At 45.2% G+C, this 72,089-nt stretch overlaps 1 protein-coding gene across 1 annotated transcript; it reads left to right on the top strand.

Annotated features, from left to right (window-relative positions):
* Positions 1–22,407: 22,407 nt before the first annotated feature.
* On the top strand, positions 22,408–68,811 carry LOC119463028 (CD63 antigen). The gene is made up of 7 exons (XM_037724105.2): positions 22,408–22,588; positions 25,149–25,334; positions 27,214–27,288; positions 30,774–30,869; positions 34,706–34,813; positions 49,480–49,563; positions 67,859–68,811. The coding sequence occupies exons 1-7, from the start codon at positions 22,523–22,525 to the stop codon at positions 67,919–67,921; spliced, it is 678 nt and encodes a 225-aa protein (XP_037580033.1). The 5' UTR covers positions 22,408–22,522; the 3' UTR covers positions 67,922–68,811.
* Positions 68,812–72,089: the final 3,278 nt, after the last annotated feature.

Here is a 72,089-nt window from a genome sequence, read left to right as displayed (position 1 = left end):
ACACACACACACACACACACACACTTAGATAGACACATAATCTGCCCGGCTCAAATCAGATCGTGGTTTTGGCTCGTAAAACCCGATAATTTAATTCTCGTGCTGGTAAAGTTTGAAGGACATTTTGCGCAAAGCTGAATACACAGCCCTCCATACATTCCCGCCTACACGTAACGCACCTTTCAGCGCTGGGCGCGCTCTACGCGGAGGACGACGCGAATGCAGCTCGCGCCAGATCGCTGCTGCCGCCGGCAGCCATGGAGAGATAAGCGAGCGCCAGCCGCGTCGTGCTGCCGACGCTAGTAGGCGAGTCGCGGTGCAACCCGGCTTCCTGCCCGACAGCTGTACGGCCAGCAGTTGCGCAATGCACATAGCCATTGAGACTTCGACGAGCAACGCCACTCGAGCCGACGCGTATTCCAGTGGCTTCGAAGACCGTGCGCGTCAGACTTGTCTGTCATGGTACGGGAGGCAAGCACGCGAGGTGTACCTCAGTTCTAGAGAGCTTTAGAATTGGGGACCCAAGACTCTGGGTCCCCAAGCCGCGTTGGGTAGGCTGCTCTTGGGTTTAGAAGAGCAGCAGAGTTGGGGAATTGGGTCAAACGAAGACAGCGTTGCGTCGAGCGCTCGGGAGGCCGCAGTGGGGAAAATAAAAAGGGGCTCGAAAACAAAATAAAAGTTTTTCTTGCAAGTGAACACGAACAGATTAAATTTTTGAGCAAAAAGGAGCAAAAAGGGGGCATACAATAAAAATGTAATAAACGTAATCACAGCGTTAGTACTACGAATTAGGTATGCTATTTTAAGACCCAAGACGGCTTGTGTACCCATAGTTTTCGATTTTTGAGTGTTGGCTCAACGCGAACGCAAGAACCCAAGACCGGCCCGCAACTTTCTTGGGTCCCCAATTCTAAAACTCTCTATAGTGGCTCGTATGCAAGTGAACGCAAGAGGTGACGTCTCTATCACACCTTCCACGGAAATTCCTGAACTAGGTTATCATATAAGCAGTAAAGTCAGATTCATTCCTAAAACTGCATCCGATCGCAGCTCATTGTTCTTCTTTCACTTCTTCTTTCTATATATTTTTACCCCTCCCCCACCCCCCTTTGTTTTTTCTGCCGGCTTATCTCAGCGCATATAAGCGTTTACGTCAGCGATGGCAGTTGGAAATACATCCTCACCTTTGACTCGGAACCCAGGGGCTGTACTTTCTAACAATGCATTTCATTTTCTATTCTTTTCGTATACGTACCCGGACGAACGGTCGCTGCCGTACCGGACGTACCCGGACGTGGCATGACGTTCCTCGGAGGCCACCGCGCCGCTGTTATCAGTAGTATTCGCACACTCGGGGCGATGCATGATAAGCACAGAAGAATGGAGATAAAATGAAATAAAACGCTACGAAATACGGGGTCAGTAAAAAAAAAAAAAATGGCATAGAGGGCTGGAAACTTTGGACCATTAATGTTACCAATCTTTTTACGCAGCTTTACCGCTCCTAATTAACAAATATGCTGCTTGAGTGGGGAGATAGCGAACAAAAAACAAAGGAAAGATGGGAAACTACTAAAGATAAGGCACGAATTGCATGCTGTACACTCACCACGACTCCTACCTAGTGTCTGGATTCCATGGAGTGCGTGTGCCTTGGTCCGTATAGGTAGCAAAATTAGAACATATTTTGGGAGCGGAAGAACGCACCAGGATCCCGAAACGCCTGTGCTTATACCGCCTTAAGCTGAAACTTTATTCGAGGCACGGTATTCACTTGAGACCCGGTCATTTTTGTCCGAATTGACTTTTCCGTCTATCCTACTCCGCATCGAAAGATAAATTACTTACCATTTAGTACGTTTGTCTGACAACCGCCTTGTCTATCGGCAATCGGCATAGACCTATACGTAATGTGTTCGTTATGAGGCCGCATTGTGGTGGGACTGAACGTGTGTGTGTGTGTGTGTGTGTGTGTGTGTGTGTGTGTGTGTGTGTGTGTGTGTGTGTGTGTGTGTGTGTGCGTGTGCGTGTGTGTGTGTGTGTGTGCGTGTGCGCATGTGTGTGTGCGTGTGTGCGCGCGCGCGCGCGCGTGTGTGTGTGTGTGTGGTGTGTGTGTGTGTGTGTGTGTGTGTGTGTGTGTGTGTGTGTGTGTGTGTGTGTGTGTGTGTGTGTGTGGTGTGTGTGTGTTTCAGTGACGCATGAATCGCATAGGTGGACATAATCATACTGCGACGATCACGAATATTACACCTTTGTCCAACTTTTACCTCTCTACGAAGCATATTGCAATAGCAAAATAAGACGCCAGTCAGTGTTACTTACACACAGACAAAGTAGGAAACCTAGGAGGGCCACCAGTAAGAAGGATTTGTCCGTAAATAAGTTTCATGATTATCAACGCGTTCTTCTGAAATTATGCGGATGCATTACTGCAAAATAGCTACTGTCCTATGATTCATACTTTATGTGACATAACTATTCCTACGTTAGCATAAGTGACTTCAATTCATCAGTCACTATATGTGCTAATGTTTCTATTGAAAATGTCAATTAGTTAAAATTAACTAATGATAATCTTATTCTAATTATCACGCTAATGTTGACGCACCCCAGTGCCCCTATGAATCTGAGCCAGCAAATATTTGTCTCGAATCCTCGCATTTTAGTAACGAGAAACGGTCGTCGCTGAAGAAACGGTGGTCGTTGGAGTAATCTCGCGGGCGTCTTTCTAGTCTCTATTTTAGCCTTCTTCCAAGAACTTGTCAATTTGTTCTTGGTCATCTCACTAGGCCATCTTCCTCATTATTTTTTTTTACAAATGTGTGGCTTATATTTGTCGTCATCGTATTTCTGTCCCTTAATAGTGTAGCTAGCTGTTTGCCTGGGGTAATTATTAACCTGATTATTTCCTCCCCCCCCCCCCCTCCTTTAATGAGCGTTCCTACTAACGTGCTTTGTTTCACAGTTCGCGCCCGTCGTAATGCGGCTTGTTCCGGCTGCCTCTAACTTTGTATTTTGCGTTTTCTTTTTTTTTTTCTTATGCATGAGCGTTTTCCGTGGGCACATATATAGAGAAACATTGTTATTGTCTGTGCAGAACATTCAGGACTCGGATAGCTTCGTCTTTTTATTTTTTTTATTTAGTGTCTTCTGATTTTGTAGCGTTAGCTACACTGGCCTAGCCAAGCCCGTTTCGCGCGGCACATCAAGAGCCGTGCTGCGCATGCGCAATGATCAGTGATGTCACACGGCTTGCGCACCGGAGCCACCGGAGCCGGCACCTCTCGCGCACTCCGCCGCCGCCGCGCGCGACTCACCGCCGCCGGTCTGCGCATTCCAGAGGAGTGACGTCGTAGCCGTGGTAGACGCACTGGCGCCGGCTCGCGCTCGCTGTGCAGTCGCCGTCTGACACTGCGCTGGAGCCGCTGCGCTTCTGACTGGCGTTTGCCAGTGTGGTATAGCCATGGAGAAGGAGAGCGCAAACGATGCTCAACAGCGCAGAAGAACGGAGAAGCTTGACTCATCGGATCCCGAAGTAGTTGCCTCGACTTAGCCAGTCTTCCAACTGCACAGACGACCCAATGGGGAAGCACCATTGATCTTGTCTATCAGAGACAGACAGACAACTCCAAATACTGTGTTGGGGCCATAGAGACGGCAGCGTGTTACTTCACTGATCACCGAGCCGTCTTTGTGGCAATAGAGAAGCAACGTGACGTTGAGCAAAAATAAATATACATGTGCCACATAATACGTATACCGCGTGTGTGTCATTGGAGCAGCAGTAAGCATGACAATCAAGCTAATCCTTGACAATCTAGACAACCAGGAAAGCTAAGAATAATCAGCTGAACCTTTGCTAACGCTACGTATATCCTGGCATAGCCGAGCTAAGCCACTGCAACTTTTTTTTCAACAGACAGTCAGTAGGATTACAGATAATATACCGACAAGGGTCCCAAAATCAGATTCAAAATGAGCAGGTGCACGCCATTTTTTGCATGGTATTATGCGAGTTGATAAGTGACCACCGCAGTTTTAAAACAGAAACCTTAGAATACCTTTACTTCACCGCAGAAAACAGCACAACTGCGGTATCAATCTGAAGAAAACTAACGTATGCGTGGCACTGTTGTTGTTGTTTCAAACGTTTATTAAGCTGTGTATGTATGTACATTTATATGGTCTGTAATGACTACCATGTAGGTGCTTCAGAGAATTAATCCGAACAAGCGAAGAAAGAAAACAGAAATGGATTGAAGGAGGCTAAGGGGAAGAGGACAGTGACTGGATGATCTTCTGTTTAAGCTTTGTTACCTGCAAAAGCAGTGACTTACATTACACGTTGCAAAAATATGTTTGCCATTAATCTATTTCAGCACTCACAGATCAGTCATTGCGATTATCAGAACGTAATCGTATCTTTTGGCGCCCATCAGTTTTCTTTAAAAAAAGAAACCGTCAACCAAGTGTCGACGCTAAAGAAGACAATGTTCACGTGGATGGTGGTTCAAATGATTGGATAATTAAATGTTGATTATATATCTCTATTCCGTCTCTTTTTCATGTTCATTATTAGCTCATTTCTTATCTTACTCGCATCTTATTTCACGGGTAATTATGTCGACCTTGTCTTCTTTAGCGGTGACACTTGACTGACTTTTTTTTTTATGTGTGGAAGCGGTTACAAGATATCCAGATCCCAGATACGCCAAACCTGCCTGAAGTCAGCAAAGAAGACCTTGTCTTCAAAAATAAAGGTAGAAGCAGTAGCACGGTGCGTTCAGAAGGGGGTGAGATTATGAAAGGCCGCAGTGAAAACGCTATCGAAATTGCTTGCACCTCGGTCCACCATGCAAAGATGCTCATGGATCAGGCGTTATACAAATGAAGGAGAAATCATATGACCTGCAGAGCACCTTCTGTTGCGTAGGGCTGCACTCTCTTCTTTCGGCACGACGGGTGGCGATCAGAGCACGGATCGGAGCGCTGTAACGAAAATTTGCAGAAGAAACAACGCGCCGAGAAAACGAAAGAAAAACGCGCGACGTGCATCCATATTCACACCATTAACGAGATCAGCGCGCCTTCGTATTTCGTTGACTCAGCGTAACACGTTTCTGTCGAGGGCCGGGTGTTCTCGAAACTCGCCGGCGAAGCCCCACAGGCAGAATAGATCAGCTAGATTGCGTGTCACCCGGTGGCCCGCGCGCATAGCGGGCGCGCTTTCGGCCGGCACAGTGTATATAGCTCCCAGTTTTGCTTTTGTTAACCCAAATCCAGCGCCCGGCTATGCACACGGCGGTCAATTTGTGCCTTCTTTCTTGCACCGGCGCCCCCCCCCCCCCCCCTCTCCCCAACGGTTGTCGCGAATAATAATGGCCGCTCTTCCGCTTAGGGTGCCTCGATGCCAGCGCCGCCGTCGCTGGGCATCGAGGCACCCTACTTCCGCTGCGTGCGCAGTACGGCTGCGGCAGCCCAAAACCTGCTGGGGCCACGCGCTCGCGCCAAAAAGCAGAGCGAGGCCGAGAGCGCGTGGCAGCTGTGTTGTTGCTCGCACCCAAGGAGGTTTAAATAAAAAAAAAAATTAAACCCCCTTTGCTCGCGCCAAGTCGGACGCGCAGTGTGCGCACCGCGGTGCGTCAACAGTCCGCGGATTCTTCACGTTCGTGCCGTCTCGCCTTCTTTCTTTCTTTCTTTCTTTCTTTCTTTTTTTTTTTCTTTGCCTATTTTTCTCGCCGTAAGTAACGAAACCCAACGGCTCTGTTGACGACTTTGTACGCAGCTGTGAGGCTTCGCGCAGATCGAGAGAAAAGGAACGTCGATGGCTGACCTATAAGAAAGCATCTCCAAACGACTTGAGTCTGGGTCAGGGAAGTAGAAAAAAATAAATACAGGAAGTCACGCAAGAAGTTTTCGCATTCGAGTGAGCCGCTCAAAGCGCGTTGCATCGTGCTTAACAAGTAAACAGCGCACGCGTCCTATTCTGCTTATCCCTTTCAGTAGCAGCATGTACAATTGTGCGCGCCAAGATAATGCTTCAAAATCGTAAGCATTAATGAACATACAGTTGCTCAAAGTGCTTCGCATGCAATCTTAAGTCAGTTCTGAATGGAACTGTGCTCCGAGAGTTATTTATGCGCACCAAGCGTGTCATAAAAAGGAATTGCAATAAAGACGTATGCGTTTTTGCTGTGGCAGCGGTTCGTTAATATGTATAGTGGGCTACTATTTTGTTGCTGTTGTGGTTGTTTTTGGCAACAACGATTTCCACTTGTGCAATTTCTGATGTCCCTCGCGTTCTGTTGTTCGAGCAAAAGTGCACTTGAAGTATAGTCGATGTTGTTGCCACACCTCAAGCGTATTTGGAAGTTCAGGCATGGAGTCCATACTGGCGCATGGATGCAACAAAACTCGGAGAAAAATTATATTCCTAATCAGTTCTGTTGCTAAATTAGTTTTTCTTGATGCTGACGATCCGCGCAGCTCACGCGTCGATGACGGGGAGGGCCAGCGCTACACAAACTTACAGCTGCTACGGAGGAGAGGAAGGGAGGGACCGATGCAGATGTTTCAGCGGCGGTGTTACGCATGGCCGCTCGCCGAACGATGGTGAAAGCAGCGAGCTTGATCGGAAAAGCTTTGCACACTCCTTCTTATCAGCCATATCGCATAGCGCGAAACCACAAGTATATATGCGATGATCGGGAACGTACGCTTGCGCAAAGGACCGACGGTGCACGCTAGGATCGTATTCACAAACAGCAGGGCGCATAATGCCACTATAATGACACTGTTCCCTTATGTGTGGTGTACGCGGGGTGGTCAAATTTTAAGCTTTGCGGAATATTTAAAAATCGCCGATGGCAGATAGCATAGTTATTGTCCTTGAGCTGCATTACTCAAAGAGGCGGACATTACTAGCACGAGAAATCGAAAGACCTATTATACTATAATTAACAGACAATAACTAATTCTTAACTAATTCATTTACTGCACATACTGCAAGTTACCAATTGAGGCCGGTGAGTTTGCAAGACGTATCCACTTGAAATGAATTTCCAGGAGGGCACCAGTTTCGAGATCATCAGCAGCAGCAGCCTATTATTAAGTCCACCGCAGGACGAAGTGATCTCCAATTACTCCGGTCTGGCGCTAGCTGATTCCCCTACTTGCGCCGGCAAATTTCCTAATTTCATCACCCCGGCCACCTAGTTTTCTGCCGTCCTCGACTGCGCTTCCATTCTCTTGGTATCTATTCTGTAACTCTAATGGTCCACCGGTTATCTACCCTACGCATTACATACCCTGCCCAGCTCCATTTTTTTCCTAGTGTCAACTAGAATATCCTCTATGCCCGTTTACTCTCTGATCCGCACTGCTCTCTCCCTGTCTCTTTAATGTTACGCCTAACATTTTTTTTTTCGTTCCATCGCTCTTTGTGCGGTCCTTAGCTTGTTCTCGAGCTTCTTTGTTAACCTCCAAGTTTCTGCCCCATATGTTAGCACCGGTAGAATGCAATGATTGTACACTTTTCTTTTCAACGACAGTGGTAAGCTCCCAGTCAGAATTTGGTAATGCCTGCCGTTTCGAGATATTATTTCCCAAAGTGTGGGACGAAATACATGTGATTTCATGTTACTTTTGTGCTTCAGTGCATAATAGAGCATTTTGTTAAAAAAGTAAGTGGGACAACAGTGCATATTTACGGCGAGTTTGGTGGCGCATATCTCCAGACTTGTGCCGTCCGGGAAATTGATTTCAAGTGCATACGTCTTACAAACTCACCGGCTACAATTCGTAAATTGCAATATGTGCCGTAAAGCAAATAATTGTGAAGTTAATCAGTGATTTTTTAATTAGTTGAAAATGGGGTTCGATTTCTCTTAGAAGGAACGTTCATCCTCTCTGAAAAAAATCCATCTCAAGGACTAGAATTATGTAATCTGCAACAGGCGATGATCAGTATTAGTGTGGTGTTAGTGTACTTATGTTACTGGACTTTGTGTTATTGTGATTTGGAGTTGACATTTAATTTTAATGCGTGTAGGTTAATTCTTTTTTTTTTCTTTCATACCTCTATGTGAAAAGGAGTAGCCGGCGCCAATTAAAGGCGTCAACATCTCCTAAATACCATATAATAATTTTTAAAAGTCTGCAAGAGGCAATTTTTAAACATTACGTAAAACCTAAATATTCCTCTTCTTCTTCTTTCTGGGGTTTAACGTGCCAAAACCAGTTCTGATTATGAGGCACGCCGTAGTGGAGGGCTCCGGATTAATTATGACCACCTGGGGTTCTTTAACGTGCACTACAACGCAAGCACACGGGCGTTTTTGCATTTCGCCTCCATCGAAATGCGACCGCCGCGGCCGGGATTCGATCCCGCGATCTCGTGCTCAGCAGCGCAACGCCTTAGCTGACTGAGCCACCGCGGTGGGTAACCTAAGTATTAACATATTAACACCCCGTATAGTAGAGAGAAAAGTATGATGCAGTAAAACCGGCCCTGGGAATTTTTCATGTCCGCTGGTCTTTTTCTGATGCAATTGCGAGTCCACAGTTACAAAAGCAGTGTGTGACGTCATTTTTTTCTCACCATATTTCCTAGCAAAGAGAAAAATGTTCATGTCTGGACCGACGCTCTGCTGCACATCCGTGATGCGCGACATAGGTAAAAGGTGATCTGTGCCTGAACTTTCGTTGTCACGACATTTTCATGTTTTCTTCGTATAACTGTCGATGAGGCTACTGCTACAAGAAAAACTTGAGAATATCTATACAGGCAGGGTTATAGCCACGAAATTAAAGCTCACGTGTTGCCAAAACCCTCAAGGAACATTCTTCCATCGGCGTGGTTACACAGCACCGAGATAATCGAGCAAATGGTTACATAGGACGCAGTTTTTTTTTTTTTTTTTTTTTTGCTTTGTTGGTATCTTGTTTCCTTATGCGCTCATTTGTTATTGGGATGTTGTTGCCTTGTTTTTGGTACAGTATTTGGTACCTTTTCGCTACCCTGATTGTATAACCTAACCTAACAATTGGGTCCTTCATTGTAGAGCTTATAGGTGTGTAAAGGCATCCTCGTTTAATTTCGGTTTGTTGCCAATCTTTCTGCCTTATTTGGTTTTTGTTGTTGTTCTAGTACTTGGTGCAATTCTATTGATCCATCTGTATTGTATGTACGCGTATACTTGTATTACTTTAATATACCCACTCCTGCTAGGGCCTCTTGATGGCCTGCAGTATTCTCTAAATAAAAAAAATAAAACCGAATTTTCTGCATGTGCAGTGATTGATGAACTCTGCAATAGCAAACGCCGTTGCAGGTCAGCAGAATCGTATACATTGTTTTCTGATTTGGTAGATAATCATGATGGTATTATACCGCAAACTGTGTACACAGGACGGAGAAGAGACACAGACACAAGCGCTTCACGCAAAGGCCTCTGGTCTATACTGAAGGAACGCGGCTGTTCACGCAACTCCAGTAGCCTCCTTGCTTGAGAAGTTGCCCAAACATTCCATCTCCCCCTTCCCATCACGCGTTCGAACAAATTCTTGAAGCGTGAACTTATGCATTACGCGGCTCATTTTACAGAGTGTCCCAAAGCAGGGGTTAGTTCGTGTTTTCTAATAAATACATATGTAATGTATGTGCATACACATACAGTATAATGTCCGACTCCAGTTGCGTAATTACGAGCTGTGCAGTAATGGCCTCAAATAAAAGTAAAATACATTAATTAGTGCACCAGAACGCATCATTAACTTCTTGACGTCTGTCGTTCCTATAAATAACCATAAAAATACTACGCCCTCTGCTGAGTATGCTTCAGAAATTTCATCGTTGTTGACTTCACAACTGGAAGTAGCACAGAGACCACAAGCGATGCACCAGTTTCAGCGTCTTAAAGCCCATCAGGGACGCCGCAGTGGAGGGCTCGCGATTAAATTTGTCCACCTCGGGTTTCGTAACGTGCGCCTGAATCTAAGTACACGATCGCTTTTCCCCTCCTTCCCCATCGTGATGTGTTCGAGGGGGCCGGGAGTCGACCACAGGACCTCACGCTCACCAGAAGAACGCCGTTGCCGGCACTGTAGTGGGTAGTCAGCACTTGGCCGTGTAGGCCGTATACGGTCTCTCCGTCCGCCAAATCGAAGTATATAGGCTAAAGGCAGACGATTGGCTGTACGTATGGCTGATACAGACAGGAAGCAGAGCTAAATATCTAATATGCTACATTTTGCCGATAATATATGGCGCCACTTCTTAGTGTGGAAGCACGTTGGCTTATTTACTGTATGTTGGATGTATATATGTTTATTGCTCGGTATTTGACCCGGTTTCGGAAACCGCAGGTTCAAACACTTCAGGTTGTTTTTCCCCTCTTCCGACTTTGCTTTGTGCAGATATTTCATAACTTGCGTTTGTTGCATTCCATCCCACTCCAGCTCCCCTTTTCTTTTTCGATCTACCACCATCCGGCCCAGCCCCCCCCCCCCCCCCCCTTTTTTTTTTTTCCTTTTTTTTTTTCTTTCAAGTTGCCACTTTGTTGATTTTGCGGCAGAATCTGCGCGCTGTTTCATCAAGTGAATGTAGCTATAGGCGCCGCACTGAGTAGACTGCTGAATGCGGAAGGTTTTGCGCGTTTTATGCCACGCAATAACCTCAGGCGGCTCGAGCCCAGACACAATTCAGCGGAATTGCTAACACGAAAAGCTCCCGCACTGTGCCTTCAGAATGTTAGTTTGTTTAGGCGCTGGTTTCGAACGCATCCTGTTGGCGCAGCTATAGACGGCGGTGCAGTAATTGGGGAAAAAAAAGGAGAAAGAAAGAGAAAGAATTTTTAAAATGTTTCGTTTCGTTAAAGTGAGACACTAAAAAGCAGCACTAAATAAGTTTAAACTGGCTGGTAAACTATTATTTCCAAACTTATTTGCATTCATTTGGTTGAAAAGGGTTGATTATCATTGTGAAAAAAGTAACACCAAACGTCCCTTTCTTGAATTTCACACAGCAGCGTCAGCACCGGTACGTCACTGTGACGTTACGGATTTCAAAGCATGTTCTCGTATTTGAGCCGTTGCTACAGGATAAGCCTTTGTTTTTGTTAGTGGGCAATATTGTTCTTCTTTGATGAAAACAACTTGGCGTCGCAAACCAATGCTGTCAAAATCCATCACCATCGCGGCAACTTGATGCGGGAAATTCGGGGTGGCGTCTCAACGTGTTTTTTTTTTTTTTTTTTTTTTTTTTTTGTCTGTTTTCAAGCCTTCTCTCGCGGCAAGTGGATGCTTTGCTTATTGCAGAGGAGTAATTTCCTAACACAGTTTAACTTAGCATTTATATTTACTGTCCATTTAACTACGTGGACGTATAATGAGACATTAGCTATACCATTGTTGTTATCGGCTACTCCCTGCCTGTAAAACAAGCAAGAAACTGATACACACAATGCGGCTTTTGAGTGGGCGTCAACTGGTCGGCCAATGAACTGTTTTGTGCTATTATTTGAAGAAATCAATTATGGACAATTCACGAAGCTGTACAATAATGCCTGCACAGACGGATTTCAAGTGTGCGCATGCCGCAAAAGTAGTTTATCGTCAGACGGAAAAGCCTAGCCCCTAAGCAAGCTAGCGCATTAATTAACATAGCAGAAGTGGCGTTCACCTGATTTGACTCACCATCGTTCGTATTCACTCGATTCTTCTATGCAACTGAGCCTGGCCTTCCCCGATGTGAAAGAATACTACTTTATCGCTTACGGCTTGGCGTTACTTTCACCAACGCATACTCATTCCTGATAGGAGTGACCGATAATGCCGATTGAGATGCCTATAGTTTCGAAGAAACAGCATGACACTTCCAGTGGTACTGCCCGTCCTTCGAAGATGAAAGACTTGCCTTCCGCAACTCTCTAGATTAGAGTTGCGGGGTGGCAATTCCGGAGTTGGAATCATTCCGGAATCATTCCACATTTTCAAACACCTGGAATGGAATGGGAATGGAATGATGGCACCAGTCTGGCAAGTGGAGTGGGAATAGAGTGGGATCTCGAGTTTCCGGAATGGAGTTGGAATGGAATGGGCGGTGATTTGGAGCGGTGATTTGGAAAGCGCGCCATGTTTTATCGCACACTGTCGAGCATCCAGAAGGCGCAATAGCAGCCGGTTAGAGAGGTGTGCTGCAAAAAATGGTGCCCGTTATTATGGTGGCCGTTAATAGCCATTTGAGATTAGTAGACGTTGTTTGCTTTCTCCGATACAGCTAGGCGGTCAACAGCAACCTTGTCGAACAAGCGTCAATGACCCTGAATCGAAGAAAGCAGTGCAGGCCTATCAAGAACGACTGCGCCACCGACGCATTTTGGCCGGCTGGAAACTCTGCACATACTGTACTTGCACAACTAGCCGTAAGCACCGGTTGGATTTCACTCCTTGTGTGACCTTTGTAGTTAGAAGCTTGCAGCGTGTCGGCGGCAACAAAATGCGGCCATTGCAGTTGACAGCTGAAACCGGGAACTCCGGGTCAGTAACCAAATAGCGCGCAAACGCTCCAGTACATTGATCACACAGGCGGGCGTGGTCGTAAGCAAATAAAAGAAGAAAAAAAGAAACGGCTGTAGATCGAGCATGGTTGCAGAGACGTGCCGAGCAAATCGAGTACAGAAGAAAGCCGAAGGCCACAATGATGGAGGGGTCGGAAGAGCATTTCTTGAACACGCTGCGCTGCGTTCAGTATGATGATGATGAACGCTAATGGCATCCCCTTTGAATTGGGGTTGCGAGAAATGGTCACCTAATTAGGTTTTTGCTACATCGATTGCAATCCAGCATTCTGCCTATATCTATATCTTGCCAGCCCCCATCTCATTCCACATTTTTTAATTTATTTTTTTTTCACCAAGATCTCAATCATTTCCTTGCTTATCTCGACCGCTGACCAGTTAACGCTTCTATCAGCTTTGAACCCGAACGCTTCTCGGAATGCCGAAGTTCACTGTGCTCCTTACTGGAATAATGTCTTCATGGGCTGTATCATCTCCCTTTTTGTTATCGGATAAATTTTCGATTCTGATGTGTTGTTTACTGTGCTTGGAAAGATCCACGTACTTTATTGTTTTCATCCTTTGCATCCAATTTAACGCTTTAACGCATCTGTTTCTCCCACGTTGTGTGTGTGTTTGTATATATATATATATATATATATATATATATATATATATATATATATATAGTGTGTGTGTGTGTGTGTGTGTGTGTGTGTGTGTGTGTGTGTGTGTGTGTGTGTGTGTGTGTGTGTGTGTGTGTGTGTGTGTGTGTGTGTGTGTGTGCGCGTGGAGAGAGAAAGAGAGACTCCGGGTTGTCTACTTGTATCTCCGGTAATCCTGTACTTGGTATAAATTACACCTAAAGGACTTAGTTATAGTATTTTTTACTACTATAAAAACTAGACTGACTGCTAATACAAGTGTAGAGCGCGTACAGTAAGTAACGCGTTGATTGATTCATGAATGACTGTTTTGAATATTAGATTATATATGATGCTTAAAGTGACAATTATGAAACACCTAAAAACTACTGCTATATATATATAGTAGTTTCTGTATATATATATATAATATATATATATATATATATAGTATTATATATATATATATATATATATATATATATATATATATACACACACACGATGTCCCAGCTATCATGCAGCACGATTTAAAGAAAGAGGAACGGCGTTACGCGAAGCGCAAATCTAGTGCGTATTGTTTCCAGTACAGTGGAGTAGCCGCCACTAATTTTTTAGTTGCTGAGATTTAATTAGGTAATTGTAATTAATTATCTAACTCGAGAAGTACTGTCCTAATTATCAAAAGTGTCAATGATAAAGTTGTAGAACAACATGAAAAACTCCCGATACAGATTTCTGTTGCTCAGTACGTGCTACATAAATGTGGCTTTCCGAGTGTGAAAGCAGCCCGCGAATACACGCAGAATTGCCGCGCGACTGGCCGCTCGAGGCACTTTGCGTGTATTCGCGGGCTACGATACTTTATAAATAACGTATCGTTTTTTCAGTACGTGCGTCCTCAACCTACAAGTTCCTACTACCGGATCCCGGCACAATCTCACCTGTATACACACACACACACACACATATATATATATATATATATATATATATATATATATATATATATAATCATATCATAAGAAGCCTGTTAACAAACAATGACACCAAGGACAACATTGGGGAAATTACTTGTACTTACTGATTGAATTAAAGCAATGATAAATTAATGGAAAATGAAAATGGATGAAAAAACAACTGGCCGCACGTGGGGAACGAACCCACGCATTCGCATTACGCGTGCGATGCTCTCACCGTTGAGCTACCGCGGCGCCGTTTTCCCATCCACTTTCTGAGGTATTCATGTTTTACAACTAGAACTAATCCAGGGAGTGTTGGTCAGCGCCACCACTGACAAATCTAGGTGGCGGATGTGGAACATCCTTTCTGCCGCAGGCGTTACGAGTACGTGATCTTTTGGCAACTGGCAACTGGTCAATAAACCCACATATGCTACCTGAAGGCATCAATGTTGCCGGATTCGAGCTAGCATTATGTAATGAACGAGAAGAAAAGGAACCGAGGGGCCCGATTTATATATATATATTGATGAAGGCCGGACCCCGGCCGAAACGTCAGTAAAGTCTTGTTATATGTTTTTCCTACGTGCTTGTATTTTTTGAACTATTTCTGTACCGGCTCCTGTGATTCTTTGCTTCACTGATATATATATATATATATATATATATATATATATATATATATATATATATATATATATATATATATATACACGAAATGTGACAGAATGTGTTCAGTAACGACCTGACTGATGGTTTGCTGAAACTACCCTGCATGCTTCCTCTTTCGAACTCGGGGACATCCTCCATCGGCACAATTTTCGAAAGAAAAAACAAAGGCAACAAATAACGAATAAATTAAAGATACTCCCTTCCCCAAGTCTTACGGGAGAGCTCTGTTGCACGTTTCGCAAGATGCATCAGGTGAGCCTCTTTCGAGAACCCACTTACTTGGAGACCCGCGTGAAACAGCGCGCTGTGCCTCAATTGCTCGGCGCGGCTCTGGAGTAATGCTTCATCCCGCGCACTCCAACGGGCTGTGAAATGCAAAAACGCCGGCGTACATAATAATTAACACCAGATGATCACAATGAAAGCAGAACCTCCTGCTATCCTATTGGCTGTGTGAGTTATTATTATCATTATTACTACTACTACTACTACTACTACTACTACTACTACTACTACTACTACTACTACTACTACTACTACTACTACTACTACTACTATTACTATTAAATGACGCGCAGGGCACGAAAGTATGTGAACACACACAGTGCCGGGTATTCACTCTCTACCAGCGTTGTCAGCTAAGTTTACTCCGGTTTTTCAAGGTAAATGAACATTAGCAGAAACGATGTCCGCAATGCGTGCGAAGGCGACGTCGCGAACAATGAGTCGATCTGCACTCGTTAACCCAAGAAAGCAAACATCGCGCCGGCGCAAACCTTCCGGCAAGGCAAACCCATTATCAGGGAAAAAACAGATGATAAGACGTAAGCTCGTAAATACGGCACAGTCGTTTTGCCCTTCGAACGGCCGGAACACTGGCGTGTAATCGTGTGCAAATTGCACAGAAGGGTGATAAAAAGACCGACGTCTTGTGTCTGTCTACACCGAGAGATAAGAATGTCTATGTTTCGATCAAGTGCAGCTTAGTGTTCACGGGTATGAACGTATAGACGATTCGAGTTTCGGTCCATATGAGCCGCCATTTTGGTTTGTAATCTTACGAACTTGCTGCTTTTTTCGCGCGGTACCGATGATTTGACATCCTTGTGAAACGCCAAATGTGGTTAACTGTTCTGAGGCTCACAGATCAGCGTTGGTTGGTCTTTGCTGTTAGTTATTGCAAGAGCATTGCTGTGTGCACAGCTCACGATAGCTACACTCTATACACGATCGTTGACCGCGTCGTTGCACAGGGTACAACACCAACTCTGGCAGGAAGCTGCGTACTTGGGTAGTATAACAGTACTACCCCTGCCCGCGCAGGGAAACTGTTCGCGTTGAACTTTTTGTTGCATGACGCAGCCTGAACCACCGAACACCCATGCAGTGACGGGCTTTGACCGCCGTGCTGGCATGCGTGTGCCGACAGCGATTACGCGTGGATTCGAGCCGAAGTGCCCGGGAGGACTTGTTGGAAAGGGCAGGATGCCCGGCTGTTCGCGGAGCGGAGGATGAGGTGAAATGGCTGTGAAAGTCCCGGTCCCCCACACCCGCTGGCGGTCACACCTCTGCCGGCACGTTATACTGTACGACGTCCGACGTGCTTTCTCTCTCTCCGCTCTCACTACGCCTGGGGACTCGCCGCGTGCTCTCCAAATAAAACAAGGCCAGCCAGCGCTACCGACAGTGAGCGGCAAAAGTGGTTCAGTGGGCTCAGAGCCTCAGAAGACCGCTCTCTGAAAGCGGTTCGCTCACTTTGCACTCATTTCAGCCGACGGCATCCTATGTACTTTGCCCTTTTCTGACTTTCTTTCATACGCCGGTAGGCAAAGAGGAAAAGAGCGACAGAAGAAGGAAAAAAAAAAAAAAGCATCACACGATGCTTGGAGGCCTTCGTAATAAATAAAATCCAGAACGGATTTCCGTCTCCGACCCCTCGACCCCCCCTTTCACCGCGTGCAGTAGCGGCGACAACGTGAAGCGCCAGCTACAGGTCTTGTCAGTGAACGGCCAACCTGCGAGGTGCGCAACGAATGGCGCAGTCGGTTTTCATACGAGCGCGGCACAGCCGAGTGCGATGTCGTGCAAGGGAATGAAGCGTCACGGGAGGCGGACGCGTGACGACCAGTCAGTGCCGCAAGTCGCCTGAGGCCGTTTTCACTGGCGAATATATACGGCCGTTGTGCTGGTATATATGCCCGATGTTGAGCTATGCGGGAAGTGCTCACCAATGAAAGCGACATTTCAGTACAATGTGCAAGTGGCGTCACTACATCATGTCCCCCTTCGGAGACAGAAATGGCATTTATCAGTGCTTACGAGTATGTTGGAAAAGCAGCCCAGCGCCATCACGTCTTCAGCTAATGTGTACACCGTGCTTTTGGTATTTTCCTACAACACTGACTTTATAAGAAAAAAAAAAAAAAACATAGCTAAGTTAAACACGCCGCCAGCGCCCGATGGAGGATCTGGAAAATGGGAACAGCTCACTGCACATTAAAGTCATGAGCGGTTTTGCATGCCATAACTGCAATCTGATATTTACATTCCTCATTTTATTTTAACACACATCAGTTTCTCTCGGCTGGTGTGGAGCTGATCGCAGTGCCCTGTCTACCACTCCTTTCTTTTCTGCGCGATCTGATATTATGACGCACGCCGTACTGGGGGGACTCCGGATTTACTTTTACCGCCTGGGATTCTTTAACGTGCATCCAGAGGGCGAAGCACGTATGCGATATTCTCAAGCGACGTCATTTTTTAAATATTTTTGTACGAGACAGACGCCACAGGCACAAATTTGTTTTCCCGATTTAGGCAAAGTAGTTTATCATTTGGACAATTTCGCCATGCTTGCATCCCTTTAAAACGATGATTGGGTGCGGTAGTTTTAAGCTTTGCTCCTGAAACATCGTGTGACTATAGCTGTTCCAGTGCTTCGATCAGAAAATACGATCACCTTTCAGGTGTTTTCCGTTTACAAGCTTCTCATGTTAACCAGAAGTTCATACTTGTGAACAGCATGACGTGTATCAAATAACGTAAGTACAACAACAACAACAACAACAACAACAACAACAACAACAACAACAACAACAACAACAACAACAACAACAACAACAATAATAATAATAATAATAATAATAATAATAATAATAATAATAATAATAATAATAATAATAATAATAATCACTTGTTTACCGTGCCCAGGAACAACCAAGAAGTCTAAGCGCTGGCGCACTCATACTTAAAAAAAAAAGAGAGAAAAAACGGCTGGGGATTATAAGTAAAAAAAAAAAAAAAAACGATGAATAAAAAGAACAATATTGAAAAGAAAAGCACATACAACAAGGCGCAAGGTGAATACAACAGAAAAAGGAGGAGAAGGGCAGTTGAGCAATATATGACACACCAACGCAAAATTGAATTGAATTCTGGCGTTTTACTTGCCAAAACCACGATTTCATTATGAGGCACGCCGTATAGTGGGGGGCTCCGGATTAATTTTGACCACCATGGGATCTTTAACGTGCCCCCAATGCATGCACGGGACACGGGCGTCCTTGCATTTCGCCCCTACCGAAACGCGGCCGCCGCGGCCATGATTCGATCCCGCGACCTCGTGCTCAGCAGCGCAACGCCATAGCCTGCTATACCAACGCAAAGCGCGGAAAAGAACAATGACAGCGAGTTATGAAAAATATCAAGATCATGCAAGTAAGCGTTATAAAGATATTGTGTAGACGGTTGAGTGTTGGTGATGACAGGCAGGACCATGGAAGGTCTATGTTCTCTGGTGATCTTGCGCGGAATACGAAACATGATAGAACTGAGGAGTTCGGGGCAGGTGAGGATACCGTGAAGGAGTTTGAAAAGAAACAGAAGGTCAGCGCGATTACGTCGGCAGCGAAGTAAGGGCAATGCCAATAATCCACAGTGCTAGAACAAAGTCCAGTACTTGTCCTTGTTAGCAAAGCGGTGATGATATATGCTTAGAAACGTTTTCTGGACCCGATCTGTAATGCCACTGTTGGATCTAGAAATGTCATTCAAGACGACCGAGGCGCATTAAAGTTGAGGAAGACAGATTGTTGTGTACAACTTGCGGAACGGTGTAGGCGAATTGAATTCTCTAGATAGTCTGCAAACACAGCCAAGAGAGAGCGCATACCCCGCGTTGCACCGCGTTAAGTGTGAGCTGAAAAGTGTAAGGGTGTATAAAAAAGTACACCGAGATCATTGATCTCACGGACCTTACACAATGGTACATAATCTACTGATTAGGAAAAAGAAATGCTTGCTGTTTTGTGTGTGAAAGTCATGACTTTGGTCTTAGCAGCATTCAAGGTGAGGTTATTATCATTGCACAATTAAAAAAAAAAAAAACGGTCAGACTGCAGGATGCGACAGTCATCAACAGTGGGAACTTCCTTTAAAATATTGATATCATCGGCATATAGAAGGAATGATGAATTCCGGATAACGGAGAGAATGTCATTAATAAAAATTAAGAAAAGGGGTGGTTCTAATACTCATCCTTGAGAGACGCCGCTAGTTGCCATGTAAAAAGACGACGTTTTGCCATTGACGTTAACATAACATGATCTATCAAGAAGATAACTGCGCAAGAGATTTACATTTGACAAGTCAACACCAAAGTACGTAAGCTTGATCAGAAGCAGTGAGTGGCTGACTACATCAAAAAGCCTTGCTGAGGTCACAATAAATGGTGTGAACTTGTCCCTTTGAAGTGCCGGCGCGGAGATCTGTGCCATGAAACTTGCGAGATTTATGAGAAATCCATGCTGATTCGGAATCAATTAGTTTTGCACAGTAAAAGACAACATATTGTGAAGAGCAAACTCAAAGATCTTAGACGTGGCACATAGAAGAGAAATCGGGCGATAATTCGAGACATAGGTTTTACAACCAGACTTAAATGCAAGAATAACGCGAGCAGTTTTCCACGCGTGAGGGAAAGTGGAAGTATTCAGAGATTTATTAAATATAGATGTCAATACTGGGGCAAATATACTGTCGTAAGCCTTTAGAATTCCGGAGGGGATGGAGGAGATACCATCAGGGCCGCAGGATAGGCTTCAAGCGCGTAAGGCATTTGCTGATTTCATCTAACAACACAGCACTAGATGTAGGAAGAGTCGTGTGCTGCTGACTCACACCAGCGTTGAAACCTGAAGCTCTTTATGGAGGATGAGGAATGAGCAACAAAACAATCCGCGACTGCTTGGACTATACTACTCCTCTAGAGTCGAGCAGGCGAAAACACTCTCCACGTTTACTAGAGCGCTTGTCAATATATATATACAGGGTGTTTCAGCGAACACTTTCAAAATTTATTTAAGGTTGCCTGTGGAAGATAGCCCAATTCTAGTTAATGAGCTGGTCTACTCGAAGAGGCGGACATTACTTGCACAAAAAATTTAAATGCATAATCGACTAATCAACAAAAATTCACTAATTAACTTTTTAACTAATTACCTGATGGCCGACATTGCAATTTACAAATTGTAGCCGTGGAATTCACAACGCGGATGCACTTGGAATTAATTCTCAGGATGACAGCAGTTTCGAGATATCAATTCCCAAACTTTGCGGAGAAATGCACTGGCGTTCCAGTTAATTTTGTGCTTCAATGCGTAAAGCGACGTTTTGTTAAGAAACTAACTGGAACGCCAATGCATTTCTCCGCAAAGTTCGGGAATTAATATCTCGAAACTGGTGTCATCGCGAGAATTCATTCCAAGTGGATCCGCCTTGCGAACTCCATGGCTACATTTTGTAAATTGCAATATGGGCCATCAGGTAATTAGTTAGAAACTTAATTAGTGAATTTTTGTTAATTATTCGATTATGGATATCAATTTATTGTTCAAGTAATGTCCGCCTGTTCGAGTACACCAGCTTATGAACAAAAAGTGTGCTATCTGCCACAGGCAACCTTTAAGAATTTATATATATATATATATATATATATATATATGTGTGTGTGTGTGTGTGTGTGTGTGTGTGTGTGTGTGTGTGTGTGTGTGTGTGTGTGTGCGTGCGTGCGTGTGTGTGTGTGTGCGTGTGTGTGTGTGTGTGTGTGTGCGCGTGTGTGTTCAGGTACCTGTTAAAAAGTTAGACGAAATTTATTTTTGTGCTTTCAGTTGAAGCAGCGTTTCCTCGCAGAAGTAAACTGTACCGACTTTTCTGACTGGCAAAATTAAACTGTCACTGGCGAATAGTTCACAGGCAACGCTCGGCAAAATTTCTCCGATTTATTTCTTTGTTCGTATTACAGCTGTCTGGTCAGTCAATAATATGCTGTTCAAAGATAAATCGATAGGGGTTCAACGCCCCAAGGCAACACATAACCTATGAAAAACGACTTAGCGGAGCATTCCCAGTTAATTTGACAACCTCGGTTCTTTAACATGCACCTAAGAAATATAGTACACTAGCATTCTTGCATTCCGCGCCCCATCGGAATACGGATGTGCAAAGCAAACGACTTAACAAAACACCGAAACAGAGTTATTAACACGGAGAAGCGAACCATTATTCGAAGCACGCAATAACAGCAATAAGATTAGCTTCTCCGTACAAGCGACAATCGAGAGAGGTGCAATAACTTCATGCTGCTAGCTTCGCTCATTGCAACCTGCTATCACGAACACCTGCGGGGAACACGCATCAGACGTCTGCGGCAGAGCGCTCAGCACAATATACTTGAGCACAACAATAGCGACAGACCTGTCGAAACGTGACGACCTACACCCTGCAAATGATTCCACACTGAAGCATCCCTCGTCTACTTAAACAGCAATAATCACGGTAATAAAAGAGTGCAGTATGTTTCCTCTTCAACTTTCGTTAAAGAACCTCAAGTGGTCCAAATTAATCCGGAGTCCCCCACTACGGCGTGCCTCATGATCAGATGGTGGCTTTGGAACGTAAAAAAACCCCATAATTTAATTTTACGTTGCTTGCGTAGAGTAGTACAAAATTTTCGTAAGATGAAACTACACAGACACACTCATATCAGTTGAAAACATTTCATTTGTTCTTCGCCGATGTGAAGAAACAAAAATGAAACACACGCCCAGAGAACGGTATCACGATTGTAGTTGATCGTTCCTCAAGACATTATTGCCATTATAGTTTCACTTTCAGGCAGACGTTTTGCGGAACTGGTGACTCCTCTTGACGCTTCAGACCCACGTGCACTCTCAATACGCGCGCGGCGTGATTCACCTCCCTCTCATGTCCCTCTGGCTTGAAACTTTTCGCGCACAACTACGTCACAGCGCGTGAGGCGGGACTCGCAAGAGCCGCCAGCGTCCCGGCAAGTCTAAGAATATAGTTCCTAATAGTGTGGTGGTTTATATTTCGTATTTGAAACATAAAAATCATATAATTGTATTTACGCATAGAAAAGTTAATTTATATTTTTATACATTTTAGGAAATAGTGCAGAGAGCATCATTTAGTTGCGAATGTTTATCGATCATTGCGCCCCATTTTCCGCTCGCTGCAGCTGCCCCGCGCGGATGAACACAAAATCAACTCTTGCGCGCAGAGGCAAAGGCCATTAACGCTCCGTGCGCAGTAGGCTCGGTGTTGGGTGGCAACTTTCTTCTCCTGTTTTTGTTTCCTCGGCGGCATAGCTTAACTGCTTCTGTTCACCATGGTGAATTCATCAAAGATGGGATTTGTGAAGTACCTCCTCTTTGCCTTCAATGCCATATTTGTTGTAAGTACTGTTTTGTACATATTTTCTAGGGCTCCTTCTGTGGCAGGGCGCGCCGTAGTGGTAGAAGGCAGGTTGTGGCTGCTTATGACAACTAACCGAGAATGTGAGATTTGTATAGCACATAATTTTCGAGCATTCGTGATTTTCGCTATGCGCCTAGCTTTGTTGCGTCTTCAGAAGCGTTTTGTCGTTTAAGTTGGTACGCACTAACGGACTGCCCTTTTATTTTGGTCTATCCGGTTTCCGTAGAACTACGCGTTTAGACAAATAATGCTTATTTGTGCAAGATTATTGTCTCATGCACTTGTGTAGGCTTCTGAAAACGTTGAGCCCGCACATTTTTGTGTAAACATAGATGGCAGCCCCAGGAGCAGGATCATGACATGCCCGAAAATCTCATGAAATGGCTTCCTCCCCTGACAGGCGTTCTGTGCAAGCAGTTCTTTAGTGCATCTGACATAATGCTGTACTGTAAAGTTAAGCTTGTAACACTCGCAAAAGGACACTCAAAGGCGCCATTGTAGGGGCGTATTGCCTGCGTTACGGTACATCCGTCGCATGCTGTGGGAAATGTCGCAATAAGTGTAAATAACGCTCGTCGCCGGTCGTGTCCTGTGCCACATACGTCACATTTGCATCACAGTAGAAAACGAAAACTGCATTTCCGCGCGAAGATGTTCGCTGTTGGGCATTCGTGGGGCGCATGCGTATAGCGCGTCGTGCCTTGTTTTGCACCCAGCGGTCGCAGTTCTGCTTCGCCTTGTCTGTCGTTTCGTCAGTAAGCTCGCACTGAACTTTAGTGTACTAGTAATGCCCAAATGATGCCGTGTTTGTTTGTTATCCGCCTGTTATCGAATGCACTTTTAGGTTAGCTTATTTTATACTGCGCACGTCTGAATCACGTCTGTGCACCCGTCCGGAACCAACTTTCGCGGCTCCGGAGCTTTGAAGTGGTGCGGCTTGACGTCGTAATTGTCTGACATTGCGCTAAAGCCGTACCAGCCCAAAGCTCGATTGGTCCGAGTCCGCGATAAGTTACTCAATCCAAGCTTGGTATCTAACCGATGTGGAATTGACATTGGTACTGTAGCAGCTTTCCTTATGAGGTCCTAGCGACCGCTTAAGGGGATTAGCAGTAGTTTAGGCCCCGTGCTACATCTCACTGCACTTTAATAAATATTTGCACTCTTCTACTTAGCCAATTTGTCATGTGATGCTTTCCCAAGATTTGTATTGCAGCAACGTACTATATTAGGAAGTCTTTCTTCGTGTGTAAACAAATGCTTTAAGGCTTTCATAATTTTATTACAAATGGCATTGCTTGTGTGCACACATACTTCAGGAAGCTACAAAGGGGAAAAATCGTTGTCCTCCTCAAAGTAGCACCTCTGGTATCGCCAAGCTATGGACCAGACCAGATGTTTCAGCTGTAAAGCTTTCTGCCTGAGGAACCCATATGGGTTTCCTTTGTTGCTTAATGGCTTTGCATTTGACAAATTCATCTGCAGCTTTGTGCTACTTTGGGTGGATGACTACTCCCTTTAATGAAACTTCCTCCACCTTCAGGTTTCTGTACTATTTATTTGATTACTCAGGAAGGCTATTGTGGATGGTGCAAGAAATTGAAAAATGTGGCCTGTGCCATGCATCGCGTTTTCTTGTACTTGTAGAGAGAAATAAAATTGTCAGCATCGGCTAGCCAATAGTAAGATTCATGTCTTCTCACATTGGATTGTTAAGTACTTGTTCAGTGAACGCATATTGACATCGTGAACGAGTGGAGAAAAAAAGCAGTCTTGCTTTTCAGTCATTTTCAGATATTATTTTCTGCTCTGCACTACTACAGCTTTTGCTTCCTTGCAAGTAGGTCTATCCTGAGCCTGCATTCGCAGTACCCTGCTGCACTACTTGTTCGACAGTTATCAGCAAGCACTACAGCCTCCACTTGTGCATCAATATTGTGGTTCGCCATCACGTGATGGCCTGCCACTCTGTTCGTCAGGCTTCTTCAACCACATAGAAATTGTCTCCGCCATTTTGCAACGGCATCAGAAGCTGGGGCATTGTCACCGTACACTGCCATGAGCTCGGCATGAATCTTTGGCATTCTGTCCCTTAAAATGCAGAACGCGGATCAGTGCTCGTCCTTTTACTATGGACGCTGCCATTTTTGTTTTGATGCCCTAGGGGTGTTCAGTGGTACTATATAGGACAGTTTTTACATTGTACTAACACTAGAGATGCGTGCTCATTTTGATGCCTAATTCTACGATTGTTCAAGCTTTATAGTGCAGATGAGATGAACTTTATGAATGCTCCTTGTACTTGTCTACAGTTAGCCTCAACCAGGGAGTTGCAGGAGCCTGCAAGGCAGTGGAAGATTTCATGACAAAATTTGCAACCACCTGAAAGTTGCAGTAACTGTTCTGTAGCTCTGTGCTACTTTCACGTGGCTGGCAACCTTCTTTTTCATGAGAACTTCATATGAAAGCAACTTTTTACTTGTTTGTTCATCCAGTCTTAGTTTGTGTATTCAATGTTATGCTTCTCGCTCTGGCAGCTCTGCGGCATTGCCTTGATAGCTGTCGGTGCAGTGGTGCTCACAGCCCTAAGCCCACAGAAGCCTTTCTATGAGGGCTACCTGGGTGCACCCGTGGCCATTGTGGTCTTGGGGGTCTTCGTCTTTGTGCTTGCCTTCCTGGGATGCTGTGGTGCCATCCGGGAGAACTACCATATGATTATGGCGGTACGTACTCAGGATTTGTGTAGCCTTTTTGAGACTGCTCTGGCCCCAGATTTAGAACTGTGACTGAAAAAGGCTGGAGGCAGTACTGGTGTGATAGAATTGCTCTGCACATCAGAGATGCGAGAGTCCGACCATTTTGGTTTATTATCACAAATATTTCTTCCTTATGCTATGTCATCTTGCTCCTATTTCCACAAAGCCAGTAGAGATTATCTATACACACAAGCCATGACACTATTGACAAGGAGGAGTAGGTCCTCACATGCAGTTATTTGCTTTCATGTTATCTGTGGCAGATGTTTGAAGATCCACCCACCGCGGTGACTCGGTGGCTACGGCATTCTGCCGCTCAGCATGAGGTCATGGGTTTGATTCCTGGCTATGATAGCCACACTTTGATGGGGGAAAAATGCAGAAATGTTTAGTACTTAGGTGTAGGTGGCCGTCAAAGAACCCCAGGCAGCCACATTTATTCCAGGGCCCTCCACTATGGCATCCCACATAACCGGCTGTGCAGTTTCATGCTGTTAAATCCACAATTAGTTTAACACAAAAACAGGGTGCAGTACAATATCCTTTGAGAATCTATTGCAATTTGTCCTGCACAGTGTGTAAATGTAGGAAATTGTGTGCAAATATTTGTGCGGTAAAGGACAAAATTTTGCAACAACTCTGGCCACCTGATCTTGGATTTAGCATTTTATAAAGGTAATTTAACTACTTTTTCCAGTTTTAATCTGGCAACTTTGTTTAGGTCGTTTTCAAGCTGTCTAAGTCTTTTTGTATACAGATGTTGAGCTGATGAGCAAGAAATCGCCAGGCTTTTACATTGCAGGCACTTAGCTTCTGGCAGTAAATTGCTGTTCAAGTGATGGAGTTTAGATGTATACCTCTGCCTTAACCCGCCGCGGTTGCTTAGTGGCTTTGACATTACGCTGCTAAGCATGACGTCGTGTGATAAAATCCCAGCCATGGCGGCCGCATTTCAGTGGGGTGAAATGCGGAAACGCCCGTGTACCGAGCATTGGGTGCACGTTAAAGTACCCAAGGAGGTCAAAATTAACCTTGAGTACCCACTACGGCATACCTCTTAACCAGATCGTGGTTCTGGCACGTAAGACCCCAGAATTAAATTAAAATAATGTATACCAATATTTTTCAACATCTGAATAAATGCATACTAGCATGCTGCATCACCTAGCCTTGTCTTTGTCACTGTTGGAAGTAATCGTGGGTATCGAATAATAAAGATGTTTTAGGCGAGATATTTCTTTTTTTTAAATTTCCGGTGTCTTAATTGGCACATCTACTTTTCAAGTCATTCGGGGAAAGTGGCACACAATACCTTCCTGTAGATGTCTTGTTTGTCAATTTTGATACAGTGGGTATCATTACCATGGTATGTCAAAACTTCGTTGCGTATTGGTCTGTGTGCACAGCATAAATGCAAAAAAAAAAGAAAAACAAAAGGTTGTTCTCTTCCTCTCTGAACTTAATATCTGCAACTGGGCGCTCTTGTGTTGGGATTCACCATTGTAATACTAATGATTAATGTCAAAGGAATTGCAGCAAAAATGGTTTGCTGGGCGGGCCTGTATTTGCAAAAAAACTTAATGTAGTGCTGTGTCTGTGTGCTTCTTGCTGCAGGAAAAAGTGCGATAGCCACTGAAGTGACCATGACTGTTTCAGTATCTGATACTAGAATATTGGATAGCCAAAGAATGCCCCCCCCCCCCCCTCCCTTTTTCGCCCCAGCACTCTTTGCATTACCAATGATGCGTTTTGTGCTGTTTCATTGATTTCCATGTGTACTGATACTATTGAACAACCATTTTTGCTAGCGCCCGTTTCATTATGGTACCATTCTTTTAACTTTCAGTTCAGTGTGCTGCTGACTATTATTTTGATCTGTGAACTGGGAGCGGCCATTGCCGCATATGCCTACCGATCAAAGGTACAGTGCTAGATTTTTATATTTAGCGATTTTAGTGCATTCATTGCATAATTCCGAAGAGATTTTTTTTTGCATGATCATATTTCTGGAGTTAATGGCCAGTTGAACTGGCCATTAAGCAAATGGTCAACGTAACTACCATCATTGATGACTTGGCACATCTAGAAGAATGAAGCCTACACACATCATACACTGTGGTTGTATATTGTTTAATACAGAGTGTAACACAGCAAGATATGGGTGAAGCATGTTATTTTGACTATTTTGAAATGAGTCTAATCTGGAACTCTACCATAGTGGCCATTTATAGGCCAGATCTATGGCTTTGGTACAGTAACCCGTATTAATTGAAAACGAAAGTGCTGGTCATGATTTGGAATGGAGGCCTCGGGTCAAAAATATTTCGGGGCCTTCCAGTATGGTGCATAATTTTGCGATGTAAGGTCAGTCATGTATGGGAAGATTTTCATTCATGCTGATCAGCCGAGTAACAAGCACACGTATTGACCCCTGATTTGTAGGGATGTTCATTTTTCATCGCCTCCTGTTATTATTAGCTTCTTTATAAATCAATCTTACACTTTTCAAGCTCTCTAAATGTCAGCCATGTGATAACTGGCGTGATTAGTATTCCCTGCATTGTAGGCTTGTAAACTGTAATATACTGTGTATTGTAAAGCTATAGTATGCTATATAAAGTACTTTTTTTACATGTGGGGTGCCTAACATACATAGCACTTCTTCAAGCTGTCCAGAAATTTCTAAATTGGCATGTGGCAGGCATGGTTCATTGCTTCATGGTCTTGTATTTCTGTTCAGAAGAGTAAGTTCATTAGTTGCCAGAGCAGTGCACCAGGAAGTTTTATACAAGCAGGTTTTTTTTAGAACTATAGAGACATTTATGAAAAGGTGCAATAGCAGTATTGAGACACAGTTTGCAGAGGGGTAAGCCAAGGTGGGCACACCTTGCCACTGGAAATGTAACTGCCACACGAGTAACTAACCAAAGGTATTAAAATTTGATTACAGCATTGTGGGCAGTTGGTTATAATGCCAATTTGTAGGCAGTCACCTTTTAACTATTTTCCTACCATGGGGAAAATAGGTGTTTCTTGTAGGTTACGCCAGATTTTTTTTCTGAAGTAACTACTGCACTCAATATTTTATGTAATACATAAAGAAAAAGCAGAATGAATGCACTTGTCACGCATAAGTTTTATTAATGAGATGTATGGCATAAAAAGATATAAATTGCCAAAATCAAGATTGTGGGATAAAACTGAACAAAGTTTGTAAAGACACGCTTGTATCTACTAAGAAAAAAAATGTAACAAAAATTGAGATATACAAAATGTATTGCCGTCGAATAGACACCATCTCCGAAAAAATCGAAACTTTTCAATAAACAGGTATTCCGCTACAAAAATAACTGCAAGCACTACAGTTGGGCGTGCCGGGCTGCAGCCACCGATGTTCAGGGCTGGTTTGCTTCATCGCTCTCAGTGAAATTCCAATGAAAAAGCAGCATCCTCAGACTCGCTGCTGCTCGACGCATCAATAAAATCGGCTGCAAACGCAGAATTGCGAGATCTACAATCTTTCAAAGCACGTGTGCTGCTCTCGGAGGCGGCCATTTTTGCTTTCTACTTTGATGATTGCGAAACTTCGGAGCGCGTTAAAAAATTACCGCCTGGCGTGAAAATGAACTGCTTAGAAAACAAATATAGGTACCCTCATTCACGTTTCATAGCAGTGTGACCGCGAGCAGTGAGGAAGGTCTTAAAAGCGGTGTTTCAAACCATCGATAGTGGGCTAATGATGCCCAGTGGGCATGGTACGGAAAGAGTTAAGACTACCCCATTTTTTTAAATCAACAAAATTGCACCTTTGAGATATTCATCAGTATTGCTGCTCAGCCCGGGCAGTATAGGAAGAGTGTACAAGTAGTGCCAGGACAGCATCTGGTATATTACTCTGGAAGGCCATGTCTCATGATGTGTGCATCATAAATTTAAATGACAGTGCATGCAAGTGGTCGAGTGTCTTTTTAAACTTGCTTTAAAGGGACACTAAAAGAGAAACAGTAAGTTAGGCCGTATTACTAAATTTCTAGAAAGTCAAAAAGTATACTCTCATTGCAGTAGCGCACCCAGGATCTCTGCCAGGGGGGGGGGTTGACAGTTTGCCAATACCATCTAAACAGCACTAATTTCGATTTCTTCACGGGAAATTGTCAAGAAAATGCGCTTCTTGTGAGTGTGCAGACGATTGCGCGTCTTGCATCTTAGTTGCAGCACTAAAATGCGTAAGGAAAGAAAAGGGGTTAAACAAAAGGGGGGGTTAAGTCGGCCTCAGGGGGGGTTACAACCCCCGAATCCCCCCCCCGTCGGTGCGCCACTGTCTCATTGTAAGTGTAGGCTTGGCAAACCAGAAAATACACAAAAAATATGATTGGTTGATGCCTCGTTCAAGTTCACTCACTAGATTTCCATGAAGTCGTGTATTTTAAGTCTCTTCCTGCCCAGCTAATATTCATGCATAAAGAATGAATTGCTTTTATTCCAAGTTAACTAGCAGCTCTACCTAGGAAGTTTTGACAATTTTGTGATGCAAAACGGTCCATGTTCGAGAAAATACCTTGAAATTTGTGACATCACACTCATGTAGCAGCACTACGGTCTTGGTGAGGAATATTAGAAAGGGAAGTTCTGCCTTCATTTTTCCCACTAGTAATCATTTTTTCTAATGAAGGAAGGAAAGTGAGTTTTAAAGGAATACTAATTGTATGAATTGTTTTAGTAACCCTTTAACTCCGAAACTGATAAGACCCAGACATCTTGCACCAAAGTAGGTGGTCAGTCTGTCTATGCTCTTGAGATGGCTTGTAGTTATGCCTGGCAAGCGAGACCTTTCACTGTGATCTGCTGCGTCACTCCCTCATTCGCCATCAAGACGCACACCTCATCATGGGGTTTTGCCCTCCACAATGCATGTGTGATTTTGATATTGCCGGGATCTAGTGGAAAATTTTTGAGTCTCAGAATTAACTGCAGAATGGTTTTAAAACTTAATTGCTTCCATTCTTGCGATGTACTATCGACCAAAAAAAGTTTACAGACCAAGGGATCTGACAAAAAGCTGAATATCTCCGCAGCCTCAAAACGCAGCTTGGTATTCCCATTTCCGTCCTCTACTGGTATATGTGAACAACATTGTGATGTGTGGTTTTACTGGTTACATTTAAGAGATGCTCAGATATTTAGCGTTTTCTATTAATTGCTAGTGTGTGGTGTGAAGGTTGGGCAGCTCACCTACCTGTTTGGCTTGCCTAGACTTCATGTAATGTGTACTAGTATACTTGGTGCATGCTACACAGCTATTGTGGTTACTTCATGCTTCTTGGTTCGAAATGCATTTGCGTATTTTATGAAATTACTTCCTTGCTGCTATTTGAGGAAAGTGCACTGATAATGTATTTCTTTCAGATTGAAAATGCTATCAGGACAGAAGCCAATAAGTCGATCAAGCAGTACCGCAACAACACTGATGTGCAGCATCTGTGGGATGACATCCAGAGCAGTGTAAGGCCCGGTTATTTGGTGCTTCCTCTCAGATACTTTGTCCATTTGCATAATGTTATTCAGACGATGTTGTAACAAAGTTGCCCCTGGCACTAAAATACCTTATAGATGACATTCATTATAAATGTGCACACTGATATCAACGTGACCAAATGTACGATAGTCTCTGTGAAACAAGCCCAAGCTGGCTGCTTTGTAGATGGATAGGGGACACTTTTGGTGTGCCATCGGTGACTTGTGGTGCTAATACGGGACAGGTGACAAATTCTAAATAAAGGCGCGCTTTGCACCGTCTGTTAATGTGCAACACAATGCAATGGTATAATTGGTGTGATCACATGACCCCGGCATGCTCAAGCGGCGCAACTGGTTATGTTTCATTGCAAGCCCCTGGCTAACATAAGGTGCATCCAGAGTGCACGCTTTTGCATGCCGTATCAATCAAACATACTGTAAACTATCATTGCAAGTTGCTCTAGCTTAGAATTTGCCATTTTTGCTGCCAGAATTGTGCCCAAAAGGTGTTGCAACGTTAGTGGTACAAGACTGTCTGCAAATTAGTGTTTAATGGCTGTTGAATTTAATATGCACTTATTACAGTACAGAAGCAGCATGGAATATAGCTATGCTTGTGTTCTGTATTTTTCTGGTGTCTCGCATAACAGCGCTGTATTGTAGGTTTCTGGTGGTGCTTGTGTCTGAAGTGACCTGCGTCCACAAGTGTTAGTAGCTTGGGAAAATAGTAGTCTTGTGTGAGGGGGTCACAGCTTCTTGCATGTGGGGGAGTGCTCTCTTCATAATGCTCAAATGAGATCACAGCAGCCATTTCAGTTATCTACACTGCCTAGGTATGCAGTTGAGCGCCTCTGCAATGAAATGACCTGTATAACGAAGGAATAATTCTGTGCGGCCCGCCACTTTTACTGCCAAGTGACCTGTATAACGAATGACTTCGGAGGCCCCAAGGTTTTTGTTATAAAGGCGTTTGACTGTAGCTTGCTAGTGTGCAAAACAGCACTCTTGTATTGCCATTTTTGCAGAATGCAAGTGTTGGCTTCTTTATAAGTTTATTCAGTAACATCCATTTCATATTGTGTTAGCAATTTGGTGTACTGATATATCCAAAAGTAAACTCAATCTTGCTTTACACTAACTTTGATCATCAGTATATGTGCAGTTACGGTTACATGCACCACATTTGGGCAAGCCTGTTCCATTTTAAGGACATGAATAATTGGACAATAGAGGAATGCTTTTTGTGCTCAGTGATCTGTTCTCATAAGTATTTGTGAGGGGCTTCGAGGGGTGACATGCCAGAGCATACAGTAAAACCTCGTTCATATGTTCTGGAAAAACATGCGACAAAAAAAACATACTATGACTGAAAACGTACAATTCCAAGTTGCAAAAAAATTTGGGAGACTATATACTTGCCGTGGCTCAAGCGCGCAGACACCGGCGTGGTCAAGTCTGTTGTCAACCCGTGTTGGCATGGCAAAAGTACGTTTTGTATGCCTGATTTTGATGAAATTTGCCGCTAATTTCGTCCTGTAGCCGATAGTTCGTTGTAGCGTGATCTGTTAAAAAGCAAACTTGTTGCATTAATATAGGTAGACCAAACTAAGGCTAAAATATGGTCTGTTATATCCGAAAGTCTGTTGTGCGTGGGTCCGTTGTAACGATCGTAGACTGTATAATAGCTTTTCTACAGCTAGTTTCAGTTTAGTTTCCCGGAGGATGGTGTATCGTGATGTCATGGCACAGTATGTGGGAGCAGGACATTGTGCCATTTTGAAACTTGCGTTGGCTCACTCGGTTGTCCGCTATGCTGCTACATCGGCCCTCGAAACGAGAAGCAGTGTACAACGCGACTGAGCGAGCCGGAGTGACTGTCAAAATGTCGCAATGTCCTGCTTCCACATAACCACATAGTGTCATGACATCATGGCACAGTATTTTTAAGTTATTGACTAAGCAATTTTTTGTTGACATCATCAAGCACCACACCATAAATTGTCTTGTTTCTCTTAGATGTTGCTGTCGTAATTCATGCTAGGGCTACTTAATGCCTGCTTAAACCATATTTTGTATATCTTGACAAAAGCTCTTTGTATTGGCCAAAATGTTTAGCAGCTTTAATGGATATGCAATGTGTTGAAATTATTTTAGAACATTGTAACATTGTTTTTCACTTCAAAAAATTTATTACAACCATATTTTCCGGTGTATAAGTTGCGGATTTCTTCTGGATTTTTCATCGGTGCGTCTTATATGATGGTGCGACTTATACGTTTTTTCGGAAAACTGCTGTCAAAATCGGATTAGGTGCTATGGCCAGGAGAAGTGCGTTGGGTTGACCTCCTCTAGCAGTTCCTACTGGTTGTGTGCGTGCTACGGAGGTACCAGGTTTTTCTCGTGATCGAGTTGCCGAGCACCGTGTGAGGATGGAGCAGCAACGCAAGCGGCGGCAGGCCGACGGCAAGTTGACCGACCCCGAAATTGTCGCATCTGCAGATTGCTTTCAAGATATGGTGTGCGCCGCTGCGCAAACTACGCAGTTGCTACCAGAGTACAAACCACTTTCCCTCCTGCGCTGCCCTTCGGCTTTCCCCCCTTGTGCGCAATTCTGCTCACTGTCGCACGCTTTCACTCGCACATACAGCATGCTCGAGGGATCGAATCCCAGCCCCGGTGGCCGCATTTCGATGGAGGCAAAATGCAAAAACGCCCGTGTGCTTGCGTTGTAGTGCACGTGAAAGAACCCCAGGTGTTCAAAATTAATCCGGAGTCCTCCACTACGGCGTGCCTCATAATCAGAACTGGTTTTGGCACGTAAAACCCCAGAAAGAAGAAAGAAGCACATACAGCATGCGTGCGGCACGCGGGAACGATGTTATCGCCCTTGGACTACTTCGCAGCGACCACGACGGCAGAAATGCATCTGCTGGAGTGTCCATATCATTGCTATCGCAATTATATAGGAATGGCACCCATATGCTTGTGCGTGACCTGTGGTCACGAAGTGAGACGGTCACTAATTTTTTTTGATGGCTTACCGAATGAACTGGTGCGTCTTATACAACGGTGTGACTTATAGACTGGAAAATACGGTATTCAAATCTTCAGACTTGTATCTAGAGTAGTTTCAGTGATGTTTTCTATGTTAGCAGTGTCTTGCTGGGATGATAATTGAGATTGGAGCATTCTTCTGACTCATCCTAAATTCATTATTTCTGGAAACCAGACTATAATACACACAGAAAAATGAGTGAAACTGCTGTGCTTTTTGTGCAGGGAGTAAAGTTGCTTGCATATCAATTGGATAGCAGTCTGTTTCCTTTGATCATATGTATCCTAACAAATGAAATACGAATTGTCTCCTCAAGTCTATAGATGGTTTGCATTAACGTCATCGCGGCCGCCATCTTGGGGTACTAGCAAGTCGAGAAGCTGAGTAAACAAAAAACCGTGACAGCATGAAAGTCTTGTCTTGCCCCCAGCGACAAATTGATAACACCTATAATCTGGTGAAAAATGGTCCCGGTCAAAAAGTAAAATGATGTACGCGTGATATGGTCCACTGACGTCATTGTCGCTGCCATGTTCGGATACTAGTACTGTGAGTTGCTGCGTCCATGAAGTCGCGTGAAAACTATCCATTGATTGGTGGTGGTAAGATGTTGATATGGAGTGTGCACATTAGGTTCTGCTGGATAAAGGGCCCTTTGTGCAGCTATTTTGTAGTTTTCTCAACGTTAGAATGCCTTTTGCACATGGTCATGTCCCTGTGGCCATTAAATATTTTTAAATTAAGTGTATTGCACTATTTTTTGCAGCTGCATTGCTGTGGTGCCAACAGCACTGCTGACTACGAAGACAAGCTGCCTCAGTCCTGCTGCCCGGACAAGCCTGAAGACTGCAACCCATCCAAGGCATACAAAAGGGTGCAGTAAACTTTTTCATTTCATTGAACCCAGTCAGTTGTTAGATTTCTGAGAAATGTCCTTACAAAGGTGAGCGTCAAGCAGGTTCTGGAGGCATGTGACCTGATTTCAGTAGGGAAGTTTTGGGAGTGGCAATTATTCATGTTAGTCTATGTGAGCACTGGTGTCTCCACTTGTTTGGCCTTTCTGGGAAAATGCCAAGAAAACCAGGTGTGAGAATTTATTTATTATTTATGTGCTACCAGTTTTGTGGAACTGGTGTAGTGCTGCAGCCCAAGAGCCTTTCTGCAGTACCGAAAAGTTCATCAACATTATGCACTTCATTGTATGCCAGGAGTTTGACATCTGCGCAAATTGCATTATTTTAATACTCTTGCAAATTTCAATGTTTACTTGCACCAAAAGCAAGAAATTGCCGAAATTTCTGGGCTGTTTTGAAAAAGCAGAACAGTTACCACAAATTATGGGGATGGAAACTTTAGGAGGGAGAGAGCTCATTTATCATGTCTGAGGAGAGTGTGGCTGGCTCACATTTGTCTGACCAACGGGCACTGGCTGGTGTTGCAGTTACCATACTCTCCTTCTCACGACACTGACCGAGCACGGTCATGAACCTGCCGTTCTGTCTGTAGGCCCTGCTATCCTGGGTATTGATGCGCAGTGGCTTTTCCCGTGTTAGCTCCCCCCTTATTTAATACCCCGAAAGGGGCCTTTAAGGGATTAATAATGATCCTAACGTCCCCCCAAGTCTTAATGTGCAGCCAATTTTTACGGGCTCAAAGTAAGTAAATTATGTATGCCCACATCTAACACCCACATAGTTTCTGTAACAAGATAAAGGTACAGTATAGACCACTTATAACGTAACCGCTTATAGTGCAGGACCGGATATACAGTTAAACCTGCTTATAACGAACCTCCATATAATGAATTCGCGCTTATGCGAAACGACACGCGTCCACGCATCCGGTACCTGATGTGACATTCCGAGGATGAGTGCTTCGACAAAAACGGAAAACGGGTGCGCGTTAGAATCGAGTAAATACGGTAAACGTTAATTTTTCGAATTTTCGTGCCGAACCTGCATATAACGAAATCCTCTTTATAACAAAGTTTTTCGGTAATTTGTCAATTTCGTTATATCCAGGTTTAACTGTAATACGCTCTTTCAGACTCCTGTTAATTTTCCAATAGGACTCTATGTATACGCGTATCGCTTATAGTGCAGTTGTGGGAGACTGAATACCGGTTACAGTGCGGCTGCCTGGAAGTTCGGCAGTCAACCGAGATGGCAAATGCTCCCCTCAAGCCGTAGATGTACTCTGACATCAAGCGTGCCTGCGCCTCGAGCTCCACAACGTTGCGTTGTTACACAACACAACTGGCATGTCTGGCGCCGTCGGGCACGTTCCAACGTTGCTGGTGCGTGAATAGCTTCGTTCCTATTTTTCGCGTGCCATCCGCGCTGGCCATGTATCCCAGCATTCCTCTCGCGGAGCAGGCAGAATGACCCAATGGTGGGAGCGCGCGAAAGCACGTCCGCCGCCGCGGCTCTAGGCATGGTGTGAAGCGTGCACAAGCAAACATGAACATATCTCGCTCGATGACCCCGGAAACTCACTGTGAAAACGCTGGAGTGAAGAAGTGTGGCAGCGAGCGAATTGACCTACGTGCTGCGTCTCGAATAAATGTGAACTAAGCCACGAAAACACAGCGCATGGCAGATTGTGCCCCCGTCGCAGATGGCTTTCAAGATATAGCGGCCCTGGCGCACGAGCATGCGCAAAGTAGAGCCCTCCCCCCCTCCGGGAGCTTTGCGCGCAATGGAATTCGGCGCGCTTCTTTCCCACTTTCCTCCATTGAGTGCGCGAGATTGAGCTGCGATCGCCGGCTCATCCTCGCATGGTTTCACTCGCATATACATCATAAGGCGCGCGGCTATGATTTTATCGCCCTTGGACTTTATACGGCACCTCACGGCGACGGCAGACATGTGCCTGGAGTGTCCACGTAATTCCTATCTCATTAAAATTGTTGTTTTGCGCCACAACGAAGATTTTCCGATTCCCCGTCAGCTGCCCATAGAAAGTAATACAAAAAAGTCCCTTCATAACGAAGGTGTTATTCGGTATTTCCGCTTCAACGAACTTTTCGAGAACGAAACTGGGACTGAATTGAAATTGAAACTGCCAAGTAGTCAAATTAGAAGGCCCTTCCAAAGCTGTGACGATCGTATGTCCGCTTGAACGAGGTTTTCGCGAACGAAATCAAATTCAAAGTACCGGTTTAAGCCACTGCAATCCATAGCCACGCATGATCACCATGCGCCTGCGCGGCACTGCAGGGGATCACCACAATCGCTGCCGTTTTCTGTGTTGTGTGTCCGGTTGAAATGGCTACGCCAATGAAGAAGCGTAAATTTCTCTCGTTAGAGAAGGCACATACGATCGCCGAGGCAGAAAGCAGAAGGAAAAATCTCGCAGTTTTGCCCGCAAGGCGAAGCATCGGTTGCGATAGCAAATTAGTTGACTGCTATACTAACTAAAGATAGTAGTTTTATTGGCCGTATAAACTTATCATTGGCTAACTAAATTACCGGGCACGGTGTCACACGCGCACAGATAAACATGAACAGATCTCGCTCGATGACCGCGGAAACTCCGTGTCAACACGCTGGAGTGAGACGTGGCAATAGCAGCGAACGAATTGACCTCCATGCCGTCTCTCGCTTCACCACGAACTAAACGTCGAAAGCACAGCGCACACGACTCTACCGGCACTAGTTGCACTTTGCCTCCATCGCAGATCGCTTTGAAGATGAGGCCTGCGCGGGCGCTCACTTTGTGCACGTTGCAAATTGCTTTCAAGATAGCGGCCGCGCCGCAGCCGCTGTTGTGAACACGATGCTAACGTCTCGTCGTCTGGGGAAAATGACTATCCGCTAGACACACAGACTCCGGCGACTGCTTTGAAAGTAATCGATCATTTTCGCCTCATCAGAAAAGTTATCAGAACCCACGACAATGCGATGGCTCTTTTAACGGACTCTGAGACTCGCGTAATGCCTTTGCTTGCCGTGAAGCGTAAGAAATCCAGGCTGACCGACTTCGGGAAATAAAACTTCCGGTAAGTGCAAGCTTGCCAAGCTTGCCGACTTTGTCATAAATATGCAGTGAAATTGTGATAATTCAAACCGCTTCATTGCGACGGTGTGTGTGCCGCAAAATGAGTGTTTCGTGATCGGCCGGGCGCGCGCGTTGGGTTAGGCGTCGGCCGCGATGTACGAAAAATGCTGTAACAGCGGCGCGAAATGCATTCTCACGTGAAGTTGACACTCTATCGACTGCCTTCGGTACATTTCAAGCTCTGCCTTCGGTACATTTCACCCTGCCATCGCGAAGATTTCCTGGACGATGGTTTTGATTTCGTTCCCGGCTTTGCCGTTTGGCAAACGTACCGTATTTACTCGATTCTAAGCACCCCTTTTTTCATGATCGTGATGCCCAAAGGGAGGGGAGGGGGGTGGAGTGCTCAGATTCGAAAAATCTCCGTCACGCTCGGCTCCGGCTACGCGCGGCGCACGAGCGTCACGAGTCTGCGCAGCTCTGCAGTCCGACTGTGCAGCGAGATCGCGCTGTGGACGCTGTGCCACCTCGGCACTCCGACGGCTCCAGCTACACGTGGCTTGCTGGCGTCATGAGGCGGCCTTGCCTACGCGCTCTTAACAAATAGAGGGGTGCTTAGATTTGCATGCAAATTTTTTCCCCATATTTTTTTCACGAAAATAGAGGGGGGGTGCTTAGAATCGCGAACATACGGTACATACGTACCAATTTCGCATCAACGAAGTTCCGCCACAACGAAATTTTTCGTGTGTCCCGTGAATTTCATTGTAGCGGGACTCGACTGTAGTGCGGATATTCGCGACCCCGGTGACTTACGTTATAAGTGGTTTACACTGTAGCATGTCCCCATTGTTTTGCAGTCTTAAATATTAAAACTTGCAAAATTTACCTTCACAGGACTTCTTGGAATGGAAATTGACATTTAATGTCCATTATTGTTAGTGACAGTGGTGAACATGTTGTGTTCCATGCTGGCCACTACATTTGTTAATCCTTCTTTCATGGTACAACGCTTTAACCATCATGAATGTGATGATGGCCCATGCCTTGACCGCCCATTTTTTTCAGTTCTTATAGCAGCGTGTACGAATCCCTGGAGCATCAGGATGCATGACGTAACTGTGTTACCTCTAGCTTCAGCATGTAAAATAAGTTTTGGCAGTGTGGGAGGATTGCCCGAAGCCAGACAAGAGAATCTATCTCCTGATTGCAATCCAGTTTGTTTGGCGGTGGTCGGCGATGCAGCCTTCTATTGTACAGAATTGCTTTAACCCTTTAACTGGTAGCTCAACAATATTGTTCACCTAACAAAAGCATCTGCAAAAACTAGACAAATCCAAAAATTAGTATGTGCCTTCCAATTTACCTTTATTTATGTACCTGCTCAACAGTGGCGTTCACTAAAATGTCGAGCGTGAGGAGCCGCAGATGTATTGGTCACAAAACCTTAAGGCTTCGTCGTTATCTTCTTAGCGCCCGTGGAGGTCATATTCTCGCCAATGCGAAAATGTTTTTCCTTTTTTAAGCAAGCTCTCATTTCTTAAATCCATAAAGGTACATCTCAAGAAGACACATTTGCCTTGCCAAAGCAAGTGCCAGAGACCACTTTTGGACCACACATTTACCCTTCACCACGGGGCCAAAAATAATTTTGACCTACTATATCTCGCATAGTTTTTGGAGAAACAGTTTAACATTTCAACTAAAGCAATAAAACCATTCTACGTCAAGTCTTATCTTGCCAGTTAAATGGTTAAAAAGGCGTTTTGTTTGCGATTCCACTACTGATAAAATCTGTCAAAGATCCTGCCCCTATGGCTGTGGCAAAACTGTGCATTTAACTTAGGAGGCAACTGTTGCCAAAGTGGCAGGCATGGATGAAAATAAAAACTACAAAAAAGTGGGTGACACCCAAGCATAACCTGTGAAAGATATTTAAAATGCCGAGCAAAGGAACCCCTCAAGGAGCGATCTCCTCTGCTCTTCAACATGGCGATGTGTCGCCTCGCACGCCATCTCAATCGGATATCCAACCTAGGTTACACGCTTTACGCAGACAATATCACGCTGTGGGCGAGCAGAGGTTCCCTAGGGGATAAAGAATACGCGCTCCAAACCGCGGTATTAGCGGTGGAGAAATTTTCCCGAACGAGCGGGCTGAAGTGCGCGCCCGAAAAATCCGACGTCATCCGGATACATGCGAAAGGCTACAGATCCAGAGGGTCGATTAACATTGTGGTTGAGGGCTAAATGGTCTGAGAGGCACCTACGATGCGAGTCCTGGGTTTGTCGCTTCAGAGTGACGGGAGAGCAGCACAGACGCTCAAAACCATCAAATCTGCAACCCACAACATAGCCCAAATGATACGTCGAGTGACGTATAGAAAGGCGGGAATGCGAGAAATCGATACCCTAAGGCTCGTACAGGCCTTGGTGATTAGTCGAATCACATATGGCTTGCCCTACCAAATCCTGAACAGGAAAGAGAGGCAGGCCAACACGATAATTCGAACAGCTTTCAAAGCGGCTCTGGGCCTGCCTAAATCTACCTCCACGGAGCGTATGCTAGCTTTGGGAGTACACAATACTTTCGACGAACTGAGGCAGGCCACTCTGATGCGACAGAGGGAGCGCCTCAGCTTCACAAAAACTGGCAGGGCAATATTGGCACGACTTAATATCCCAGCATACCCGATTTGTCTCACCGAACAGGCCGTACCTCTCCCTCCTTGGGTGAGATCCAAAATTACAGTAGCTCCAATTTCCAAGAATATGCATCCCGAGTAGAACAAGGAAAGGCGCAAAGCACGCGCACAACATATTCAATCAATGTACTCCAATAATGCTAGGTACAATACGTACTACACGGACGCAGCTGCGTATGCAGAGGCTACCGGGCAGCGCTACCAAAGGAGGTATGCCCTGGCAGTCATGAACGCGATCAGCCAGCAGCAAATTACCGTGTCAACCACGGCAGGCTCTCCCACCTCGGCCGAAATGTTAGTAGTGGCGATCACGCTCGCTCACGCGGAGCGTTAGGAAAGGGACTCGGTCGTGGTCACTGACTCCCGGGAGACATGTTGCATGTTTCTCAAGGGGCACGTGACTGTGGCCTCGCGATAATCCCCAAATCGTTCAACCACCGCCATCGCCTACTCTGGTGCCCGGCACATGCAGGGGTACAGGGGAACGAACAGGCTAACGCGTTAGCTCGAGTGTCTATTAACCGAGCGATGGCGTCCTCTTCGAACCCCAACCTCTCACACTATCCCTCACCAAATCCCATCAATTTAAATGTCAGACATCCTTGCTCATCAGCGCGGAGTCCGCAGAAAATACCCGCTGATTGGCGCAAAATAGACAGGGAGTCTACCCCATCTAAAACTGCTAAATGCCATGTATACCACCCGCTATAGGGCAACGTGCCCTTGGTGTGGTGGCATACCTACACTAATACATGTAACCTGGGAGTGTACTAAGAACCCTCATAGGCCAACTAATATCACAATGGAGCAGTGGGAGGCACAGCTCGCCCGTTCCAACTTGGCAGGACAAAAGTCCTTAATTAGCCAGGTCAGGCAGGCAGCAGAGGCCAGTGGGGCCCTGGACTGAGGGGCTCTGACCACCGCTCCTTAAAATATTTTCCAGACAAATAAAGTTTATAATATATACCGTATTTACATGATTGTAGGTCGACCCATTTTTTCAAATTTGGCAATCCAAAGTTGGGGGGGTCGACTTAGAATCGAAGCCGAACCGTGTACCGCTAGTAACGGCAAGAGAAACGAGAAATCAGGGGTGCTACGGCGTGGTTACAACTTTGCACCTACGTTTTTATGGTTACGGTAGAAGCGTAGCGTAATAATTTACTGTATTGCATACATTTTGATTGCGCGCACCACGAGCGCACGGCTCTTGTGGGAGCATCGATCATGGAAGAGCCGCCGCTTAGGGGGTATTGGTAGATGGCGGAAGAGCCGCCGTTTGGGGGGTATTGGTAGCTGGCGGAAGAGCCGCCGTTAGGGGGTATTGGTAGTTGGCGGAAGAGCCGTCGTTAGGGGGGTATTAGTAGTTGGCGGAAGAGCTTTTCTTTGAGATATGATTGTTTTCGACGGCCGCGCGCATCTGTCACTTCTGCTGTTGTGCTGAATCGTCGCGCCTGTCATGAGTGCCAAGAACTTTCGGCGCTCGTTCTCAGCAGCGTTCAAACGGGCTGCTATCCTCCATGTTGAGGAAACTAACAACTGCGCAGCAGGACGCAAGTCTGGAGTCAGTGAACGTGTGGTGCGGCAGTGGCGGATTCAGCGCGAGAAAATTTGGCCTCACTGGCTACTGTGTGCGGGTGGGTCCTCTCTGCGTGGGGGGCTGTATCGCGCGATGTCGTGGTGCGGTCGTTCGCGAAGTGTGGACTCACTTTTGATGACGACGTGCTGTGGGACCGCAGCAGCTATGACGGCAGCAGTACCAGTGAGGTCAACTCTAGTGACGATGAGTAGTCTTAGCAACCCCATCAATAAATTTCCCTTGTGTGAAATGCACTCGTGTGGTTTTTCTCCCCCCATTTTTTTTTTTTTTTTTGAGACATGCAATTTTGGGGGGGGTCGACCTACATTCGAGTCGACTTACAATCGTGTAAATACGGTATGTCATCCTGAGACGCTCTTCCTGTAATTCAGTTTCTCCGAGATCGTTTTTACAAAGGACTTTGGTGAACCATGTACATAAGTGCACTGTAAAAAGCTTACAGTGGAACCTCGTTAATACAATTCTGCATAATATGTTTCTTGGGACACGTTTTTTTTTTCTTTCCCCAACTATTGGATGATACGATTTTCAGATACGCTTTATTTTCCGGCTCCCGCGAAGGTTGTATCAACGAGTTTCCACTGTATCGCCCAGCAAGCAAAACTGTATTTTCCGATACAAGATGGGGAGGGGAGTATCATAACATGCTTTATATAGTATGGCAATGAACATTATCTGGTTATAGCAAGTGCTCATGGGTTTTCAGTACTATCTATGCCATGATAATATAGCTACTATTGCGGAGTAGCAAGGTGTTTTAGCATGGCAAACACGCATAACTGTCATGGTAGCACCTTAGTGCACTTTTTGCACCAACAGTTCAGGCAAGATTCTCTACCATCTGCTCTAGCTCAGATAAAAATTTTATGTCTACAGAAGGGATAGAACTAAAATTAAAATGAAGCTAAAACCGAATTCATAGCGTTGGCAACAGCCTGCTGTTTTAGCCAGTACTATCAACATTGTCTGCACGAGTTGGTGGCAGAACAAGTTTACATGTAGGACAGCGCCATGCTGCTTTCATGCTTTAATATGAAAGCTCATTCAAAGGATAAGTTAGGATAAGTTATCTTTATGGGTGTGCGAATATTTAAAATTTTCGAATATAGTCTATGCTGTTCAATTTGTTCAATTGAGAATATGCTATTCTAAAGCACAACACTACATGCATCTGTTAGTTACAACCATGTGAGGAAAACCAACACTGAAGCCAGAAAAAGCATAAGGAGTTTAAACTGGTATGTTGAGTTGAAATGTAGAAAAAAATTAAAAGGAAATTGATAGTGGACAACAAAACTCTCTGCGGATGGACCATTTTTTGCATTGCACATGCTACTGCTAAAATTTGTGCGAAACAAGTGTGCCAGTGATTCAAATTATGTAGGCCAATAGGAGTGCTCCTGGCATGCCATGTGACTGTAGTAACGAATTGCGACGATAATTTATTCTTTTTGTGCTCGCTTTTGTTGCTTTTATTTCTGCATGGAGAAATTGTGCTGCGGCAATCAAAATCTCCGATATCTCATGCATACAGTGATACAAAGATGGCGATGCAACGTCAACGGAAAGCTGCACTCACACTATCAGCGATGCAATAGCCCTTGCCGATTTCGAAGACAACACACTAAAGAAGAGCAACTTTGTCAAATGCTGCTGTGTATTTGTTCCAAATATTTCGCCATGACATGAGGCAAGATCATTTGTGGGAGAGAAAAAGAAAATCGGAAGTTTTCATCAAGCCTGCCATTTCATTGCAGCATCCCCCCATAATTTTCCAATTCTTTACGATTTTGGGTGATACAGTCGACGTCCGATTTCCCGGACCCTCAAGGGACCGCGAAAACGTCCGGAAAATCGGGCAGTCCGGAAAAACGAATGCACGTGAAAACGCACCTTTTTGGTAGGTATTTTTCGCTGACGGAGAGGGTCACGGCCGGAGTACAAGATTCTCATTGCTATTCAGCCAATGCATCGTTTAGGTGGCTCTGAAAAGAGCCGTTTATAAAAAAAAAAATACGACGTGGCCGGCGCTACCTCATAGGTCAGCACTTGGGCGCAAAGAAGTCGCTTATTTTCTTTTGCACGGTCCGCTTGCCCGCGATCATGTCTGCCTCAATTGCAGTCAACGTCATGTTGCCGCTGTACACCGATGACAGTGTCATCAGTGCTCGCGTCAACTCCGAGCTCGTTGGCTGTGTAGGAGCTGGCTCTTCGTTCTCGGTGTCGGTGTCTCCGTAACTTGACGAATGATTTCGTCATCGGTCAACTCCGCACATAGCTCGAGGTCTTTGTCAGCGTCGGCGAAGCCCTCAAAGGTTATCCCGGCTGGAATCGACACGCCGGCAGCGCGCAGATCGTCGAAGGCAACGTCCGCAGATGGCAGTTCGTCACTTCGTCAGTTCGTCCACGGAGGGCAGTTCGCGGATGGCAGTTCGTTCAAAGGCGCGGACGAAGACGAAGGAGCAGTCAGTGCCATCGCTGTAAACGGCGAATCCGCTCGACGAAAAGCGCAGCACGAAACAGCTAGGAACTCGGTGGATGCTGAAGGTCGGGAAACATGATCACTGAAGATAGCGCGCAGCAGCAAACGATCAACCGCAGACACGACCGCAGAGCTGGCAGAGCTGACAAAACAACACGTGAACGAACACAGTGAGGTTTGGCTTGGCTAAGCTACGGCTGGCAACGGATTGACACGTGCGGTTTCGAGGTTACGGCAGCCGCGGCGCGGTGCTGCTGGCCACACCTGCGATGCGAGTATGGTGGGTTCGAGAATATAAAAAACCAAAATGGCGGCGTCGGTGGTGACTTTGGGTCGGCGGTTAACAGTAAAAAGTCCGGGAAATCGGATGGCGAAGGCTATAAGCGTCCGGAATTTCGGACTTTTTAATACATTGACTCTATGGGGAACTTGACGGTGCCACAGATGAGTCCGGGAAATCAGGCATGTCCGGAATTTCGGGCGTCCGGGAAATCGGACGTCGACTGTACTAATTTCGGATGATGCAAATTTTTGAGCTGTCCTGAGAGATTTGTATAATCAAGATTCTACTGTATCTGGATATGTGTTGTGCCCTTGTTCCATTACTGTCATTACCATAGTGTGTGGGAAAAAAAAAACAGCTGAAAGCAGCAGTTTATCATTTAAAGGTCCTCAGTTGGCAGTACTTAGTTGTGAACACCATTAAATGCATGCATTAAACAGTGCAAGTAAGCCCCTGCCCCCCCCCCCCCCCCTCCCCTCCTTCGCTGGACTTCACACAACCGAATGGTTTCAACACAATCTTGCAAAGTTGCAACTTTGATTTTAACTTATGAAAGGCACCAGGGCTGTAGTAATTGATGTTCTATCATATGCGCGGCTTTTAGTGTTAGAAATGCGAGAAAGTCCAAACCTGCACTGTAGCTCAGGAAACAGTGACCAAGAAAATTAACTAAATAAAATAAAAGCTTGACTTCGGTGTGCGATGTTCTTTTTTTAGAATTTTATTTGTTCATTCACGAAAATAAAAGCACAGTAACAGGATGTACAGAAGGTCCCAAAGCTTAGCTATGGGCTTGAGGAGTTCGTGTGCGCGATGGGCTCAATCGCTGAATCCGAGGGATCGATGTGCGAAATGCTTAAGCAGGTATCTGAGGAACCCATGCACAATGTGCTCGATCGCTGAATCCGAGGGGCTGATGTGCGAAATGCTTAACCGCGTGTCACTCACCCCATGAATGAGGCGCCAACACCGGGCCAAATTCCAAAGCCGACTTATCAGCTTCGGAAAATAACCCCACGAATCCTGGCTGCAGGGACCGTATTTCGATGGAGGCGAAATGCAAAAACGCTCGTGTGCTTGCATTGTAGTGCGCATTAAAGAACCCCAGGTGGTCAAAATGAATCCGGAGTCCTCCACTGCGGCGTGCCTCATAATCGGAACTGGTTTTGGCATGTAAAACTCCAGAAAGAAGCCCACGAAAGCAAGGACAATTAATAAGGGGCCCTCTGGTGCGCCAGCGAACGCCGGTTGTGGTCCAAAGACCGAGTCAGAGTTATCAAAACACAACTAAATGAATTCAAATAAGGCAGTTACATACACACGTGCACACTTAGGCTAGGCACAACACAATGCAATTCAGATGGGTGTCAACAAAACTCTGGAAAATAATTAACAAGCACTAAGAGTCCAACACTTCCAATACATATGAATAGGAACACAGTGTCCGCTCGTCACCCCTGCTGGTCCTGAGCCGGACGATCTCGGCGTAGCTCGAGGCAAATCTCGAAGAAACTTCTTCCGGAAATGCGGGCGCTCGAGGAACTTGTCGACTAGCCTGCCGGGGAATCCCCTTCTTCTGCAGATGGTAGTCTTCACGTCAAAGCTCTTCACCGGCGCGGTCTGATCCCGCTTCCGATTCCTGCATGGCGCTTTCATAGCCTTCGCCGGCGTTTCTTGAACTTTCTATCAGTGTCGTGCTCCCATAGCACGAACAAAGCCTGGGAATCTTCTAGACGTCTTGCGTTTTTGCCGTGGCTGCGGAAACATCTCCGAGGGGGGTGGTGACTCATCCATTGGCACACACTCGGGCTTCTCCCTCTTTCTCGAAACTCGCCGTTTGTCAGGATCTGAGATAGGGTTTCGGCACGCCCTCTCTCTCTCTCTTTCGATACTGTCGCCTTCACGTATCTTGTGGAAGCTTCTAGACTCCGTTGATCGTGTCGGCAGTCTGTGGATTATGCGCTCTCTCTCTCTGTCGAAGCTCCCACGGGGCCGTCCTTCTCCTTTGTTGCTCCTTTGTTGACGCGACGCGTGCTTTGATTATGCACTCTTTTGTGACACCGCGCGTCCAAGTAGTCTGCGCTCGATGTTCATCAGATTCCAATGCGCTGATGTGCGAAATGGCGCGGTTAATCGGAGACTCCAGAACGACCTTCAATCATTTGCTTTTTTCTGCACTTGTTTCTTTATAGAGGAGATGTTCGAAGCGACAGATTTGGAGATGGAGAAATGTGCTTTCTGACGAGATCAAGATGGTCGAGCTCGGTTGCGCCGTTCGAGAGATATTGTGGCTTGAAAAACGCTGTTCTTTCGTGATTTCCGCGAAATTTTTTGCCACCTTGGCTGATAAAACAAATTTTTTATAGCACTTCTACGTGGTTTTCAGTGATATTTTGGGATCAGATACTGAAAATGTGATTTTCAAAAAATAATTTTCCTAACCATTTCTCGCAACTCGAAAGCTGCGTCCCTCCCTTAACCCCACAAAGCCCGAATGCCATTCCACATCAAAGAAAATTAAAACAGCTTATTCTCGTTTATTTACGGCTATAGGGCAGTATATGGGTACAAAGAAAACAATGAAACAAACATTGGGTACACATTAATTAGTATGGTAATTGATTTGCAGAACAATCCACAACTGAGAACTCCCTCCGGTATATCAAAAGCACGTGTATGGGCCCTGCATAGGGTTTCCAGTGCTTAAATCAGTTTTAGGTGCCAAAATCGGCGTATCAAAAATGATACATTGGGCTTTGTGGGGTTAAACTGTGCTCTTGTAGTCTTACATTGAGGCATTGGCCAGTTTGCCCTACATACGAAAGTCTACATGAAAGGGGAACGTTATACACAATGTGGAAAAAATGCATGCCGCTCACCATTGTGCTGCGCACCCCATACAGCACCCCTTTGTCGGATCACCCTACTCATCGCTGGCTTTAGGCGCCTGTATTCCTTCCTCCCGTCCAATACACAAGTCAACTGTGCCGATGTTACAGTGGAAGGTAGATGGGTGAAGGGCTAGCGATGCAACAAAGGTGTGCCATGTGTGGTGCGAGGCACAAAGGTGGTGTGGCGAAGATGTGCTGTGCAGTTTATTTTAAAGAATTTTGCATGTTTTCCTTTCGGTACGCACATACAGTAGGCATATTTAATTGCTGTAATCTCTAATGCATGGGAGCTTTGAGTAAGCGGCTTATTTCCACTTAGAACACAAACGTTGACGGTGCATTAACTGCTCACTGTTATATCTGACACATTGTTAAAACCAGTATCGCTATAAGCGGGTTCGACTGTAACAGCACACTTCTTGTTCAATGAGCAACGGCTTGCGCACAGCGGCATAACACACATCCATTCTTTGTTCTATTTTCTCGTACGTCATCACTCATTGCTTACATCTAGTGCGAGCTGCTTCTTTAATATTTCTCTACATTTGCTTCTTGACTATTGGACGCAAAAGTTCATTTTTGCACAAAGGGTTTGGCATTGACTGCGATAGCAAGGTATTGGAATACACTAGAACCTTGTTGATACAATCCCGTTTCATACGATTTGTTGGTGCCAACATTTGCCATCGAGAACACGAAGCACCCAGTACAGTTACTTTCTACCGGTTGATAGGTTCCCGGAAAACGTTTATCTTTTGCTATCAACATTCAGTACACTGCCAAACTGCGATCGTATCATGCGTTTTTCTGCGGCTAGATCCCATGTGAACAAGAAAAGGCGCGAGGCACGTGCGATTGAGAGCTGTAATTGCCTGCCGTGGCACCTTCCCCGCAGTACTCCCCTGCCCATGTCATGTGAAAACGCTGGCACGCAGTTTCCTCTTCTGGTACCAGCAAATCTCGCGTGTTGTTGCACTTCGAATTCAGCTATCGCTGCCAACCCATTTGTGACTAGCATCTTCACCTATCTGTTTGACAGCGTGTGGCATAGTGCTGTTTGGAAGCATACTGCACGCTATAATACACGATTGCTCTGGCGGTGACGTAGCATCGCCCATCGGTATTTATTAAAATACAGTGGAATCTCTTTGATACAATTCTGCATAATGTTTTTCGGGACAATACATTTTTTTCTTTCTTTTCCTGATAAGATTTTTGGATGATAGGCTTTATTTTCCGTTCCCATGAAGATCGTGTCAACGAGATTCCATTGTAGTCTAGTTTCAATTTCAAATGCCTTTCTCAACTTCGACAAAACGTTTCAGGCCCCCTTAAGCCCCACAATTTCATGCAATTTTCCATACTTTGAGTGAGTCACTGCTGGTCCTTCTGCCCTATGGCTCATAATGGTTGATTTTTTTTTTTTTTTTTTTTTGTACTGGTGCCATAACCTGCCTCTGAGTGCTTGACAGGAAGCAGTGATTTCAGTGCTACATAGTGCATATAAGAACCTTCGTTTGCAGCCATTTTATTAAGTACTGCAACTAAACTGTTATTTTGTTTTACTGCTTTATTTTCAGAACTGTTGTGATGTGCTTCTGGAGAAGTTTAATGAGAAGATTGTGTATGTTGGAGTGACTGGCATCATCATCTGCTTCATTGAGGTAAGAACTGTCATCCTTTCTAATTGCCACTTGTAACATAAGTGTGCGGAAAAACATCAGTAACACACCTGTGTAATGTTTTACACTATCAGCCACAAAGATATATTATTACTATAATCAAGCCCTGGTACTACCTGAGTGTAGCGAATTATGCTTTACATCGAACACTCGAGACATTTTCTAGTAGTATTCATGTAAAATAAATCCTGCACCTTTTCAGTGTTACTGATATACCAGTGCGTTCCTGCCATGTTCCTTTTGACATTCCTTTTGTCAGATAGGAATGTGAGGACCACACCAAGGGAGCATTTGCCACTGTCATTTTTTTTTTATTTCTGCACGACCAAAAATAAACAGTTGTGTTCATTTTATATATCCGAGAAAAATAACCCGACGCTGGGGTTACGTCGCATTGGAAAAGACCCGACACTGAAAGGATTAAAGCAAACTGGACATTGGATATATTGTACTCTGGGTGCCTAAGACTTTCACCTTAAAACCGTCTGCTGTGGGCCCCCCCCCTTTTCTTTTTGTGTGATTTCCAAGTGCGTTTTCTTTCTCTCATCATACAGCTTATTATTTTGACAGTAAGTTTTGAAGTAACCGGTTAGGGTACGATACACAACCTGATAGAGAGCTTGATCCTACTTGTCTTCTGCATTACAGTAAAACTTCATTGATTCGAAAAATCGGATAATTTGGACACGTCCTCTGACCCCGGCAGGTGCATACATTATTTAATGCAATCAAACGCTCGTTAATTCGGACGTATATGGATGCACATCGGTTAATTCAGACAACTCTTGGAGCTTGGCGAGTGCTGAGCGCCGCAAATGTGCGATGCAGAAGAGCAAAAACAGCGCTAGCGTCCAACTAACTTAACGTATATGTGAATGACAGCAATGCTAGAATGCTTCGTGCCCATTTGTGCCTTTAAAGCCTTTATTCTTACTTTTACCACCACGCATAACACCGCGTTGGCCGCGCAGTCTTTGTAACTGCATAGGTGCCATCCGTGATCGCGTCGATAGCCTCAGTTTCGTCCGCAGCGGTTGTGGCAAACAGTAGTTTCGTTTTGAATTGGTGCGCGGGTTGGCCGCGAGCCTTCACAACTGCGTAGTCGCCATTCACGATCGCGTCGATAGCGGCTGCAGTATTGTCCGTAGTTGTTGTGACAAAGGGTAGTTCCGTTTTGACTCGGTGCATGTGTCGGCCACGTGCCTTCAAAACTGCGTAATCGCCATCCATGATCGCGTCGATTAGCCGCCGCGGTGTCGTCCGCAATGGCAGCAAATGGTAGTTTCGTTGACTCGGTTCAAAGCTGTCTAGGATGAGCACCGGCTACATTGGGATGGATGGGTGACCTGTTGGTGACCAGCTCACTGGCAAAAAAAAAAAAATCGTCGTGCGCGCCGTAGTGAAAACCGTGTCTCAGATGAAGATGCACACCATGGCCGCACTGCGAGAACTAATCAGTCGCAAGATGAGAATTGCAGCTTCCGCACTGCTTTTGAGCAAAATAGACAGGATTTGCTCATTCAGTAAATAAGTGTGTTGATGTAGTAAGCATTTGTTTGTTTTTTGATACCCTCGATAATTCGACATTCGTTTGATTCGGACATTTTTATCGGTCCCGTGAAATTCGAAATAACAAGGTTTTACTGTACTTACATTTGCTGCTGCGAGTCTGTACACCATGCGGTGTTACAGGTCTATCGTGTAGCTTTTCCCTACCTATGCATGACATCGGCCTATTCATGTCCTCAGTAGGACGAAGGCCTCCCCCAGCAATCTCCAATTACCCCTGCCTTGTTTTCCCATGTTCGCCTGCAAATTCCATGTTACGCCTGCAAATTTGCTAATTTCATCACTCCACCTAATTCTCTGCCGTTCTCGACAGAACTTCCCTTATCTTGGCACCCATTCTGTAACTATTTGACGAGAAATTGCCGCTGAATTTTGCTGTAAAGTCACTGAAATTGTTGCTAGTACTTTTCAGTAAACTTTAGGTATTGTAGGTCTTATTGGAACACTATAGTGTACACTAGCATGACTTCAATCATTTACCAAGACGTGTCGCGTTGGCCGGGTGAGTGGGGAATAAAGTTTACCAGCAGTGTGTAGTCTTTTAATTTACTGTTACGCTTTCTGTATTTACTCGATTCTAATGCGCCCTCGATTGTAACGCGCACTCGTTTCCTGTGACCAAAAGGCAGAAAAAAAAATCCTTTACAGTTCCGCGGACCTCATGCTTTCGTACAGAAATACACTGTTCTCTCATTTGGAAAAACAAAGATTTACTCCCAATGCACTAAAGTTGCGATGAATAAAAAGATGTCGCAGTTTCGACCGAAAGGCCAAGCATTTATTGTGATAGCAAATTAGTAGGGATAGGCGAATAGTGAATCTGAGGTTCGAATCAAATAGTTCAAATAGTATATATCACATATTATAGTAAAACCTAGTTAATTTGAATTTCATGGGACCGAAAAAACGTCCAAATTAACCGAATGCCAAATTATCTGGGTATCCAGAAAACAATAAGCAAATGCGTACTACATCAGCACGATTTTATTAGTGTAATGGATGAGCAAATCCTTTTGCTATTTTGCACAAGAACAGTGCGGAAGCTGCAATTTTCGTGACTGATTGGATCTCGCAGCGGCAATTGAGGCCTCGCAACTTCCTTCGCAGCACGGCCGCGGCGCGCACCATCATTTGAGACATGCTTTGCACTACCGCGCGCACATCCCGATTATTTTTTCGCCAGTAAGCTGACTGTCAACAGATCCGCACGTCCATCGCGATGTAGCCGGTGCTCTTCAACCACGACAGCTTCGCACCGACTCAAACCGAAACAACTGTTTGTCGCAGCCGCGGCTGCTATCGACGCGATTATGAGCGTGACTTTGCGGTGCTTAATAAGGCACGCGGCCGACGCATGCACCGAGTCGGAACGAAACTACCGTCAACTGTAACAATTGCAGACGAAATCGTGGTCGCTATCTATGCCATCATGGATGATCGCTACGCAGCTTTTTAGGCATGTGGCCGACGTGCGTATTGAGTCAAAACGAAGCTACGCTTTGCCACAACCGCTGCGGAAGAAACCGCGGCAGCTATCGACGTGATCATGGATGGCGACCATGAAATCCCGCGGCCAATGCGTTATGCGCGACGGTAAACGCAATAAAGGCACAAATAGGCCCGAAGCGTTCCATCGTTATTGTCATTCACGTATGATTTCCGCTGATAACTGTGGCGATGTGGATTCCGCCGCTTCATTTTGGTTGTACCCTAGCGCTGTTTCTGCTCTTTTGCGTCGCTCATTTCTGGCTCTTTAATGCAAAAACCAGCGATATGCACTCCTGCGCCAAAGTGCGCCAAATGGGATTTACTGCGCCATCCTGATACAATCGACGAAAATTGCGCCTAATTGCGCCAAACAGTCTCGGATTTGACGGCGTCTATTGCCGGCAATTTCACCACCGGGGAATTAAAACGTGCTACGTGATGATAGGGTGAGCCTTAGTTGCAACCTTAGTTGCGAACAGGAGACGAAACAACACTAGCGCTTGCATCCCTATTAGGCCACAGCGCCACGCATGGCGCCGACGTGACGTCTGCCTTGCAAGGTGGCTCGACGGCAAAGTGTGGTTTCTGCCAAGGGTCGTGGCTTGAAGGTCCATTGGCAATTCATCTACGGACTTTATCTACTCCAGAGACGCAGCTAGTACAGTAGAACCCTGCTGATACGTTTTTCATGGGACCGTTAAAAAAAACGTATGAGCCGGGAAACGCAAGAGCCGAGAAACAGGAAAAATTGAGAAATGAGAGTAGTGTTGAACTGCACACAATATTATTTTAATTCTTACATGTGAAAAAATGTTGTAGTTTTGCCCGAAAGCCGAAGCATCGATTGCGATTCAGCTATACAAAGTAAGTAGTATAGTAGTTTTATTGTCCGTATAAACTTGTAAACATTTGCTTATTAACTATATTAACAAGCATGGTGTCAGCGTGCACAGGCAAACAAGAACACATCACACTCGATGAGCGCGGACACGCGCTGTCAAACGCTGGCGTGAGGATGTGCCGCAGCAGCAGGGAACGAAGTGACCTTCCTACTGGTGTCTATCGCTTTCACGTAAACTGAGCGCCGAGAACACACAGCATGCCCAAAGCTACGAGCCGCCGACGCACCTACACTACAGTTCACTATACCTACACAGCCTAGACTCTGCCCCCAACGCAGATCGCCTTCAAGATACGGACCGCGTGCCACCGCTCAGTATGCAGTTGATGCCAGAGTACAACGCCACCCACTCTCCCTCCCTCCCCCTAGCCGTTGCCTCGAGCGGGGCGGAAGAAAGCGCGCTTCCTCCCTGCTTTTCTTTCTTGCACGTGCGAGATTTGGCCACGGTTGTCAGCTCCCCTCGCACGCTTTCACTCGCACATACGGCACGCGGCGACGGCGTTATCGCCCTTGGACTTTATGCCGAACATCTATGCGGCAAAACCAATTTTAGCGCCCCAATGCGTGATAGACACCATCTCTAGATAGCAAATATGGATCTCAAAGGGCATGCTTTTGCTGGCGGAAACCGAAAATACATCATAGGTGTCGTCCCCGGCACTTTGGGCAGCCAATCCCATCGTCAAGCCACCAAGCCAAGCGACATGAAAAGTCGAAATGGCCCAGCGCGGGATGGCAGTTCGCAACGCATGATGTGGGAATGGTCCCACATTTGCGACGCAACAGCGGGGTTACCAATGTGTTGGGTCCTATGGGAGCTATGCCGGGACGGGCCGAAAACGGCGCAACAGCCGGGAAAACGCAGCACCCTGGAACGTAACAGTGGGGTTCTACTGTAGCTTGTTTGAAGCACAGCATGACATGTGATTATAATAACTTCATGCCGCCGATGTGTCCATCATATCTGTTTCTTGATATACCGAATGACAACTGGAAAAACTAGCAATATATGAAACTATATCAATTTGTGTCTGTGTGTGTCGCATGCACAGAAGAGCATTTTTTTCTTCACAAGATCTGCAATGAATGGAAATGTTTACCAAGCTTCTTGCAAGAACGTACGAATTATTCAGGTCTTTGAATGTAAATTGCAACTCACTTTTTCGAAATACTTCAGGATGTGAAAAATCAGCTGCTCCCAAATGCCAAATTGCCTGCTCCAAAGTGCTCCAAAATGAAATTTCTGATGCTCCAAAAGTTGCTCCAAATGAGAAGTCTGCAGTAGCATCACTGAAAAATGTGTAGCCTTCAAGATTTATGGTTTGTGTGTGGCAGCCATGACGTGAAGCATAGCCTCGGGATGTCTACCGGCCGTCCGTGGCTTCTGGCTGCCTATTCGGGAGCGCCAAATAATTCGAAAATATTGAATACCTGAATTCAAATCGAAACGAATAACGAATATAGAACTCTATTGAATATTTGACAATACCGAATATTCGCCCATCCCTACAAATCGCTAGACAGCTATACGAAGTTAGGATAGTAGTTTTATCAGCCGTGTAAACTTGTAAATGCTCGCTTACTAACTAAATTAGCAAGCATAGTGTCATGCACGCACAAGCAAACCTGAACGCATCTCATAATGTTGGTTCAAAGGAGAGTGGGTTGCCATGTTTGGGACCACAATTTCTGTTACCTTAAAACCTTTAACATTACTGAAGCTTTGTGCCAACATTACCAATAGGCACAGATGATTTTCCAGCAGATGAATATGTGTTCACCATAACAAGAGCTCATTAGAATGCTTAGTGGGATCTATTCTTCCTTTCTGAGAATAATCAACAGAACTGTATGACCTTTGTCAGTGGGCTGTTCTACATTATTATTTTAGTACTTAGTAAAAAGCTTGTTGAAAAATTCAGGACACGTTATGAGTATGTTAAATGTGAGCCTTGTGCATGAAAACCGTCGCGTCTTCACTAAAATTTGGTGGAAGACTGCCGGATTCAGCTGATTTGGTGGGGCAGTGGTACTGGATAGGACGCTGTGAGTACAACTGGTGTGCTAAGTACTCATTAATGGCATTTGTATTATTGGCTTGATGCAGCCATTGGCAGCACAGACACAGGCAGCCTCACCTTGGTGAACTTTTGCTGCAGATATTGGCTACTTCCTTTAATGACAGCTAAAATGAGGGAGAAGGATTGTTCTGCAGTTTTTAACTGTACACAATAGATGCCTGCATTTAGATATGTTGTGACAAGCTAAAGAAAAGTGGCCAATACAAAACTTAATATTTGCATGCTTCCTATGGTTACTGGTGAACGGTAAAAAACCATTAATGGGAGGATGGAATGCACTGATTGACCAACTGTAATAGGGTTGTGCAAATATTCAAAACATTTACATAACGAATCTAATACTGACCTATTCCATTTGGTCCTCGAATATAATAGCCAATATTCAATTCAATTCTTGACTAGAAGTCACTATTCGAAAATCCGAATACAGTAATCCCTTGTTAGTGACATCACTTTACTCAAAATATTGCTTTATTTGAAATTTTTTCCGGTCCCTACCCAAACGCATGCATTTTAAGCCGCTTTACTCACACGAAGAGCTTGACCCGCTTGGAGCGAAGTGGTGAGTGGAGGCGACCCTTTTGCGCATGCAGTGTCGAATTAATACTGCCAACGAATTAGTCTCATGCAGTCGCAGAACAAGCCCCAAAAGTACCAAACCCACAACTGATGACCGCCTAGTAACGGGTACCAAACGAGTGCCAAGGGCTCCCAGCTATTTCGTGCGTAGCGAACAGAAGCTGTCAAATTCCATGGTGCAGTGCGCCCTGAACAGTTCATCTCTGTCGCAATTGCATCACTGGTGTTCCCCCGTGATAGAATCCACATGAAAATAGTTTTTCTGAAGCTTTGTGGTGTCAGAAAACCGAAAAGTGGCCATAAAGTGCTGAGAAGTGGCCAAAAGACTGCGGGTAGACTTGCGCCGTAGCATTCCATGGGGTGCGCTCGATGAGTAAAGTTTTACCACTCTAAAGAGCACTTCTGGCGCTGAAACGTGCCGAAAAGCACAAAACAAGTGTCCCTCCGATTATAAGTGCCATGTTACACGAGCTACGCTAACAAATTGAGAAGACTCCTTCAGGGAACCTGGTCTAGAAATTTGCTCGCCGCTTGCCATAATCGGCCTGCATCGCAATAAAACAGCGCCCCTAGCTTCGTTGCACTTTGTCGTTGCAAATCGACTGATAAACTTGACAAAAACACAAAAAATCCGAGCGAGTCAGGCTGCCAACATGGCGGGTCAACGCAGGCTGGTGTTTCCTTGGCGATTTTCTCAAGCCGGTCATGCTCAATTCGCGTCATCTGACTTTAAACAAATGGTGTAAATGCGTGGTAGGGTCATTGAATTTTGTTCCTGGACATTTGTCAATCGCGTAAACGCGATGGTGCGCGGGGAACACCGACACTCAAACCGTAGAATTAGCATAGTGTCGTCGACTACGGTGCGCCGAAAAACCCGTTTTGCAAACTTCACGGCTCCACACCTCGGGAAAAAATTGCCCAGTTATCATGCAAAGCCCCTACTGCAAAATCGTTCAGTTCTCACGATCGCACTGCGTACCCACAATGAGTGGCTAATCGTTTTTTGAGCACAACAAACACAACCTCAGACTCGAGCTATGGCATTAGCAGCGCTTTCCAGCGCGATACTCTCGTAGTCTTCCGTGACCTCTTCACCCACCCTCTAAAAGCGGCCACTGGCTTCCCCTCCTCATTCGCTCTCCAGTCTGCAAGCCGTTTGGATGCCAGTCACTCCTCTCACTCGCCTTCATGTCGACTTCTTGACTTCTGCCTCCTCGTTGCCAGTTTCGACGTCGCTGCTCCTTCAAAGCTGCCCTCTTCCGGCCTGCCCTCCCGAGCACAATCTTCCACCAACGGGTGCCCTTCCGCGGTTCCTGCTTCTTGGTCTCCATGACTCCGATCGCTTTTCTTATGCTACACATGAAGCTGATGCCAAGCCCGCCATTGCAACCGTCGCCATCACCAGCGTGCACTGACGAGGAAAGCGAGATGCCCTGATGACATTTTGAAGCTTCCGCCTTCTGCGTCGCCCGCCGCGTTGTCACTTTGGGGCCGACGGCACGTGCATTTGGATCCGTGCTGCAGGCCATGCGATTGTGTGTTATTTGGAGCGCGTTGTTAGGCATGCCTTGCGTGTGCTTTTGCAATCTACAGTGAGAAATGGCTCCGTCAGTCGCCGGGGGAAAGTGTCAACTTGGAGCAGAAAGTTCTCTTGATAAAAGTGGAAAAAGGCGGCCGGCAGAAAACTGACATTGCAAAAGAATTTGGCATACCGCCATTTACTTTATCAACTGTATTGAAAAACAAGGAAAGGGGTATCTCGATTCGAAATACCCCGAAGTGGAAAGTGCACTTCTACAGTGGCTGAAGAACATCGGGAGTGCAAATCTCCCTTACATGGACCTGCACTTACTGCAAAAGCCGAAGCTCTCGCCCTCCAAATGGGCCATAAAGGTTTCAAGTGCAGCAATGGCTGGCTTGAGCAGTTCAAGAAACGACACGGGGTGACCTCGAAGTCGATCGTTGGCGATAGCTCAGCCGTGAACTGTGACACTGTAGATGTATGGTGCCAACATCAGCTCCAAGCTCTACTTGAAAAGTATGAAGACAAGACATGTACAACCTAGTTGAGGGTGGATCTTTTCTCCAAGATGCTACCGAATTGCACGTTCACTACCGCTGATGGATCCTCATCCGGAGGAAAACAGCAAGCAGCGTGTCACGGTGCTGTTGAGTGCCAATGCAACAGGCGAGGACAAACTTCCCTTGTTGATACTGGGGAAGGTGGAGAAGGCACAGTGCTTCTGAAATGCAACTATTCCGAAGGAATGCATCTACAGAAGTAAGAAGCGAGCATGGATTACTGCTATTTTTGAAGACTACGTGTGCCTTCTGGATAGACAGTTTGACGCAAAGAATCGGCAAGTGCTTTTCATATTTTACAATTGTCCGAGCCACAGGAAGATCAACAACCTCAAGGTAATCGCTGTGGAATTTTTACCTGCAAAAACAACCGCAGTACTGCTACTGATGGATCGGGGCATCATTGAGACCACCCGGAAGCTGTGCTGCAAGGCTCTTTTGCAGCGCATGCTCACAGCGTAGGACATCAGCAAGAGGTACAACACTGATTTCCTTGGTGCGATCCATTTGCTGAACTTTTCATGGAAAGAACTCGCCAACGCCAAAAGCGCGCACGCCCGCCCGCAGGGGCTGCTGTATCTTGAAAGCCATCTGCGATGGGGGCACAGTCCCCCTTGCACTGTGCTTGTGCGTGCGTGACACCATGCTTGTTAATGCGCAAAGAGCCGTGGCGATGGACGTGCTTTCGAGCGCTCCCGCATTACGTCATTCTACCCGCACCTCGTGAGGAATGCTGGGATGCGTGGCCGGCGTGGCTTGGTGCGCTGGGCGAAAAATATGAACGGAGCTATTCACGGGGCGCTAGCAACGTTGGAACACGCCCGATGGCGCGACGCGCGCCAGTTTCGCACCGTGACGTCGCGGAGCTCGATGTGCGCACTCACGTTACGTTGGAGTATATCTGCAGCTTGAGGGGAGCGTTCGCCATCTGAGTTGCCTGCCAAACTTCCAGGTAGCCGCACTGTAACCGGTATTTCGTCTCCCGCAACTGCACTATTGACCCTTTTCGCGGAGCAGTTTGCTCTAGAGGAATGAGATGGCACTTTCGGCGGCGCGCCATGCATAGCCTCGGCGCATGCGCACGAATACAAAACCACTACTAATTCTGCCCTGCTACTATGCGATCAGCTGTCGGAAATGCAAGTGGGTCTTCGCTCATGCACTGTGCCCAATTCATGCTGCAAAATGTGTAACGATAAAGGGAAGACGTGTGCGGTAGTTAGCTGCAAAAATAGTGATTCGCATATTAAGGAATGGAATCAACCTGTGTCGCCGCTGCTACATAAGGACTGCCTGTGTTGTCGGCCCTTCGCGATGCACGACTTTCCTCGAGGATAAAAAAGGATAATTCATCCGGCAGCTCTGTATAGCTAACCTCCAAAGAAAGGACTTCAACTTCGCAACGTCGGCACTTAAGAGTGAGTACCGCTCGTTACCAAAGGAAGTAACGCCACTTACTGGCATAGTAAGTTTCTCGCACGTTATTTACACACATCTACCCCTACTCGCACGCAAACTTACACACACCCTATCGCCAACGTATCAATAATAAGTGAATGTGCGCACACTTGAATCAATGTGCTGAAGCGTGAGTGACGGCGACTACACCAAGACACGAATGTTGGAAGCTGAACGTTTCGTGACGGTCCACAGAGTAAGCGACGGACTAGCGATAATACGTCTTTGCTACAAGCTACCACAAAGTACAGAACATTACATTCCAAGTTTTGTGCGCCGCAATAACAAATCTATCGCAGCAGAGCACACCCGCGAGCGTGATTAGGCTGAAAATAAACAATCAGATAGTAGCCTCACCGAGGAACTTAGTATTACTGAGTCAGAAATATGACAAGCCGCTGCTTCAAAATGTTTGCAAATAAAGAACGAGAACAGTGATCCCGATTTAATTCATAAGCGGGAAGTTTGGACAGCTTGGAATACATTTCTAGCCTCGCTTTTAGTACAAGCACCGTATACGCTGCTCGTGCCGTTTGGACAAGGCGTAATGAGCTATGAAAGCACTTAACATGTCCTCTAAAGCTGTGGCCAAAGCTTTGTGTCGTCTACACAGTCAGTCTACGATATGCAGTCGAAACGGAGGTTTGCTTCGCTGCACAGGCATCGCGCGCTTGCATTGTAAACACGGAGGCAACTGATGGCAACTGAGGCAAGCAATGGACTGCGTCACCACAGGATCAAACATGGCAGCGCCCACGGGAGTGCCTGGAAAAGGGTCAATAAGTGATACGGGTATACGTGGAGTGCTATGTGAAAATTAACGGGAGTCTGAAAAGACCGTACTATATCCAGTCCTGCACTATAAGCAGTTACGTTATAAGTGGTCTATAGTGTATCGAATTTCCGCTTATAACAAATTTTTTCACCGTCCCACTCACTTCGCTATAACGAGGGATTACTGTATTTTTAAATAGTTCGCATTTCTCATTTTGTTGACTGTGCTCAATAAAACATAACATTGAAGCAAAAAAAGGATCAATTTCATCCTATCCACAGTGCACGTAAGACTAAAGCACACTGCGCCACTCAGACAGCCAGACTTTTCTGACTAAACACGATCTCTCAAAATGTTCTTTAGACATGATATTTAGCAGTGAGTATTGCTTGGTGTACTATTTCCAGTGTCCTTTCATTGGGTTAAACATGAATACGTATCATTGCAACATACTTCACACAATAGGGGCATTCAAACTAGAGAAAAGGTTTTTTTTTTTTTTTTCTCGCTCTGCCATCGCTGCAGATGGCACTCGTTTGATTTGATCGCGAAGGTATACAGATTTTATTTGGTCCACAAGATCAGTTTCATTAACATTGTATAATAATGCATGACCATGTATGCTCGGAAGAGCCCAGTGTTTGTGAAAAAACTGCTTTTGTTGTTCCTAATGTTTTATTTCTGCTTCTATAAAGCATGCTGTAATGTGCAGTGTGCTGACAAACTTTCTGATGTTGCGAATATCACAATGTTAAGATTAATGTTATTAGTAAGTAGTAAGATTAGTAATTAGATCGTAGTAAGATAGTAATTGGTAGATTAGTAAGAAAGCTGTACATTCGTAAACTATTGGAAAAACATTCAGTATTCCATTCGAATTGCTTGTGGCACTATTCAGTTAATATTTGATTTGTTACAGCACTATTTGCTTTGGTCTCTTAAGTACTATTTGCATATTCTTAATCTGTAATGCCGGTACGGAAACCATGCTGGATGCACCCCGTTTATGCCTGGGGATGTGCTTCTAAAATGCATTAGATTGGTTGGAATAGGAAAACATTGATTGGAAGTGAACTTACGAGTGCTTTTGCGACAGCAAAATGGATGCACTTTGTCTGGGTATCATCACGTCATTTTGTCATCCCTAACAATGTTGCTGATTGTGGCCTATAGTAAATAATGGCAGCCTAGTTGGAGGGCTGTGATGATGGAGTCGAACCTCGTTATAACGAAGTCTCATTGGCCACAAAATTCCCTTCGTTAAGTCCAATATTCGTTATAATCATATACGCTGATATTGGTGGGAAAAAAAATGTGATCACGTCTATGTAAAGTTTCGTAAGCAGGATGCCTCCGACAGGCCAGTGAAAGGTCTCCTGCACAATTGACGGCCCGTCGGCATCTTGCCATGCCGCTACGAGGCACTTGAGCATTAATACCATATTTTTTCATGTATAACCCACACCCCCAATTAAAACAACCAGGGGTAAAATCCGCACGTATAAGGCAAAAATAACTGCACTCAACAGTGCTCAAATATTTCTTATAAAAAGTCTCACAGATGCACAACTCTTCTGTCATATCTTTGGCCAGCAGCTTTGTTCCCACCTTTTCGCTGACACTCATAATCTCCTGTTGCGCTGTAAAGGGCTGCCGCTGAGCATAGCTCTCATGATCATAGTCCTGGTTTGCTGGCATCGCTGGCACTATTCATGAACTAAGACAAAGAATAGGCAAAATGGCAATGTGAAACGATAATAGGTGACTATGAAAAGGGGCAGAGGTGGGCTACCCCAGAAGATAATGACACATTCAACAAGAGCGGACCCTCCTATAGAGCCCAGCGGCCGAATTGACTATAGCACACCAAGCCGCCGGCATTAAAACCTGAACCACACTTCAGTTTCGGTTTTGGGCGCGTACATTTTGAATGCTAGCTGGTATGCATTACGCCGGCTGCGCTGAATGGCGTGCCATTTTTAATTTTCGTTTCTACTACTCAACTGTGCGCGGTCTTGGTGCGGAATAGTTTTATTTAGTAAAAATGATTGGCGAACGATCTTTACAAGCCTCCATTAAATCTGTGCAATGTGCAATTTCATGAAGTAGACTCAAGACTCCTTGGGAAATGAGGAAATGTTTATTTTGCTTCTATATAAACGCTTGTTCTGGGCTTTTTGTGCATTCATCCAATGTTGTGGCACCAGATAAGCATCAGTAGTTGCCCTACGAGCTCCACCAGATGGCACCAGCTGAAAAAAGTAAATTACAAGCATGTGTCATTTTGGTGTTTAGACCTTTAAGGAATGCTGCATCTAGAGGCAAAACTGTGTGAAAGTGGTGAATAGGTGGCATTGCAAACAAAAGCAATTGGCATGTACAGTCTGTTTCTCACTTAAGGGAAGACTCGGAGCGCATTGCAAGGCGCTCCGAGTTTTCCCCTAAGTGTGAAACAGACTGTACATGCATGGTGTAGAAAATAACTGACTCATCCCAAACAATACCATAAAATACCTCATGCATGTTATGTCTACCTCTCTGATTAATCTAGAATTATGTTATCTGCAACAGGCGATATTTAAGTAATTATGGATAACTTGAAAATGATAATCCCGCATTTTGAGGCACCTGCATACATTTTTTTTTTCCCTAACCAATACTGGTTTCAATACATTTTTGGTTTTATTATAGCAGAATACTCATTGAAATAAAGTATGGCCAACCAAATTTTATATTTACTTTGTTATATCCTACAGTTCATTACATCAAGGTTCGACTGTACATATTTATGCATGGTGCCATTAAATGGTGGCTGCTAGCACTAGGTGCAGTCTGTGCAAAAGTGTTCTCGACACGATCACTACTGCACAAGCCAGTGCTTTTGAACTTGTAATTACAGTAGCCAACGATATAAAGGGACTTCATTATGGCATTGCAATAAAGGCCGGTATCGTGGCAACTTAACATTTGGACATTGTGCTATGGCTTGTTCAGGTTTTGTTCAGGTTTCATGTTGCACATAGCTTATATTGTTATCAACAACTGAACTAGTTGCATTGCTTGAGGGAAGGCAATTTGTTGGCGTTGTGAGTAGTGTTTGTCCCCTAAGTCTAATGGGGAAGTGAATTTTGATTGTCAGAACCAAACATTCATTCATATGCAGTGTCAAACTCTTCAAATTGTAAAGCTTTCATTACACATGATTGATTGCCTAAATCTGCTTGCCAAGGAGTTGAAACATATAGATTCGTCGTCTGACCAATGACAGAACTGTGTGCTCCAGCTATCATTCCACTTTATGTTGCTTTTTAGTGTTGCAATTTACCTGATTTCTCTGGACATCTTCACGTAGTATAAAAATGTATTTATAAAATAATTGTTGATAGTCTGTGCTCATATCTAATCTTGTCTCGTCTTTTCGTGCTGTCCCCAAATGTTCTCGTAGATATGTACCGACGAGCTAACTTCTTAACCCTTCAGTAATTTACTAGTATAGCTCAAGTTATTTCTCTTTAGTTTCCCTTTAACAAGCTTTCCAGTGGAGGAACAGCTTTGTCAATTTATGCCAAGAACTGTCCTTTGCATCGTCCTGCTCGAAAACACCATTTTAGCGGAAAATTGTGCCATGCCTGCATTAACTAAAGCATTAGAACAAAAGCGTCCTTCTATTGGTGGTGCCTTCGTAGTAAAACTGAAACCAAAGCGCAGTTATCGTCGTAATCCTGGAAATCAAAGGAGGGGCCACAGACGTGGACATAGCAGATGCTGTTGGTTCTCCCAATCGCTGTTTTCATGCTTTTGTTACACTTCCCTCTGGCTGATGCTTCAGCTTACTGCCACAGCACAGTCCTGCCACAGCACAGGAGCGAGAGCGAAGAGAATGTAAGGCACAAAGTGGAGGAGGAGAGTATGGCGATAGCGTGAGAAGAAACGCGTAGTGCTGGGCAGACGATGGCTACGAGATGGCGCCAGAGTAGCGCGCATCATCTGGGAGGTCTGTTTGTGGCAGCTGCTGTGAATCGTGCCCACGCGTCACCCACGCGCTGCTTCTCAATCTGCCGATTAGCGAGGCAGTCGCACCACACTTCGCTCCGTTTGCAACGTGTCGCACGAGACAGATTGTCCGCGCCATTCAGTATATTGCGAAATGAAAACACGTATAGAGCTGCACTCAAATTTCGCATTAGATAGTATCGTAATGATTGGTGGACCATTTGGTGCTGCAGTTCAGCATTCCTCATGTACGCGTGGCATGGAGCTCGCTCGAGGAGGACGTTGGATCAAAAAGATAGGACGAATGATATCTGGTCACACGTTGTTTAGCATAGTTTTTTACGGTGCGCCACTTCGAAAATATTGTCAGAGTTCCGGCCACAATATCCTATAACACATGTAGCGAACTGCTGAAGTATTTGGTTACCTTCATTGCCCTTGCACGATAGGAAGAGCAGATTCGGTCGTTGTATTTTTTCCTCCCTGCTGCCGTTTTGTAAACGAGCCCCGGGCCACTTCAAGCTGCTTCAAGGCAGCTTTTTGTCCTGGGTTTTTTTCTCTCTGCGAAATAAATGAATCTTGGAATTTAGCTTTCACATGTTCCACGGCACACTTGTGCAGAAGAGGTTGCATGCATTAGAACAAAGCCGTGGACGTCTTCACTGTAACCTTTGTTTAGTCGCACACGTGTTGGGGTGGGGTCTTGTTGACATGCCCTTCATTTCTATGAACTTTTTTCTTGCTCATTTCATGCTTGCAAAACGCAATGCTTCTTGCAGGTCTCAGTGGTAGAAGCAGCACTATAGCGCGATATACGCTCAAGGAATGCCATTGTCTTATAAATTATACTGCGGTAATTTTAGTCCGAGTGCCTTTGATGTGTATAGAGCTGGTTCTGCTATATTGACTGTTTCAGTGAAAGTTGAGACCATATCGGGTATATGGATTTATGTTAGACACTGTGCCAATAGGTCATATGGATGTTCCACCACTGGCTTTCCGTCTGCTGGCAGAGTAAAATGCATTAAAACTATTTCTTTTATTTATATTCTTTTTGGAGGAGGAGGGGGCTGCGTGATCTTCGTCACTTTCCCACTTCAAGTCTGAGAACTTGGTTGGCTTCCGTATTGCTTGAGCTTCTTGTAGGATTTTATTCATAAATTCTTTCTGAGGAGATTCTATCCACCAGGACTGTTCTAGAATTGTGAAGTAATTTTTAAAATATGGCAGCTTGACTAGCCTCACCAACCCAACACACAAAGGCAGCAAGGCGAGTTGCAGAAATTTCAGATACAATTAAAGTACACATATTTCACAATTAACTACAAAAAGAAAAAGAACATTGCTCATTCAAAGCATTTTCAGATAGCATTTTCTTTTTACAGAAGACGTAAAGTTCAGATAGTCTAAGCCTATTTAGTATGGTTGGAAAGACAATATTGCAGCAGTTGAAAACCTGTAATTTGTATGTGGTTAAGGAATACACCAATGGTCTGCGTCTTGTTGAATGAGGCAAGGTTGGGAAGCAAGCTAGCGAAACAGCCTGCCATTTTTAATTCAGATATGATGGCTGTAGATTCATTATCTCAACTTAATACGAGGGTGTGTGTGCATTCTACATAAACCCCCAATGGAATGGAAGACCTTCTTTTTTTTTTGTAACATCACTAAATTAGCCTAAATGACCCTAATGTTAATTGTACAGGACAAGATTTTTTGTACTAGAAATATTTGCCCATACTTCAGTAGCATGCCCTAGACTTTGCTTGTGTATTCAGCGTGATGTGCTAATGAACCAGAATGCAGTGTTTTCACAAATTGGAAAATTTACTGTTGAGCCTTTGCGATTGGTGCACACGAACATAAATTTGTTGCAGAAAGGAAACATTTATTCCATTTCATATATATAAGGAATTACTGTGCGAGTATGTAGTATATTTCATTTCGCGAGTTTTTGGCTAATACAATGTCTTCAGCATATGTTTCTGCAAAACCAAACTCGCTTCATCCACGTAAGTTATGTATTTGACAAAACTGATGGCTCTCTTGATGTCATTTGTCAGATTCTTGATTGAATGGCAGCGCTTACTGAGACATAGACGAGCATTAAAACAGGTGCATGTCCTTAGTAGTGAAAAACGATGGGACCGACAGACTCCTTAGTGTTCAGACACACTTGTGGGTGCATCGCAACCATCCCTCATAGCCTCTTAGGCTTAGCATTGCTGCGAGTAATGCAACTATGGATTTCAGCATAGTGCAGCATTATTTTTGCACTATGTAATGTATTTAATACATTAGTTTCATGCCTATATGGCACATTGTTTTTTTTTTTTTTTTCATACACATTTTTGGTTATTGGGAATGTAGCTGCAGACCATGGGTTTTGCATGTTCGTGTGGTTGTCTCGTGCTGATGCACTGTGCTGTTCAATACTGTGGCGATTTGCACCTTCTAAGGTAGACTTTTAGATTAAAGGCATCTTGCAGAACTATGAAGAATGAAAATTTCAGGCTGTTACTGCAGTAGCACCTTACACATTTACACACCTTACACACTTACATTTCCAAGTTTTTGTGGCTGTACAGTCTGGGCATTCAAGTAGGGAATGTTCAACCGATTTCTGTTCAAAGATTTCACATGTTACTCGAGCACTATCATGGATGCATATTGCTGTCTGCACTGTCATCTTGATGCTATTTATGAGACGCAAGAGCATAGCAATATTGGGATTTATAATTCCAGTTCTGAATATTAATGAGGATCATAATGAGGCATGACTATTTCACAGCACAAGGAGGATGCGTGCTTACGGTACTCTGGAAGTTTTTTTAATACCAATTAGCTATTAATGTTTTCCACATCTGTTAACTAGAAAACTATTCCTCCACAGGAGGGTCTGAAATTAAGCGTTCAAAATCTTTTTTTTAGAGGCCCTAGTTACTTTATTGCGCTGTGCTGTGCTTGAATATATCAAACAGGAAATCTGAAAAATGTTATACTAATGCCAGTATTATCTTTTAATACACATTGCTGTACATCGCACATAAAAACTAGATTGTCAAGCTTCATACTAATGCTAACATGGCTGGCTAACCAGTCATGTTGTTCTTTTCATTTTCTAGATGTCGAAATTGTTCATCCATAGCTTATATCGCTCAGCTGGAGCAGAATCTACCTACATTCTCAGAGAAATGCAGACTACATTTTGTGCAACTGTGCCTTTTATGGTCTTGTGTATATTTTTATCTTTTTTAGTTTAGCCGATTTACTGCAGAGGCTTATTGCAGACTTGCTAGCGTGCTGCAAGTAAACTGCTGGGCACTTATGGATGTCTTTATTTTACAGGTTGTCGGCATTGTTTTTGGCTGCTGCTTGGCCAAAGCTATCAGGAAATACGAGGTGGTGTAGGACAACATTCTACGACTGTTTTCTTCTGGTGATGTCTTATTCTGCCAGTCTGTCATCAGGTTCAGTGCTATCCTCGTTAAGCCGATCTGCACACTTCAAGGTGTAAAATATGCTCTGTGTAGCTGGTGCCAAAACGAAACGGAGTTGTCCACTAGTGCTGCAAACGTTAATTTCCCAATTCTAAAGAAAAATCACTTGGATACATTCCGTGCCTTACGAACCCAGGACAAATTTTAAAAACCACCATGTGCAGAGTGTACATAAAATCAATGTTGGCATAGGGACTGAATGTAACCACCAGTGGCGAAGGTTGGCCTCATGGGTGCCTGTTAACCACGATCAATGTTCATTGCCCAAACTTTAGGCAGCCACACTTACTTGGCAGGTATGATCTTAGCGTTTCCTTACTAGGGCTAAATGTAGGTTTTTGGTGTCTTCTCTTGAGATAGTTGCAGTGTGATGCTTCTTTATGGACATTTATGCTTTCTACCTGGGATTTCAAATGCCACACCAGTGTTGTGTTCCACCACTACTCGTGGTTGGATGGTTAGGCGGCATTGTAGTTCCATTTACCGTTGTGTGGCAGATGCTGTGTACTTATGACATATTACCCAATCTGTACAGAAAATGTTTACTTTAGTAAGCTACTTCACATTTTGGTGAGGATGTGTTCTCTTCACGTAGTTACCGGTATGATTTTTTCTTTTTAATTTTGTGCTAGGCTTGGCAGTTGGTCTGTGCAGTTGCCTTTTATTTCACATGAACCCAGCAGTAGTTGAAAGTAGTATGTATTGTTGCTATACTATACGTTATTTAACTGTGTCTAATAAAACAATGTAATGACTGATGTTTGCGCTTTCAAGTGGAGTAAAGCCATTGAATGTTTGTGATCCTTTTGTGACTGTGTTCTTGCCAGAAATGGTGGAAACTGCGGTGTGCACGCTGTTCATGATGTAGTGCGTTATCACTTGGACTAGATGTCGCGCGTTCTGCACGTCGAGATGACATGTCCACGTCGTTCGCAATGTGCCGTACAACATTGTGCATCACCGCAGATTTCCATAAATCATTTCGGCTTCGCACACACACGTGGACCGCTGGCAGCGAGTGACGTGCGCACACCCCCTTCAGCTCTTTGAGCAACAATGCCGGATTGTTGGTCGTTCCCCGAAGCGTCGCCGCTCGACAACTGCGTAGTCGCAGGATGGGGGGAGCAAAACAAAGGGTCGCCGTCACGATTCTCGGCGGCCGCCGCGCGTCGCAGGTGCGCGCCGCAGCTCCAAGGGCACGCTGGTCACCCGGACGGCGGCCGTTGCATGCGCGCCGGCTGACGGCTTGATGGATGATGCCGAGCGCGGGAATCCGCCCCGTGGCCAGCTGTGCCCAGCCGACGCGGCGCGCGAGGTGAGAGTGCAGCCCTGGTTCCCGTGTTCAGCTGACGGAACTTCTGGCGACGTCGCGAACTAGCGCTGGCTGCAACAGGTTTCGCAAACGGGCAGGGTGCGGCTGGTATCGGGAAGCCAGTTAGTGTGGCTGCATTGGGCACTTGGTGCGTAATGACGAACGTCTTGCTTCCGAAGCCGCCTGCCGACGGTACACGGTCTGCGTAAATGAGCGTGCAATTTTCGACCAAGGTGGCAATGCGTTGCGAGTGCGAAAAAGATCGTAGTAAATGGACTGTTTAAGTTCCCGCATGACGTTGGCCTCTTTGTTCCCAGCCGCCTTTGGAAATCGTTTACCCAGAGCGATTCGGCTTCTCGATGTGCATTTCAACGCACTTGTTATACTCTGGTTCGTGCTTTCGCCGTTCTATTAAGAACTGCTGCCCAATTGAATGCGAATTCTGCCCTTCGTCTTTTGTAAGGTGAGGGCGTGCAGAACGCGTAGGAGTTCGAGTTCGGATGAAGCGCTCCTTTTACTACACAGCATGATTATCGGGCAGGAAAGCGCGTGAAATTATTTGGAGCGAATAAATACATTGCTTAAAAGACGCTCTGAGAAAACGTATTGTATAGTAAAACGTATAGTAAAACCCTCGCAGTCGGAAGACGCAGATGCGTTTGATATGTTTACCTCCGTTCACACGACCTAGACCTTATGAACCTAATGGCTTCACGAATTGTAATCTCCTCTGTACAAATGGCGTAATCTCCTCGGACTGGCGATGGCGTTGTCGCGGGTTCCGTCCTGGCCGCATTTTGATGAGGGCGAAATGCAAAAATGCTCGTGTACTGCGAATTGGGTACGCGTTAAAGAACAGCAGGGGGTCAGAATTAATCCCGAGTGCCCCCTGACGTGTGCCTCATAATATCGTGGTTTGGCACGTAAAATCCCTGAATTTTCAAATTTAATTTGTGCTGCTGTTGTAAACGGGATGCGAGCCTTGGTGAAGCCTTGAAAGGGCCTCTGCTTGCACCTCGCAGCATCACTCTTGTAGTTGTTTTCTGTGGTGCTGAAACAAAGCGACTCTACGATAATGCTGACAAAGGTGTGGGTTTACCTTTGAGCTCAGCTGTGGCATTCCAGCTGGTCGGAGACGAGGCAGACTGGATGTGCAGAACGTTGACAAAGCTGCACACAGAACCGCTAGGCAGCGTGCAGCGATATTCGGGATGCAAAATCTGAATATTTAATATGCCGATGTCTGTTCTATCACGCTGGTAAGAAACGCGAACGGGAAGATTTTTGCGCTGAATTGTGTGGGAGCGCGGCGTTAACCATGCGCTAAAAGCATTTTGACGACTTCACACACTTTTTCAAAAATATACGGGCTACGTTGTGTGCGACCGCCAGGCAGCCTGCAGGATGTTTGAGAAAGTCCATACGGTATGCGGTAAGTTCCAACGCCCTGGGAAATTTTACTATTTTACTCGCCATCCAGAGCTCTGGGAGCCCCACGGGAACCGCACCGCGCAGCCGAACGACATATGTATGGTGAAGGCGCGTAGTAGACCGTATAGTTCTGACAAAGCCACCAGTGCCGCTTACACCGACGAAAGCTGAAAGCAAAATGCGCTTTCTAAATGGTCCGTCTCGCTGCTGCGTGATAGCCGTAAGGGTGTGCGCATCTTGCAATAAGAACGTGTACCTTGAACATACCCGTGCGATAACGTTGTAGCTAAAGAAAATTTGCTCGAGCTGTTCTGCTGTAGGCTGAAGTTACAGTAGGCGCTACGCTTACACGACATAGGGGACTTATTCGTCTTTAAAGTAAAAATAAATGGAGTGGATGTCGAACGAGTGTTCAACACGTTTATTCTCAAGGCCAGTTCACATAAGTGTTTCCTTCGAACGTAGGCGCATCAACTTCAGGGAAGTTTCACGCAAGGTTTATTAAAGGTGCCAAGCGCAGTGCATATAATGCGCTCTAACGATCGTGTCTGCAGAGTGTTACACGCCTACGCGCCGCCGGAAGAGCTTAAATTTCAAGCCAAAAGGCTGTTTGCCCTTCTCGTGGGCGCCGCGCTCCCAGCCGTGGAGTCGACGTCAATCGCGCAAGTGCGCGTACGTACATGGCTGTGCTGTGACGTCACTCAGTGACACGTGACTTTCAAGGCAAGGTAACGTCAATTATTCAAGACATCAGTCAGTTGTTTAATCGGTAGCTTCAATAGACGAGGGAAAGTTTAGAGAAATAATAAAACGTACAAACCGTCTGCGTGTTTTATTTATTATTTTTTTACTTCGTACCGTAGCAGAGAGATGTACCGTGCTCTCGGAATGAAACGCGACGGGGAGTATTTAGTTGAACCCCGCATATGTGCAAAGTACACGGGAGTACCATGTCATGTCGCTAGGAATCTGGTCACCGAAGGTGACGTGGACTCCGATCTACGTGTACGCGCCAAAATTGTCAATGTGACACGAATTGCAGCCGGTGGAAACGAAAGTATGCGCATTAGTTAGCCCTAAGTTGACGCGTTTCATTCCGTGAGCACTGCACTTCTGTTTCGTTTGCTTGTACCCACGTCGTGCAGTCGCGCGCGGAGAGAACGATACTCATTTTCTGCCGTGTTCCAGCGCCGCGATCATGCTCTTTCATTCTCGTGTCTGCCTCAGTGCTCGTGATTGTGGCACTTATACGCCAATCAGGTGTTCTCGTGCTGAGCGCGCAAAATCGTCACTGCGCGAAACGAGACAAACGCAACAGTTCGCGCGCCAGACCGTC

Source organism: Dermacentor silvarum, chromosome 1, assembly GCF_013339745.2.
Source record: "Dermacentor silvarum isolate Dsil-2018 chromosome 1, BIME_Dsil_1.4, whole genome shotgun sequence".
NCBI classification, from domain to species: domain Eukaryota; kingdom Metazoa; phylum Arthropoda; class Arachnida; order Ixodida; family Ixodidae; genus Dermacentor; species Dermacentor silvarum.
The sequence above is the reverse complement of the archived record's forward strand: the minus strand, read 5'-3'. Positions and strand labels throughout refer to the sequence as shown.

Bases quoted from the DNA above. Each gene is read 5' to 3' on its own strand.
- LOC119463028 (XM_037724105.2), top strand. From the start codon at position 22,523: ATGGTGAATTCATCAAAGATGGGATTTGTGAAGTACCTCCTCTTTGCC. The intron at 22,589-25,148 runs GTAAGTACTGTT...TCGCTCTGGCAG, and splicing joins CCTTCAATGCCATATTTGTT to CTCTGCGGCATTGCCTTGAT. The intron at 25,335-27,213 runs GTACGTACTCAG...TTTAACTTTCAG, and splicing joins ACTACCATATGATTATGGCG to TTCAGTGTGCTGCTGACTAT.